The following is a 59,399-nucleotide window of genomic DNA, read 5'->3' as shown; positions in this document are numbered from 1 at the left end:
ACAAACTGGAGAATCACCCATACAATGATGCTGCTGACCAAGTTTGTGGACATCAGACAGCTGATGAGATGAAAATGTTTATATGTTTTTTTCTATTTTTGCAGATCATCAACTGCAGTCAAAAACCTTTTGCATAAACTTGAAAATGGTTAATCTAAGAACGCTAAAGACCTAGTTCGGTGAGGATCCATTCAATGGTTCATGAAAAGTGGCTTAAAGGTTATTTCTTTTAGCTGTTATGGCCAATAAAGGCAGTCTGGACAAACTTGAACGGGATTCTTCCAAGGATGTTTCAGACCAGGTTTGATTAAGATCCATCCAATGGTTTCTTAGAAGAAGTTGTATAAATGTTTTTTCTTTGGAAGCCCCTAAATGCAGTAAAATGAAAAAAATTGAACAAGCTTGGAAGAGGTCCATGCCAGGATGCCTCAGACCAAGTTTGATGCAATTCTGACCAGTTGTTTCAGAAAAGATGATTAAGTAAAAATATTAAAGCTGACTGAAACAGTGTAATCACAAATTCTCTACAAATGACTTGAAGATGTATGGATTTTTAGCTCACCTGAGCTGAAGGCTCATGGTGAGCTATTAGGATCGATGTATGTCCGTCCACATTTAGTTTGTTTCCACTCTAACATCCACAGTTTTGAAGCAATCCTAATCAAACTTTGTCACAATGTTTTTGGCCATAAGACCTCAGATGAGTTCCATTATGGATTAGATCGGATCAGTATGTACAGAGTTATGTGCCCTTGATTGACAACATGCTATATTTCACTTTGTTTACAATGTAGCATCTTCATTTCTTCACCAATCCTAATCATATTTATATAGAATGTGTATGACTTCAAGATCTTGGACGAGTTAGATTATTAGCAAAATCGGGCGGGTAAGACAATAGTTATGTGCCCTTAATTGACCAAATTTGCTATATTTCACCTTGTTTACATTCTAGCATCTTCATTTCTACACCAATCCTAATCAAAGTTACAGAGAATGTGTATGACCTCAAGATCTTGGATGAGTTCAATTATGAGCAAAATTGGGTTGATCTTGGACGAGTTCAATTTTGAACAAAATCAGATTACCGGTAGTAGGATCAGAGTTATGTGTCCTTGATTTCGCTACCTCGTTTACATTATAACACCTTCATTCTTTCAGAAATCCAAGTCATATTTATTACAGAATATGTATGGGCAGAAGATCTCATACGAGTTCGATTATGAGTGTAATCTGACCACTAGGAGTAGAGTTACTTGCCCTTGATTTACGAAAGTTTCTTAATTTCACATTGTTTTGCATTTTTCTTTCTTCACCAGTCCTAATCATGTATATGTGATTGATTTGAATGTTCAGTATGTCTTTAGGTGGTCTCAGATTATAAGTGTAGATAACTCTGGACTGACTTTATTTCAAATACCTCCCTTTGTCTTTAATTAAAATGAACATATTTTGGTAACTACTTGCTTGATTGGTTTCAAATTTCATTTATGTGATCAAGTGGACCTAGATAATCAGGGTAAACAACTCCAGAGTGAATTTTTCCCTTTATTTTAATTTGAATAGATATTTCTTAATAACTTCTGACAAGACTGATTTGAAATTTCAGCAGTGTCATCAGGGTACTCAGATGATCAAGTTAGAAACCTCTGGACTAACTTATTTAATGAGTACTGTAATTTTCCCCCACCCTGCAAATGGTAAACGGGAAATCGGTAAAACAGAATGATGCTCCCTGATGCATGTGCTTGTCCCAATATGGGGAACAATGGCCTCTATGATTATGTAAAATTTCAATCAAAAGCCATTAATACACAGTTATACTCTGGACAAGCCTTATTTTGTATAATAAAGTGAGATAATTCAAAAACTACCGTAGGTAGAGTTAAGGTTCATTGACTATGCACTTTCTGTCAATGGTCTCTTTCATTCTGTGAAGTTTCAATGAAATGCTTTTAATACTTTTCAAGTAAAGCTCAGGACAAGCCTTATTTCGTATAATAATGGGAGATAATTCAAAAACTAGGTAAGGTAGAGTTATGATTCTTTGACACTGCACTTCGTCTCGATAGCCTCTATGATTATGTGAAGTTTTAATCAAATGCCATTAATACTTTTCAAGTTATACTCCGTACAAAAGTATGACGGACAAAGAGGCAACTATATGCTCGCCCTTCAGGGAGCATAAAAATGCAGTGCAAAGGCATTTCTATTCCCAGTCCTTTTGTTTATATATATGTCATATGATATACTTCCATCGACACAAATATTACTCAGGCGAACGATACAGGGCCATCTTGGCCCTCTTGTTCTGTTTTAACATCTGTGGGCATGCTCTTTTGGACTAACATCTACATGTATACATTTTCTTCCTCTGAATTCAACAATGTGTTCAATTCAACAAAACAAATAATAAACTGACAACCAATGGTAACTTTGAATTATTCTATTTTAATTGTAAATTCACTCTTTGGGGGCAACTTTTAACACTGGCAACATGATACCTGCATAAATAAATATACATTAAGTTCGGATTCTCTTAAAACAAAAATAAAATCTAAAACGCCTACTTAACAAAACTAAAATAAATATATAAATACATGCATTTATATTAAAACAAACAACAACCCCAAATCTGTTAAGAAAAACTTACAACAATGTGGCTAAATTATATAAGTTTCAAAATCAGGTAAAATAACCTATAATAAAACAAGCCAGTACCCTAAGTCTAAGTTAAGTGATAATGTGCAAAAAAAAAGAAGTTAACGCCAAATATAATGAAACAGTATTACGATCTTATTACAAAAACAGTATCTTTAAATCTTTTTACATCTATGTGTAAAATTTACCACTACTGAAAAGTCATTTTCTCTATTTCAGTGTTTCAGCTACAAATACGATAAGAAGAGTGGAAAAGGGTGATCAGTTGTTTCTTCAGATTTCTGTTGCATTATAGCTTCATTTCATTTCACAATCTTACAAGTGGTATTCCAGTTCACAAGTGGTTGTCTCTTTCAGTTTATTAAAGCAAAATTACATGCAATTGAATAATATGTGTTAAGATTTGATTTATAATACAACAATCCATAATAATATACCAAGAAATCATGCCCTTTTCTCATCTAAAAAAAAAGAGACAACTTCATTCCAAAGTAAGTATTTTTATATATTAAAAACAAACTTGTGTGTATTGATTTTAGAAAGAAGTACTAAGTTATGGCCATTTAAGCTTATTTCTTGGTTTTGCCTTAAAGTAGTTATGCACCAAATTTTGTGCTTTTCCCATTTTCTCAAGTATTTTTGCACAATTTAACTGCACTACAGAGGCAGCGCTACCAGGTGACCATACTGTAAGCTGCACAGAGTAAATGTTTCTTAAAACTGTATAAGTACAGTACAGTTACCTATATCAAAATCATTCAACTCAAATCCATTACCAAGTTGATAGGTTTTAACAGATGAATTTTAAAATATGATTACCTACAAAACAGTTATATTTAGCCATTTCAAAGCAAACTGTAAAGTTTTGATTTATCTAAAGAACTTCTTTTAAATCGATCAAGTAAATTATATCAACACATGCACTTAAATGTAACTTTACGTCTCCAAATAATGCATTTCACTCATCTTTGACTTTCTTTGTGAAAATCAAGGTTACAACTAGCCAGTAACTAGTCTACTTTAAAGTAACAAGAGGAAAGTAAACAATCAGGGTATAATATATGGTAACTTAGTTATATGTACTGATAAATATATACATGTATCACAATAGTTTTATCACAGACAGCTACAGTACAATAACAGATAATTACAACAATATAATACAACAGAGAAAACTGAAGGTGACCATACACCTGGCTTGTATAACAATATTTCTTAGCAGCCATAAAACTAGGGCAAACATCACGTGGCAACTAACTAGTACCATCAAGTTGTTGTGTTAGGCAAGATTTATAAAGAATCCTTCAGCTAATTTGGTAAAGGGTGAAGTGTAATCATTTTCATAGTAATTATTCTGAACTCTGTTGGTTTTGTTGAAAGACTGTGGAGTTTTCCCTTCTTGTCTCACAACTCATTTTGTTTATAAAAGGTTGGTATTTTCAAATTTCCAAAATACAGGCGAGCATGATAAAAAACATCAGAATATTTTGCAACTTTGATGTCCCTGAACAACATTCAGCCATTGATCAGATGTAAAATGATTGCAGATGTGTTACAAAGCTACAGCATGCACAAGATCTAACATGACCTTTGACTCTTAAGAATGACCTTGACCTTTGGGATAGGGGTCTGGGATTTTTGCCCGTCATTTTATCTGATTAAGGCAAACATTTCTGTAAAACAGAAAAAGAGACTGCTCCATGTATGTCGTCAAGGTGTCAATGACCTAAATGGACAGGTGGGCAGATACACATGCAGTAACTTACATAATTTCACTAAAAAGCCAATTTGGACAGCTATGTTAAGCTTATCACTAGACACTTGACAAAAATGACTCAAAAGGGTTTTAGAGAAGACATCCTTTGAATCAACTGTTGACATACAAGGAAATGGATGACAGACATCACAATAGCTCAGCTCAGCTTAGGCAGGCCATTTACAAAGCACAAACATGTCTCAAAACAAAAAAGGAAAACTAAAATAAACTTCTAATACTTGGGATGGCCCCCTTGGATACCATACTTATATAACTGCATAACATTCACACACTGGCAGTGACTAAATTTGCTAAAAATATACAAGCAAAACAAAATCAAAATTAACAGTATACAGTACTTTGGTGACCATGTATATTATATATTATACCAGATTTATATAGCACCCTTTTCATGATAAACATGTTCAGAGGCGCTTTTCATATAGCAAACACAGCCACACAGGGCGCGGAAATCATCCTCTACTAGTACAGACACAGAGCGATCTGACCAGAGGGACAGAGTGAGATAAAGCCAGAACAGACAGAGAGAACGTTTTAGATACAGACGTGTCCGGCTTACTTAGCCTAGCTCTTTGCGAATAGACAGTCTGGTTCTTTAACCTGCCCGGTGTATAGCACCCATACAAGCGAAGCAGTCTTTCCTGGGAAGAACCAGTACAGGCCTCTAGTTAGGTGGGAGACACTGTAAAAAATATTATTTGTGACATAAAAACAAAAGGCAATTCATTCAAATTCATGCCTACACATGCCAGGCATTCTGTCTTATTAAGACAACTAATTCTGCTAAATAGAGACTGCCCCATGCATGTCCAGTTGTCCAGACCTAATTGGATGATTTGGATTTTTTCACAACATCCTGCCTAACTAGTTGAAAATAGGGTAAGTGTGAAGTTGGCATGCCCAAAACATGTTTAAACCCCCAGTTCCCAAACTTTATTACATTATACTCAACCATTACTTGGTTGAAAAAAAGAACCTCAATGGGACGTTAATCAAAAGCTTCATTTCATATTAAGAGTTAGATTTTACTATCACAAACTTAGTATAACTTATCTGAAAACTAGGAACAGTACTATTCTTGACCTTTGAAGTAGTAGTAGCATGGGACATGATGGTGTTGTACTGTGTGGTTAATGCTTGCGACAAGTTACCTAAACAGGTAAAAATTTGGTATCATTCTATGAACTACTAGTAAAAGTTTTACATGAAACCCGATCAGAATGACTTTTTATGGAAATTTTAGCTTAGTTAAAAACTGTTATTTGAGTGAAAAACTAGGCCAGTGAATATGGAACTATTGTTAACACATATTTTACCTTATCTACATGAGATTTAGTCAGAAAGTTTGTCATTTAAATATCTAGATCAGGTTTGAAATTAAGTGGTCTTGGTTTTAACCCTAACCAAATCATGACAGAATCTCATTAACATTCTGTATTCCATATTTTCTACTATACCTGCTTCACATGAAATCTAATGAGAGTGATTAAGTCTGTGGAAACTTGGAAACTGGATCACCATGGTATTAAAACCAGGTTATTAGGTCAAATCATAGAAAAAAGAATCTTAACACTCTAAAAGCCATATTTTGAAACTTGAAAGTTAAGAGTGTTTATATAAGTATTTTCTTTTCGACCTAGTGACCTACTTTTCGACCCCAAATGATCCAGTTATGAACATGAACTAGCTTTTATATGGACCAAACATTATGACCAGTTTTGATGAAGATTTGTTAGAATGTGGGCTCTTCAATGTTTACAAGTTTTTTATATAATTTGACCTAGTGACCTATTTTTTAACCCGGGCTGATCAGTCTAGAACACGGACTAGCTTTTATATAGACCAAACATTCTGACCAGTTTTCATGTAGATTTGTTAGAATGTGGCCTCTTAAATATTTACTAAGTTTTCTATAACTTGACCTAGTGACCTAATTTTGGGCCTCTAGATGACCCAATTTTAAATTCATTCAAGATTTAGTTAAGATAAGCACTTGGAATTGGGGCAAAATTTTGATCTATAGAGTGTGAATAGAAAAATTGTCGAGAATTAGCAACAGACACTAGACCAACTTCACAATCAGCTATCCCTGAACTATGGTTCAAGAAGGTTAAGAAGTCCTGGATAACAAAACTTTCTTGTGGGCATGGATATCTATACAAACAAAGCTATATAACATGTGGGCATGGATATTTGTACAAACAAAACTGTATAACATAATATACATACCAGTATACATAAACATTTATACAAATAACATGTGGGCATGGGTATATGTACAAATATAAGTTTTACAGTTGGCAACAACAAAATAAATATCACAGCTTCAAAATAATACAACTAAAAAATAAGTTAAGCTAATACAAGGTGTTCAAAAATACCTAAAAAAGTGCTCTATGATGTGATGTACAGACCCATATCTAAGAGTTCTTTAATTTTCAAATCTTGACCCCCCGACTTTATTGTGTTACGACACAACTTTTAACCTCACATACCACTTATTAAATGTTGTTTTCTTTTTGAGCACCATACCTTTGACCTTTTGCCTCTTCTTTATATTTTGATTCAAGACACAAAATGTTATCACTTATCTCCTTTCAACACTGATTTCCAGATGGTGACCAACACAATATACCTTTGTAGTTTTTTATATACATTTCACATAAATGTTGATGAAATGTAGTATGGAAAATAAGTGGCAAGTAATGTTTTAGCAGATGCAAAACAGAAAACTTGGCCAGATGCATTGCCATAGAGACTAGCATTAACTAATTATTGTCCAATGAAAAAAATGACTTTGGCATATCCATTCAACATTTCTTTATATATGTTATATAACAGTTTCAATAATTTTGATAATATGTGAGGAAATGAGAGCAATTTTCCAGCTATTTACTAATGACCCATCCTATATAAGCTTTTTTATAAACTCATTTAATAATAAATTCTAACAAGCTAGCACATGCAGCAATAACAGAGCAAAAGAAATACAAACATTTCAATCCTCCTTTTAAGTCTTGATGCTTATGCAATATGTTCTATAAATACAATGGTTATAGCTAAAACTTCTAGCGCTAATAGTCAAGATATAACAATGCAGATAACTTTATCAATATAAAGGCAGACACTTTTGTATAAAAATACTGTCAAGAGTTATGAGACCTGTAAATGTCCTCATGATTTATGTAAAGTTCCAATAAATACCTTTATTGGTTTCAGAGCCATTTAAGGACCAACTTTATTGGTTTCAGAGCCATTTAAGGACCAATAACAATCCTGGTTACATAAACCAGAGAACTGTCAATATTTTTTTCAAAAAAATATTATAACTTCACCATATAAATTAACAATTACATCTTTGCTATAGTAAGCATGTAATTATCATTTCTGCTGTAAAATGTCTTGTTCTGTGATGAAAACAACAGTAAATGTTAGGGGTATTTTCTTTGATTAAAAGTTTTTCATTTTTCTCCTTACTTTTGGAGCACACTGTTTGTCTGGTGAAGACTTCTGTTATGTAAGCTGGAAATCCTGTGAAATACTTACTTTCATTCATCATATATATATGTATATAAACTGCAAAAAATAATACTTCGGTTTACAGCCTTCAGGCGTATAAATGCCCATAAAATGAGTAATGTAAAACAAGCATGACTTTAATAGCAAACACAAGCTAACAATAGTAAGGAAAGGCAAACAACTAAGGTCCTATATTTACTACAAAGTTATACAAACTCTATATAAATACATATATTCTACATAAATACACTGTTCCCTTTTGAATGAGCAATCACATTCAATATGTCATGGAATTATTTGATAAATATATAAACCAAACTATATATCATACAAAACATCAGATTTACAATGTTCATTTTCTTTGTGCTCACCCAAGTTTCACAGCTCCAACATCTAAATCAAAGCACTCAAAGCGCTGATGGTGGCTGCTAATCAATATGTAAAATATTACAAATAAAGTGACTTTTGAGGAATTCTTGATATAAACCAGACAAACTTTTTTTTTTTTTTTTTGGGGTGGGGGGGGGGGGGGGGCAAAATATTCAGCTTTGGTTTCAAAATTAATCCTTTTTTCATTGCCAGTCATTGTTTACATACAACCGATTCTGTCTTTAACGAATAGTTTTGATCCTTTTTGATTATTTGTGACGAAAACAACAACTTAAATTATTTTACTGTAAATAAGTAATATAAGCTTTTTCTACAAACCATTCAGCTTTTAAGATTTCTTTCTAAAGCTTTTGGACAGTGCCTGTCATTAATTATATACACACTGATTTAGTCCTTATGGGATAACTTTGGTTTTCATGAGATTTTTGTGGAAGAAAACAGCATAAAACATGCACCAAAAATGCACCTCAGAATTTCAGTTCTGCAGCCAGTGTATTTAAGAGGCGCATTAATTATCACTCCATCTGTTATACCGGTACTCAAAAGTCCGCTAGACGTAACAGCAGGCTTCCCAAAAATGTTGGACATTTAAGTCAGAAAAACTTACAATTTTAGTCAGATCGAGAAAAAAAATTGAAAAATAAATTATGTTACTGGCGAAACGAAACTGTTTTAATTTTTATACATATTTGTATCAATCCAGATATTTTGAGCCGCACCATGAGAAATCCAACATAGTGCGTTTGCGATCAGCATGGGTCCAGACCAGCCTGTGCATCCGTGCAGTCTGGTCAGGATCCATGCTGTTCGCTTTCAAAGCCTACTGCAACTAGAGAAACCGTTAGCGAATAGCGCATGGATCCTGACCAGACTGTGCGGATCCGCAGGTCCATGCTGGTCACAAATGCACTATGCTAGTTTACTCTTGGTGCGACTGAAGTGAGCCGAAACTGTCTTAAAACAATTCAGTTTTTAAGTTGGTCAAATCTGTTATCCGATGGCTTGCTACAGTCTGACAAACTGCCGTTTCAAAAAGGCAAGTATGCGCCCGTTGATAATTCGTGTCTTGTTAGACGGAATTGTACCAAATACATGTGTTTCTATGCATTGATATAGTATCTTATGTTGTACATTTGCTGAAGGAAGATTATCCGTGAGGGGATATTATTTAGAAAACATACATGTCTTTGATTCTCATGGCAGGTCACACTGCAAACATGCAATACTGAATGAATTTTAACTGAACATTCTTTTGTTTTGTTCACTCTCGTATTGCAAAGCATGTTTAATTATATTTTGTTCTTAATATAACGATGAAGATGAAATGTACATGTTTAAGTTATATCAATAAATTACTGTCCTGTTCTGTTCTGTTCATAAATCATCTTACTAAATTAGTGTTAATTGGCAGTAGCAACGCCTGAGGAAATCTGTATCACTGCTGATTATCGATTTTCTATAAATAGCCTAATTAACATGTGGTCATATTTTCGAGTGTTTGAAACGACAACGAGACAATACTGTCTAAAATTCGGTAACATTCTTAGATCACTAGGGTTGCATTAATATAATATCTTATAATTTGATAGCTATGATTGACGAACATTTAAGTTTATTCTGACATACTAGAAAATTGTTACAACTTTCTGCAAAAGCTATGGTAGGTACAAACTGGTATTGTCCTTGGACCGGAAATGTTCGGAAACTACCTTTTCTACGTTATAAGCTACGTGACCTCTAGGGCAGTACTATGCAATAGGTAATCAATATCATCGCTCAGTTCAGGTGACATGAGGTCAACGTTTATTCACGTGATCATAAATTTGCATATTTGTATTCATACACGTGGTTGTTTTAATTAAAATGTTGACTTCAGTTTTTATTGATTTTAGTTGCCGAATTTACATTAAAAATGGTATTAAGGCATATATTGTAGCATTGCATATTCTGCATGTTGTGTAGATAATTGTTTCCCTGGAAAGCCTGGAACTATTTTTGGTTGTGTTGTTAGGATGGTCTTAAGAACTGACAAGGTTTCTCAAACAGAGTATTCTTTTTAACACTGGTGGCAGCAGCCACCAAAAACATATCTGCCAAACTAAAATTTGAAAACCGACCTGCAGAATCTGATTTAGAAAATAATATTTTCAAACTTTTCTGAACAGCAATTTTATAGGAAAACCTAGCCCCCAATCTTGGCTGCCATGTTTTGGATAAATCAAAATGACTGTATCAGTTTTAGTATAAGGCTACCTAAGGAACATTTGCTAAGACTAAGACATAATTTCAAAATTAGACAAGAGAACTGGGGTTGAATGTATATACATAACTTGAAACAGAAAACAAAACAAGAAGCTGATCACATAATACATCTCTTTTCAAGGCTGTTAAGAGATTGAGACCTTGAAAAATGATCCACTATTCAGAGGGTCTGACTTTTAGAGTTCTTACTATTTATGCGTATTTGGAAAAGAGACCACATCCTCTGGTGACCATGTTTTTTGACAAGTCAGAATGATTCAAACCATGTTGGTAGACAGTCACCCAAGAAACATTTCTGTGAAAATATTTCAGATTCTAACCAGTGGTTTCTGGCAAGATTTTCTATACATATTTTTCTTAGTAGTTACAACGGCAATCAGAATTCTGCATGGTTGTCTTAGATCTGATAGAATTTGAAAGGGGACCATCCAAGAAACATTCCTGGACCAATGAAATTACACTTGTGGCTAAAATTGCCTTGGTGGTTAAGAGCAGACTGTCCTTAAAGAAATCATGGACAATGGACTAACAGCAGACATCCAATGGTCCTAAAAGTTCACCATGAGCACTTTGTACGTTTGTGAGCTAAAATGTGCGAGTCTCCCCATACCATGTTATTTAAAAGGAAAGGTAAATCAATATGTAACATCTAGTGATAGCACAAAACAAAATCTTGGACTTTAATGAATACAACTGACAGCTACACTCTGTATCATGTTACATTATGACAAACAGTTGCATTAAGTTGTTTAAAAATCTTTCAAAGGGACAAAAGACATGAAATACTGAGTATTTGAGCTTTGATTTCACCACAGGACCTTGACCTTGAACAACATGACTTAAAGTTTCATCCGTGTGTCCTTCAAGTATCGCCCCAGGAATGTTGGGGAGACATCACAAATAAATATAAATATTTGCATTTTAACTGGTAAAACTTTATAAAACTTATCACTAACACAGGTGATGGTTTTACCAATAGCTTTTCACTTACAAGGTAAAGGTTTATGTTCAAATTTTCACCTACTATGTGGACATTTTTTCACTTTTTTTTTTAAGTATTCACAAAAAGTTATAGCTGGAGAATAGGCATGCATTTAAATCAAGATCACTTTGAATAACATGAAATAAGAATATCCATTTCAAATGCTCATTTTTACTACTGTGAAATAATCTAATTTCGTGAACATATTTGGCTAAAGCGACAATTCATGGTGACATGAATGTGTGGATTTCAAATTTCAAAGAATAAATAAAACATTTTGACTTAATTTCATGGATTGATGCTATGACAAAATCCATGAAAATTTGTCCCCCACGAAAATAAATCATTTCACGGTATCTGTTTGGGTAAAAATAGTTGTTACAATAAATAAATTAGTATGCGACTAGTTTTGACAATTCTATCACAAATCTGCTGTAGAAAATCCTGTTAGCACTTCAGTCTTTAGTCTATCATTGCTTCATTGGTCTGGAATAAAGTTGTGGATTATCATCATCATCGTCGTCATCATCATCATCGTCATCTTCATCATCATCATCATCTTCAACATCAGCATACATAGACTGTTGTAAAATATATAATCTGAGTTAATGAGACACACCTTATGTTTATGTTCATTAAAGTTGAAATATTTTAACTTGCAGGAAATATTAAAAGCCTTCATTTGAAAATTTGTGGCAAATTATCATTGTGCTTTTCTGTAATTTTACACAAAAGCAATTTTTCTGTAATTTTACACAAAAGCAAAATTAATGTCATACAATATTAACTATATTAATCCTCTAAAAATTATCCACTGGCTAAAACAAGAGAGTCATAATCATCTTAGCATCAAAGCTTTCTTGTACAGTTTTGGTAGAGGGCCATGTAAGGAAAATATCTGTAAAATTATTCTGAATAGGGCCAGTGAATGTCTGCATGGGTGTGTGTGCATGCATGGGAGAGTAAAGGGGTTACAATGCAGGGAGATGTTGACTTGATACTGAGACAATATTAAGAAAAAGATAAGACACATTACATTACACAAAGCTACAACTTACATTTCCAGCTTGAATGCGTACTCGTTTTTCTACACTTGAAGTTGTTGAATCTCCGTACGTGTAAGTGTATGATTCACCAGTTGAAGTAAAGTCAGAAGTTCCTGTCGTTTCCATCGTTGTCGACCTGACAGTAGAACCAAGGGAGGTAATTGTTCCTTGTGGCACTGTCATTCCAACAGGTAAAGATGAACCTAAGGTATCACCCCCTGGCGCTCGTGTAAGGTTCAGCTTCCGTGAAAACTCCTGAAACCAAGACAACAATATACAACAATTGTGACCTAGAACAGAATGTATTATTTTCTGACAGGATAAACTGCCATTTTCTGAAAGGTCTAATGTAGGCATTCTGCTAGAGATCAATATTTATCCTGTCACTTGCAGTATTTTCGACCCGATATCAGGTTGCCGTATATCTTTCTTGATATACCGTCAGTTGACACGTGACCAGTGATATACGGTCAGTTAATCATGTGACCTTATGATCGATACTGTTGTCATAAGAAATTTTGCATTGAAACCATCACCATTGTGTTGGAAATGTCCGAACTAAGAAAATGAGTGGTCAAATAATGAGTTTTTATTCAAAAACGAAGAAGTTATTGCGATTTTGTCTGTGATTACGTTATTATATAAGTGACGTCATTATGAATATGACGTCATTAAAACGGTTGTCGCACACTTATTTTTTTTTAAATAAGTTGCTTAATATCGGAGAATGAAGTAATGACAAGATAAATAGAATAATAGGTTAGTGCCTAAGATGGAGAAAGTTTATCTGGCTCGGCTCCGGACGTTATCAGGTACACCTTCGGCTCACCCGATAACCTCCTCCACCTCGCCAGATAAACTTTCTCATCTACGGCACTAACCTATTATTCTCTATAATCACACCTTTACTAAATTCATTGAGGATAAGTTTGCTGTTTTGTTTATTTGTATCTGCATTGCTAATAATACAGAGTTATACTCCACTTTGCCAATATTTTTAAAGTTAACTTTTCCACTAATTTTGCTGACAAAAACATGCACCAGGGATGCAAAGGTAAATCACATATGAATATATCATATTTGTCTTAGTTGTGACAGTAAATCTCTGTCCATCTGACTTCCTGTCACAAATAATATATGTTACATGCTGATAATGCAAGACAAAACAAGCAACTCCTAAAGTGGGATGAAGGTTTCATCCTTGACAAAGCACTGTCTGCCTACAGAAGGCATAATTATTTTCAAATGGAATGTCAGTTTAGTCATCATGTCTCATTTTTTACTCAAGTTCTTTAGCTGAAACAGCTTACACATCTTTTAATAAAAAGTAACTCATTTCTTGTTTTTGAAATAAGATGAGGGTAAAGGTGATGGGGTGGAGGCGGACAACAGGGTACTTCTAAGACACAATATCAAACAAGAGCTCTGCCAAGTTCTAGTAGAGGAAGTAAAATTCAAAGAAATTTCTTTTCTTGAGTGTGGGTGTGTAGGAAAGTGGGGATGTGAAAGAGGGTGGAGTCATGGGTTTTGTGCAGGTGGGGGGGTGGGGGGGGGTGAGCGGTAGGGCTAATGTATGTGGTGTGTGTGTGTGGTGGGGTTGGGGTTGAGTAATATAGTTTGTTGCACTTATGAAATCACTTCATCGCCACCCAACTTTATTCCAAGTTTAAAGTCAATACCTTGAATTGTTTTGAAGTTGTGCTTCAGATATAAATACAAAGGATAGATTTGAACTCAATTTGTGACCCTGATCTTTGACCCACCAACCAAGGTCATATGCTCTGTACACTGACTCACTGCCACCTACCTACATGCCAGGTTCAATGTTAACACCTTGAATGGTTATTAAGTAATGCTTTGGATACAAAATATGATGCCCTGTATGATAATGATAATATAATAATTGTATCAAGCATTAAACAGTGTTTCTAGCTAGCAAAATAGACTAAAACATATATATAACACCTTATAGCAAACTTTTTTAAAAACATTCATCAATGAAGACGGAAAGTTATGTCTAGATCTTACTCTTCCTCAGTTATGGCAAACAACTTATGTCTAGATCTTATTCTTCAACAATCATGGCAAACAACTTATGTATGTAATAACTTATCAATTATGGTGGAAACTTAGTCTTGATCTAATAACTCCTGAATCATGGCAAACAACCTAGTATGTCTAGATCTAATTTCTCTAGATTCAGGGCAAACAACTTAAGTCTAAGCTTAACTCTTCATCAGTCAAGGCTAACAAAAGGAGCTAACTTCTCATAAATCAGTGCAAACACCTTGCATCTGGATCTGACTTCTCATCTATCATGGCAAACAACTTACCTCTGGATCTAACTCTGCATCAATCATGACAAAAAATTTACCTCTGGATCTAACTCTGCATCAGTCATGGCAAACAATTTACCTCTGGATCTAACTCTGCATCAATCATGGCAAACAACTTACCTCTGGATCTAACTCTGCATCAGTCATGGCAAACAATTTACCTCTGGATCTAACTCTGCATCAATCATGACAAACAATTTACCTTTGGACCTAACTCTGCATCTATCATGGCAACAATTTACCTCTGGATCTAACTCTGCATCAACCACGACAAACAATTTACCTCTGGATCTAACTCTGCATCAATCATGGCAAACAATTTACCTCTGGATCTAACTCTGCATCAATCATGGCAAACAACTTACCTCTGGATCTAACTCTGCATCAACCACGACAAACAATTTACCTCTGGATCTAACTCTGCATCTATCATGGCAAACAATTTACCTCTGGATCTAACTCTGCATCAACCACGACAAACAATTTACCTCTGGATCTAACTCTGCATCTATCATGGCAAACAATTTACCTCTGGATCTAACTCTGCATCAACCATGACAAACAATTTACCTCTGGATCTAACTCTGCATCAATCATGACAAACAATTTATCTCTGGATCTAACTCTGCATCAATCATAGCAAACAACATAAATCTGGATCTAATTACTCAAAGCGAATAACTTACAACTGGATCTACTTTCTCACCAATCAAGGCAAATAACTACTGTCTGGATCTAACTTCTCACCAATAAAGGCAAGTAACTTACACCTGAATCTAACTTCTCACCAATCAAGGAAAACAACTTACCTCTAGATCTAATTCCTCATCAATCATGGCAAGATTTTCGAAGCACTGAGAGTAGTATTCTATTGCTTTAGCATGAAACACCATCTCCACACTGACAAAATCAGCCAAAATTCTCTATAAAATATAAAAACAAATGTATCACGTGTATCACTATACTTCACTGTTTTCTTCAGGTATAAAACTCTGGAGTGATCATTTACACTGCTTTTAAGTACTATGAAATAACTTAATTTTGCTGGCATAAAATTTCTTGCACATCTGACTGGTGTTTCCGGTGATTTTACCCATGCCGGCAAAGCCCATCTGACACCCCCCATGCCAGATGACTTTCGTGCTGTTAATGACAACTAGTGGTTCATGCACTGATAATATATTGTTTATGTAAAATATGAAAAAAAGCAGGTACCTTGATAGTTGCTCTCCGTTCCTTATAGTATATTTCTCGATTCAATATACGTTAGTTTACCATAAAAACCTAACGTTACACTACAAACTATAAAACTAAAGTGGAACTTTGTTATAGTGCGTAATGCAAAACAACATGACGTCACGTCTGCTTACGGACGTTAATTTCCCCCGCTTTGTGTTCATTCTCTACTATAAGAAAGAGTGCTAAAAAGGAAGTATTTCTACCTTTTGTAAAATACGGTATGCAAGAAAAATAATCTGCCAGAATAAAATGCTTATGTGTATACGATATGCAAGAAAAAATATCAGTCATGTGTTTACGAATTGGATGGAAATATCCGTCCCTCGGCCACCTGCGCATGGGCGGTAATCTGGCAAGCCTCATTACCGCCCAATGCGCAGGTGCCCTCGGGACGGATATTTCTATCCTATTCGTAAACACATGACAGAGATTATTAGTCATGGTTTGGACCAAAACAGCTTCTTCATGGATTTCAACTTTTGATTTTCTAGGTAAGGTAAAGGAAACATTTTCTGAAATGTGTTGAGGAATTAACTTCACATGCTGAATACTATTCTTGCAGTGTTTCAAAATCCTAGGTCAAATACTTTCTGAGATACATTCAAACTTAGGCCCTTTTTATGCATATTTTGACGAAGTCAAAGGCCATAACTCAGGTCTGGCTGTGTGAGTTCCAAATTAAAACATCAGGTGTAGAACTTCCCATGCTGCTGAATAACAATCCTGTGAAGTTTGATGAATATGGGTCAAATATTTTTTAAGATAGGTGCGACACAAATTCGGACGGACAGATGGACATGGGCAACTCTAAGTGCCCTCACCCATCAATAAATTTTTTGGAGTCACAACAAATATCTGTTAAAAGGAACAAAGCTCTTCTGTCTGAGCAAGTTTGTTAGATGTGAGTTTTACTGTAATACCTTGAGATCTGCAAGTTTGTCTTTCTCAAATACACACATCTGATTCTGTAGGCCCTGACTTCCTATAGCGGCGTCTGCTGCAGCTTTCTGGTGCTCTGTCTCAGCCTAATTAATATACATGTACAAACATTGTAAAGCATTTCTGTTATAACTGTCTTTTTTATTGTCAATGAAAAATTGCAAAAATTATACTGCTGAAAAGTGGCCCTTACTGAACTATATTGACACATGTCAAAAAAAAATATCAAAATTGGTCATAAAATCACCTTGAAATTTGCAGAATGGACAAAAAAAAACAAAAAAAAACATATACCTTTCTATTTAATTAAATCAAATAAAAGAGTGAGAAGTTTCATAAAAATCTACATTGTAGAAATGTTTCTGTTCATAAATACCTGGTATGTCATCAAAATTGTGATTTTCCCATCAACTTGCATTATGAAAAACTGATGACATATTTTTCAATTAAGTCTAGCCAAAAATCAAGTACATGACCCAAACTTTTTATTGGTCAAATTTCCTTAGTTTATCTTGTGTTGTTTTGAAAAAATCATATTTTATTGTAGAAAATAATTTGATCTAAACATGCAGAACTACCTTAAGACATGCCAATTTATAATGAACCTGATGTCACAACTGTTTCTCACTGGTCCGTATATCACTTTTTAGTTGGGTCTAACATCACACCAACACAATCATATGGCAAAAGTTTGTAACAGTATCTTTTTTATTATATTGATATAGTACTAGTATATTAACCCCTATAAATTTTTGCAAAGATCTTTGATCTTTAGCCTGCTGGTGGCAAGTGATTCATCCTTTGCGACCAGTGCAGATCATGGTCTGCAACTGTTCCCTATTCAGTCAGTAAATTTTCAGAGAACACCCCTTTGAATAATAAATAATAAATGTTACTTATATAGGAAGAAACTTTAAAAATCTTCTTGCCTGAAACTGCAAGGCCTATGCTTTTGATATTTGGTGTGTTGCATTGCCTTGTGGTCCTCTACCAAAATTGTTCAAATTATGCCCCTGGGGTGAAAAGAGGCCCTGCCCTGGGGGTCCCAAATTTAACATAAACTTATATAGGAAAAAAAATCTTCTTATCTGAAAGTTCAAGGCCCAGGCCTTTGATATTTGGTATGTAGCATTGCCTAGTGGATGTCTAACAAGATTGTTCAAATTATTCCCCTGGGGTGAAAAGATGCCCCACCCTGGGGGTCACTTGTTACATGAGTTATATAGGAATAAAGACTTAAAAAATTATCAGATCATATTTCCTAGACTGTTTAATTATAATTACCTGATGACCCCAAGTGATTAGGGGTCACTTGACTGTGACCTTGACCTACTGACCTACTTTCTTGTTTTTAGCTCACCTGAGCCCCTAAGAAGTGTTACAATCACTTACGCATAGCCTGCACATTTAAAGCCAATCTCTGACAATTGCGTCCGGGAGTGACTCTTTGTGTCAGTGGTAAGAGCATTGGACTAGCACCCGTATGACCAAAATTCGAATCCCACCACAGGCAGTTTGCATTTTTCATCATAAAATACTATGCTCTTTGATTTGTTATGGCTAGAAGTCGAAAGAAAAGGAAAGGGTACTTCCAATAGAACAGATTTGGGAGCAGACCATTACAATGATACTACCGACCAAGTTTAATGATGATCAATCAAGCAATTTATGAGAAGAAGTTGTTTAAAGGTATTTCTATTTTTAGCTATAGCAGCCTCAAAAGGGACACGGGCCCGCATTCAAACAAAACTGGAAGAAGACCTTTAAATGATACAAAAGACAAAGTTTTATGAAGATCCATCAAGTGGTTAAAGAGAAGAATCTGTTCAAAAGTATCTACTTTAACTCTAAAGCCTCTAAAAGGCGTCAATCTCCCCCATTTGAACAAAGCTGGGAGAGGACTGTACAATGATGCTACAGACCAAGTTTGATGAATATTCATCAATCGGTCATGAGAAGAAGACATTTACATTTAAAGGTATCTCTATTTTAAGTTCAAGCGCTCATAAAAGGGGCCAATCTCTTCCATTTGAACAAATTTGTGAGAGGTATCTTATAATGATGATACAGATCAAGTTTTATGTAGTTCCATCAAACTGTTCATAAGAAGAAGTTGTTTAAAAGTATTTCTATTGATAGCTCTAATGGACCCCAAAAGGACTTGAATAAGTTTGGGGCAGGACGTTATGGCGACTTTCTAGCTTTTCATGGAGGAGGAAGACCCAAGGTGCCCTTCCAGGCATTATTTCATTCCAGGCGGGCACCTGGGTAGAACCACAAACTTTCTGTAAGCCAGCTGGATTGCTTCCTCACATAAAGAATTTTATGCCCTAGGTGAGTCAGAAACCTACATCAGTGAGGGGAAAGTCGTTTTAAGTCAGTGACCTTAACCACTTGGCAACAGAGGCCCCAGATGTTGTTTAAACGTATTAACATATTTAGCTCTCAAAGCCCCTGGAAGGGCTAAGCATCCCCATATGAACACAACTGGGAGAGGATCTTATAATGATGCTATTGATCAAGTTTGAAGAAGATCTATCAAATGGTTCATGAAAAGAAACCGTTCAAAGGTTTCCTTCTAGCAGCCCCTAAAAAGGGCCAAGTTCCCCCATTTGAACAAATTCGTGGGAAGATCTTAAAATGATGTTTCAAACCAAGTCTGATGAAGATCAATCAAGCAGTTCATGAAATACTTGAAAAACTTGATAGAGGATAATGGTAGTATGCTACTGACCAAATTCGGACTTGTAGTTTCAGAGGAGATGTCATCTGAAGAAAAGTGTGGATGGACAGACGATGGACGGTGAGTGATCATTATAGCTCATCCCGAGCACTTTGCACATGCATACTGGTTGTTTTTTGTTTTTGTTTGGTTTAACATTGTAACAACACAATTATAGGTCATATGGCAACTCTCCAGCTTTTGATGGAGGAGGAAGACCCCAGGTGCTCCTTTGTGCATTTTTTCATCACGAGCGAGCACCTGGGTAGACCACCGACCTTCCATAAGCCGGCTGGATGGCTTCATCACATGAAGAATTCAACCCTCCAAGTGAGACTCAAACCTACATAGGTGAGGGGAAAGTGATCTAAAGTCAGCTGCCTTAACCACTCAGCCACAGAGGCCACCACATGCATACTGTAGAGTTGAAATTTTGTTTTCTGGTTACTGGTAAATAAATCAAACATTACAACATTCCTGTGAAGGTGAAAGATTATCAACATTCAACACATTAACACATGACTTTAGCTGCTGGGGAATATGGTATTAAATCTTGATTATACAAAACTGAAATATATGAACAACAAAGAAACTGAAGTGGGTTTAGGTGTTTGTAGTAGTGTACAGAAATGATATATGGGAGATGCGAATATGATATAAATGAACAAGAGCACAGCAATGCGGAGCAATATACGCCCGAAGGTATGACCTTTGACTCCTAAGTGTTACGTTTAACTTGAAGTGAGCCACCAAAACATGTGCTCTGCATGTCGTCTCGATGAGGTGAACATTTGTGCCAAGTTTCTTAAAATTCCTTCAAGCAGTTCAAAAGCGGACAACGAAACAAAGTCATATGATCTTTGACCACTAAGTGTTACCTTGACCCTGAAGCAAGCCATCCAAAACATGTGCTCTGCATGTTGTCTCAATGTTTCTTTGAAATCCTTCAAGCGGTTCAAAAGTTATGGAGCGGACACAAAGTTGCTAACGGACGGACACATGGACACCGGCGCCATAACATAATATGCCCCCTTCGGGCATATAAAAATATGGATATGATACGTATGGAAGATATGGGTATGTATGTATGGACAATACAGAAATGATATAGTATTTACCTGATTTGTTGTCTGATAAAGAACAATATTTCAGAATTATCAAACAGTATATTGTAAACATATACAGCAAATACAACAACGAAAGTATCCTAATTTTAACTTAAAATCATCCATTTACAAACAACATGTATCATTAATCAAAAATATGCTCCTGAATATATCCTTGCCACACGGAAGAGTGCCATGTCCCTCGCAAACGAAGATTGCCAGTACTAAAAGAACAAGAGGACCATGATGGTCCTGAATCGCTCGCCTGTCCCCACATGACCCAGTTTGAACTGAGTATGACGTCGTTTTTTCTATTATTTGACATAGTGACCTAATTTTTGAGCTCATGTGACCCAGTTTTAAACTTGACCTAGATATCATCCAGGTGAACATTCAGACCAATTTTCATGAAGATCTCATGAAAAATAGGGCCTCTAGAGAGGTCAAAAGGTTTTTCTATTTTTAGACCTATTGACATAGTTTTTGACCGCAGTTGACCCAGTTTTGAACTTGACCTAGATATCATCAAGATTAACATTCAGACCAGTTTTCATAAAGATGAAAAATATAGCCTTTAGAGAGGTCACAAGGTTTTTTTTAATTATTTGACCTACTGACCTACTGTTTGAAGGCACATGACCCAGTTTCGAAATTAACCTAGATATCATCAAGGTGAACATTATGACTAAATTTCATAAAGATCCATTGAAAAGTATGGCCTCTAGAGAGGTCACAAGGTTTTTTTCTATTTTTAGATCTACTGACCTAGTTTTTGACCGCAGTTGACCCAGTTTCGAAGTAGACCTAGATATCATCAAGATGAACATTCAGACTAACTTTCATATAGATCCCATGAAAAATATGGCCTCTAGAGAGGTCACAAGGTTTTTATTGTTTGACCCACTGACCTACTTTTTGACCGCACATGACCCAGTTTTGAACTTGACCTAGATATCATCAAGATAAACACTCTGACCAATTTTCATTAATATCCATTGAAAAGTATGGCCTCTATTGAGGTCACAAGGTTTTTCTATTTTTAGATCTACTGACCTAGTTTTGGACTGCAGTTGACCCAGTTTCAAACTTTACCTAGATATCAACAAGATGAACATTCTGACCAATTTTCATAAAGATCCCATGAAAAATGTGACCTCTAGAGTGGTCACAAGCAAAAATTTACGGACGCACACACGGACAGACGATGGACGCTGCGCGATCACAAAAACTCACCTTGTCAGTTTGTGACAGGTGAGCTAAAAAGTCTAAACAGCCAACAAAACAACAAATGGGTAATGATGGTCTTAGATCACATCAGCATAGCTCAAACAGGTAACTAATTTTATAGAGACATCGTGGCATTTCAGCAAGCTTTAAATTTTTAAAGTTTTCCATGTTGTGAAAAGCTAGACTATAATATTATGGCCCCTAACAAAAGTTTACAAAACTTGACTAAAATTTTACTGGTATAAACATTCTGTATAACCATTTTTAGGACTGACAAAAAGTGAAGGTGTTAGGATGTAAAAGTCCAGAAAAAATCGTAACTAAAAGAAGGAAAGCCCTGACAGTTGTTTTTGTTGCTCACCTGACATAGTCCATACTCCTGACCTAGTATTTAGTTTTGCACAGAGTTCATTAAAACAAACATTAGGTACATCATTAACCAGTTTTTTTGATGATTTGATCTAGTGACCAAGTTTTGCACCAAGTGACCCAGTTATAAATTTATCCTAGCTCTTAAATTGACAAACATTTTTACAAAGTCTCTCATTACCTGTAGATAAGATGGCCTCTTAAGTAATGAAGATACATCCAGCAGTTCATGAGAGAAAGTTGAAAAAGTTACTTCTATTTTGTAATTCTAACGGCCCTTGAAAGGGCTCCCATTTAATGAATTTGGGACAGGATCTTATAATGGTGCTACAGACCAAGTTTGATGAAGATCCATCAAGCTGTTCATGTGAAGCAGTCTTTAAATGTTCTTGTTTTTAGCTCTGGAGGCCCAAAATAGGGGCCAAGCTTAAACTTTTAACAAACTTAATATAGGACCATGCAAACATGTTGCTGATCAAGTTAGATACAATTCTGACCAGCAGTTTAAGAGGAGATGTCATCTGAAAAAAAGTGTGGTTGGACGGACAATGGACAGACGGGTGATGGATGTACAACTGATCACACAGCTCTCCCCAAGCACTTCATGTTCATGGTGAGCTAAAAATACACTAGAGTCAGGTACAAAATATATATCTTATGCAATGCCACTGCAATAAAATTAATTTCGTTTGCAATTCTATTGCTTTTTTTATGCAAAAACCTTAATCTTTATATCAGAACAACCTCTGTCAAATACACAACCATTGCAATACATTATAGGAATATACTGAAAACAAAGGCCTTGTTCTGAGAACAAGAAAGTGGCATCCCCATTCTTCCAAGTGTTCATAGCATATAAGATTTATAAATTATTAATTTAATGTTGGCAAGTTAATCTGGATTCCATAAAAATACTACTTTGTTTTCCACTTTTTCACAGGAATAGAGGTAAGGAAGTAATAACTTTAAAAGTGTATGTGACCTTTACCTGATATACACTTATTAATAAACCCATTTTGATCTCAATGTATTACTACAGAGTGTTGATGAGACTAGAAACCAAGTCTATTACCCAGTATGTAAACACAATGACAGCAAACTATATCCATATCCAAAAGAAATGTTCAAGGAGGTATCAATTAAACTATTTCTCTACACCAGAACTCTTCATCTTAATATTACAACTTACCGCAGTCTGACCATCTGTTAAGGAAAAGTAGCAAATAAATCACATAAATCACAAATAACATAGTAAAATTCCTTTGAAACTAAGTGTCACTACAGATCAACTAGAACTATAAAAAAAACTGTTAAAGTGTCAGAGTGCTTGACTATCCAAGATGGAAACAGGAGAAAATAGTGGATATTAACAAAACATTATAGGTCTTCTGTTTAACTTTAGGTTTGGGGCTGTGTATACATTATAAAAATATGGAGAAATACAAGAGGCATAAAGCAATAAAAAAATGTCTAAAGAATATACACTACCAAGACCAATGTGAAATCTGATAACAATAGGGGTAGTAGCTAGGAAGATTCAATGAAACTGATAACCTTGCCAGAAACTTTTAGAAAACACTTTTACATTATCAGACCCAACTGACCTTGACCTATGGGGTACATGATCCTAATAATATGATGTCTGTCCCTCACTAAGACAAATTTTTCTTACGTGAGGTTTGAAGATAATAAAGACAGATTTTACAATATACCATAATTAAAAACCATACTATAAAACTTAAACCTGAAAGCAACAGCACTGTTGATGCCAGCGCCTTGTCTTATTAATAGGCAAGCTTATAATAATGAATTAATCACCTCCTGTTTTAGACGTTAGTAATTTGATAATAAGCCTTCCAACTTCTCTCTCATTCTTCTCAAAGAGCTAAAAATTAGAAACTATTACTCTAGTCAAATGAAGTGAAAGGATACAATGGAGTGGGCATCTCCTGGCTTTTTGTCTCTAACTTTCTCGAGATTTTTTCGTTGTTTTATTTCTCTATTTATGGCACTTTGCTCTGTCTTGATTATTTTCTGTAAACAAAGATACATATTTACACAGTCTACTAACCCGATCATACAGTAATAACATGTTAAATGTAAAAGCAAGAATTTCTACGATTATTACAGAAATTTAATAATTATACATGTATAGTATTTACACCTTGACATAGATGATACCGTTCAATATACACAAAGTTGACATGGTGTCAATATACCACAAACAAACATTATCTATAGCAGGAAAGGATTGACCAGTCAGCAAAACATTAATCACATGGCCAATCTTCCTTGCAGATATCTATATTTCAATGATGTATTCAATATACACTGTGTACATAAAACAAAATACAGTCAAACCTTGCCTTAGGAAGCAAGCCAAGGGAGTGTTACAATCTGACTGTTGACAAAACTGAGCTGTCTAATGACAGCATACTCGATTATTTGAAGCCCTTCTTTCCAATCCTAGCTTACATACCAAGCTTTAGCAAAATTTTCTAAGTTGAAAAAGGGGCATAATTTTGCCAAAACATAACTAAGCTAGAGTTATGAAACTTGTCATGTAAGGTAATCCCATGATGTTAAAGATGTGTGGAAAACATTTGGTCAATTAATGCTTATAGGCAAAACTTACACATTTTTTCATTTTAAAAAGGGGCATAATTCTACATAATAAAAGATAGAATTATGTAACTTGCTACATGAGATCATCTAATAATGCCACAGATACTTTGACAAAACAAGAGGACCATGATGGTCCTGAATCGCTCACCTGTCCCCACATAACCCAGTTTTGAACTGTGTATGACGTCATTTTTTCTATTATTTTACATAGCGACCTAGTTTCTGAGCTTATGTGACCCAGTTTTGAACTTGACCTAGGTATCATCAAGATAAAAATTCTGACCAATTTTTATGAAGATCCATTGAAAAATATGGCCTCTAGAGTTTTTCTATTTTTATACTTACTGACCTAGCTTTTGACCGCACATGATCCAGTTACGAACTTTACCTAGATATCAAGGTGAACATTCAGACCAATTTTCATGAAGATCCATTGAAAAATATGGCCTCTAGAGAAGTCAAAGGGTTTTTCTATTTTTAGAACTACTGACCAAGTTTTTGACCGCAGTTGACCCAGTTTCGAACTTGACCTAGATATCATCAAGATAAATATTCAGACCAACTTTCATACAGATCCCATGAAAAATATGGCCTCTAGAGAGGTCAAAAGGTTTTTTATTATTTGACCTACTGACCTACTTTTTGATGGCACATAACCCAGTTTCAAACTTGACCTAGATATCATCAAGGTGAACATTCTGACCAATTTTCATGAAGATCCATTCAGAAGTATCGCCTCTAGAGAAGTCACATGGTTTTTCTATTTTTAGACCTACTGACCTAGTTTTTGACCGCAGTTGACCCAATTTCGAACTTGACCTAGATATCATCAAGACGAACATTCACACCAACTTTCATACAGATCCCATGAAAAATATGGCCTCTAGAGAGGTCACAAGGTTTTTTTATTATTTGACCTACTGACCTAGTTTTTGTCGGCACGTGACCCATTTTCGAACCTGACCTAGATATCATCAAGATAAACATTCTGACTAACTTTCATGAAGATCCATTGAAAAATATGGCCTCTAGACAGGTCACAAGGCTTTTCTATTTTTAGACCTACTGACCTAGTTTTGGACCGCACTTGACCCAGTTTAAAACTTGACCTAGATATCATCAAGATGAATATTCAGACCAACTTTCATATAGATCCCATGAAAAATATTGCCTCTGGAGAGATCACAAGGTTTTTTTATCATTTGACCTACTGACCTAGTTTTTCATGGCATGTAACCCAGTTTTGAACTTGACCTAGATATCATCAAGGTGAACATTCTGACTAATTTTCATGAAGATCCATTCAAAAGTACGCCCTCTAGAGAGGTCACAAGGTTTTTTCTATTTTTATACCTACTGACCTAGTTTTTGAACACAGTTGACCCAGTTTCGATCTTGACCTAGATACCAGCAAGATGAACATCCACACCAACGTTCATACAGATCCAATGAAAAATATGGCCTCTAGAGAGGTCACAAGGTTTTTTTATTATTTGACCTACTGACCTAGTTTTTGTCAGCACGTGACCCAGTTTCGAACTTGACCTAGATTTCATCAAGGTAAACATTCTGACTAACTTTCATGACGATCCATTGAAAAATATGGCATCTAGAGAGGTCACAAGGTTTTTCTATTTTTAGATCTACTGACCTAGTTTTGGACCGCATGTGACCCAGTTTCGAACTTGACCTAGATATCATCAAGGTGAACATTCTGAACAACTTTCATAAAGATCCCATGAAAAATGTGACCTCTAGGGTGGTCACAAGCAAAAGTTTACGGACGCACGAACGGATGACGGACGCTGCGAGATCACAAAAGCTCACCTTGTCACTTTGTGACATGTGAGCTACTAAAAGCTAGAGTTATGTTACTTTTCCTTGGTGGTCATCTCATGAATTGATGCCAAAGACATGTGTGAAGTTTGAAAGCATTTGGCCTAATAGCTTCTGAGAAACCTGCTTACATGCAAAACTTTAACCTGAAATTCTAAGTTAAAAAAGCTAGAGTTATGTTACTTGTCCTGGGAAGTCATCTAATGATGCCAAAGACATTAGACTGTTTGAAAGCATTTGTCTTTGGTGAGAAACCTGCTTACATATAAAACATTAATTTTGTGAAGCCGACAAAAGGTTTGTTACAAAACCTTTTCTATTTGAAAAAAATTCAATAGGAAAATAATCAATTTCGAAAGTTATCTGATTGGCCGCTTAAGGCAGGTGGCTACTTAATATAGGTAACCATTATGGCAGGTTCAGGCGTAAAATCCAAAACACTAATGTCCGAATAGCAAGAAACATTCTTAAGTTTCAAAGAAAATTTAGCAAGTAACAAATTAAAGTAAAACAACTAAATGAAACATATAGTGAAACAGAATCTTACCTTTAGTTTTTTACATTTAGGTCCATAAGCTGTGAGTGGTTTGACAACTTTGCTATCTAACCTATGTATCTAAATAAACAAAATACAGTAGTTTTAATATTTATGTATACAAAAGAATCACTGAGGTTATGAAAGAGAGCAGACCTTTACTAGAAAGAAAAAATATTTTCCTTACTTGTCTATTGTCAAATTTCTATTTTTACCAGACTGAACGAAATTTTATAACCATGTCATGTAGGAAGACACATTTTGGGAACTCTGACTTTAAACAAAAGCATTTCCTGTGGCACTCGTCTCTAAGTGCTTGATATTAGTCAATAAGCATGAAGAGTTATGGTTCTTGGCTTTCTTACTCACATATTGATGATAACAAATGAATAAAGTTTCAAAGCTATAGTTGTAATAGTTTTCAAGACTAGTGGACCTTGACTTATGTGTAGTTGCTAAGAAACTAACATACTGACAATTACAAACAGAACTTTGTTGAAAAAAAACCTGGATAAGTACAAAATTGGCCATAATTTCATCAAAATGAAAAAGAGTTATGGAACTAATGTCATTCAGTTGGTATTATCAAATGGGGAAGACATGTATGAACCTTCACACATGTGTGCTGAGTTATAACTGAGGTACGAGTTTACTGAGAATCATTAACAAGGTATCTACTGGTATACACAATGCTGACACCAACGTCAACACTATAGATATAGTAATCGCTCTGGAGACTATCATCATGGCTTTTTTCTTTCACATTTTATCAACTATCATAAAAGTAATCTTCAAATGCTATGAGGTGGCCATAAAAAGTCTCCCTGTACTTGGATTCAGTGTTGTTATATTCTCAGGTCCTTTGGGATCATAGAGTCCATTCAATATCTATCTTACAGAATTCTGAGGGGTGTTGCACATTCCAAGACCTCTCATGAACAGACTCAGTCAAACCAAATCTGCTGTTATTCTGCTTGCTTACATTCTATGCTTCTAAAGGATCTTCCCAATTATCTTTTTTTAAAAGTAATGCTCTAAAGAAATTTATTCACTTAAATTAGCAGGATATCTTCTATAGTTCTCATATGTTCACTGTTAAATAATGCCTTCAAAAAATTTACCATCACCAAATAACATATTTTCAGTTTCCTGACAAAGCTGAAAAATTTACGCAGTAAAAAAAACTCTCAACAATAACTGATACAGAAGTAACAAGAACTAGAAAATACTTTTGTAGAAAAGACATGTCCCCCACAAGCATTGTTGTAATAGGCAAGAAGTCAACAGGGGACAGGAGCAAAAGTGGAAGTATCATACTGATGGTGGCTAAGTGAATGAAATGCAACATGGATCATCTACTCGGCATGTACAATCATCCAATGAAGTTTCAATGTTCTGGGTCAAGTGGCTCTCACGTTATGGATTGGAAACGGTTTTCCATGTTCTGGCCCCTGTGACCTTGACCTCAGAAAGAATGGCCCCAAGATTAATAGGGGTCATCTAATAGGCATGCCCAATCATCCTGTGAAGTTTCAACGTTTTGGAACAAGTGTGGTTCTCAAGTTATGGATCAGAAATGGTTTTCCATGTTCTGGCCCCTGTGACCCTGATCTTTGATCGAGTGACCCCAAAATCATTAGGGGTCATCTACTCTGCATGTTCAATCATCCTATGAAGTTTCAACATTCTGATTCAAGTGGTTCTCAAGTTACTGACTGGAAACAATTTTCCATGTTCAGGCCCTTGTGACCTTGACTTTTGATGGAGTGACCCCAAGAACAATAGGGGTCATCTACTCTGTAGTTCCTATCACCCTATGATGTTTGAAGGTTCTTGGTCAAATGGTTCTCCAGTTATTGATCGTAGATGAAGTGTGACTGAGTCTATCCCTGTGACCCTGACCTTTGACAGAATGACCAATCATTAGGGGTCATCAACTCTGCACGTCCAATCATCCTATGAAGTTTCAACATTCTGGGTCAAGTGGTTTTCAAGTTACTGATCAGAAACGGATTTCCACGTTCAGGCCCCTGTGACCTTGACCTTTGATGGAGTGACCCCAAAAACAAATGGGGTCATCTACTCCATAAGTCCTATCATCTTATGAAGTTTGAAGGTTCTAGGTGAAATGGTTCTCCAGTTATTGATCAGAAATGAAGTGTGACGGACAGGGCAAAACAATATTGGTGCCATTTCGTGGGTAGTGGAAGGGAGTCATAATAAAGAAAAGTGATGCAAAAGTCTTGTCTCACATTTTAGTAAAATAGACTAAGGTTTGTGTCTCACATTTTAGTAAAATAGACTACAGTTTGTGTCTCACATTTAGTGAAACAGACCATGGTTTCTGTCTCACATCTTATTGAAATAGACTACAGTTTGTGTTGAATTAGGAATGTACCTCAGCATCTCTGTAGTCCTGTATAGCTGCTAAATTATGTGCAAAGTCTCTCAGGTTCTTTGTTGTTGATACGCTCACTTTTTCTTTCTCTGTAAATTCTAACACCTGTTTGGCTAGCAAATCACCTGAACATCGAGAAAAGTGACTACAAGTTAAACTTACTTCAATCAGCAATGCATTTTATCAGATTTAAAATATTCATGCATAGTGGTTCCTGCAAATACTCTAAAACTGTTACCGGTATATCTACTGAAAATGTGAATTCAACACCTAAAAGCAGTGGTATCAATAGATGGGAGGACTTTAAAATTTTGGGAGTTGTACATACCTTAAAGCAGCATTTCAATTTACAATATTGTTTCTTCTTTGCCATGATACTGGCAATTGTTAAACTTCAGGAAGAGTGGGTACCACCTGAGAAGATTTACAATATAAGGGTGTCACACTGTCACTATATAAGACTGTCACAGCAAATTTAAATTTCAGAATTATTTATAGAGCAGAATGGTAGTGTCAGTTTTGGCAGTTCTGACTAATCAAAGAGTCATAACTCTGGAGATACTTACCGCAACTAGCTGGTTATCTTTCCAGGCCTAGATTTTGTAGAGATTCACATTATGAAAAAGTATGGTTGAGATCAAAGAAAAAACACTCAAGTAATTGGGCAGGCATTGCAAAAGACCCGACAGTTTTATTATGAATTTTCCCAAAAATAAATCGTCCAGAAATTCTGTCAATTCTATGAACAAACAAGAGGGTCATGATGACCCTATATCTCTCACCTGTTAAACTTGGCTTTGGAATTATCAAGATAAACATTCTGATTAAGTTTCTTGAAGATAGTCATAAACATGGCCTCTAGAGTGATAACAAGCTTTTACTTTGATTTGAGCGCGTGACCTAGTTTTTGACCCCACATGACCTAGTTTCAAACTTGGCCTAGGAATCATCAAGATAAAATTCTGACCAAGTTTCATGAAGACAGGGTCACAGATATGGCATCAAGAGCGTTTACAAGCTTTTCTGTTTATTTGAGTGGTGACCTAGTTTTTGACCCCACATGACCCAGTTTCGAACTTCAGCCTATGAATCATCAAGATTAACATTCTTACTTAGTTTCATGAAGATAGGGTCATAAATGTGGCCTCAAGAGTGTTAACAAGCTTTTCCTCTGATTTGACCAGGTGACCTAGTTTTTGACCCTATATGACCTAGTTTTGAACTTGGCCTAGGAATCATCAAGATAAACATTCTGACTAAGTTTCATGAAGATAGAGTCATAAATGTGGCCTCTAGGGTGTTAACAAGCTTTTCCTTTGATTTGACCTGGTGACCTAGTTTTTGACCCCATATGACCAGTTGCGAACTTGACCTAGAGATCATCAAGATAAACGTTCTGTGCAAATTTGTATCAAATCAAAGCATAAATGAGTTCTCATCATGCATTACTGTAGAGAGAGATAGAAAGAGATGTTTTGCCTCTATCTCTCGTCATGCATTACTGGAGAGAGGGATAGATAGAGATGTTTTGCCTCTATCTCTCGTCACGCATTACTGTAGAGAGACAGAGATAGAAAGAGATGTTTTGCCTCTATCTCTCGTCACGCATTACTGGAGAGAGAGAGATAGAAAGAGAAGTTTTGCCTCTATCTCTCATCATGCATTACTGGAGAGAAGATAGAAAGAGATGTTTTGCCTCTATCTCTCATCACGCATTACTGGAGAGAGAAATAGAAAGAGATGTTTTGCCTCTATCTCTCGTCACGCATTACTGGAGAGAGAGATAGAATGAGATGTTTTGCCTCTATCTCTCATCACGCATTACTGGAGAGAGAGAGAGAGAGAGAGAGAGAGAGAGAGAGAGGGAGAGGGAGAGGGAGAGGGAGAGAGAGAGAGAGAGAGAGAGAGAGAGAGATAGAAAGAGATGCTTTGCCTCTGTCTCTCATCATGCATTACCAGAGAAAGAGATAGAAAGAGATGTTTTGCCTCTATCTTTCATAACGCATCACTGTATGGTCAGATAAAAAGAAACGTTTTACCTTGATCTCTTGTCATGTTTATCGTTTTCATCTTTATTTCTATCTTGTATTATTGTATCAAGAGAAAGAGAAAGAGAAAGAGATGTTTTACCTTTATCTCTCATCTTTGCCACTTTACGTGTGATAGAACCAAGTGTTTGACACAAGGCACCATAATTCTTCTCCACATGCAATGCTCTCTCCTGACAAAACTTTACTTGTTTCTCCCTGAAAGTAAACAATCATACTGTTGGTAAATAATCTATTATCATTATAATTTTCACTAAAAACAAGTAGAAAATATAATTAAACTAACATAGCTAAGAGTTGTTGATTTAGGGGACTATGATTTACAAATCACAGACATCAGACTTTCTGTAGGCATGTGTGTGTACCTGACAAATATCTTAAATACATAAACAAAATTATGTTACATTGTTGATTTACTGCAATTCGTCACCACTATATGTTGGCACAAAAAGAAATATTTTAAGAACTAATGAGGGTATTGATACATAATTTGCATGTTTTAAATTTAACAAGCAAATTCGATAAATTGGTATCCCCCGCCGAAAGGGTTTGTGGTGAGGAATGGCAAAAAGATATATCCGGCAAAAATTTAAGGATGTTAATAAGAAGCAATTAATTTCATTAGTCAAAATCAATTTAACAGAAAACAAATGTTTAATTAAAGAGTACATAATAAATGTATGATACTTTGATCCTGGCTAAAGAATTTATTTTGAATGGGATATGCTTACTGTAATAAGCTTAACTTTTAAAATTAAATGCAGTTAATTGAAATGTGAGCTTGAAGTTTAACTGGAATGAAATATTGTCTTTGAGTGGTTTGGCACCAGGTGTTGCTGTTTTACATGTACCTTAAGAGAACACAGGTAAGATATCTTGAACATGGCTGAGGGCAAGGTTTTTGCAGTCACAACTTAACATGTTGAAGGTTTGAACAGATATAAAAAAAAAAAAAAGGAATGGAAATATATATATATATCTATATATAAATATATGTATATATTTATTTTTTTAGGGGGTGGGGGTGCAGGGGAACGGGAGAGGAAACAAAATTTCACATGTTGATTATAAATATTGATTGAAAATTAAAAATGAAACAAAAAAAAAAAAAAAAAAAAAAAGGTAAAAGGGTGAATGGTACAACTTGGAAGGTTTGAAAAAAATCTAAAATAAGAAATGAAAAAAAAAAAAAAATTGGGGGGGGGGGGGGGGGGGGGGTGGGGGGGGGTGTGACCAAGGCAAGTGGGTGACCAGGTGTGGGTGCGCAACTTCACATGTTTATAATAAATGTTCACAGTAAAGAATGAAAGAAATTTAATGAAATTCTGCCAAATGTTAAGTTTGTTATGTACAAATATGTGGATTTTTAGACAATTAAAGGGCAATAACTCTAAAGTTACAAAAAGAAATCCGTAAAAATTGTCTGTGCACAACCACATTATAGTGCTCTAAAATCTGTTAAAGTTTCATAGTTCTAGGTCAAATATATCAAAAGTTATGATGCAGAAATTGGCATATCTATAGATCTATAGTACCCTATATAGTTAACACTAGAAACTTCTAAGGGCCATAACTCTGGTGTTACTTGGGCAATCTGTCTGAAACTTGATGGGCCCCATAACCTCATAGTGGTGAACATGTATATGAAGTTTGTTTGAAAAAAATCTAAAATAAGGAATGATCTTTTTTTTTTTGGGGTGGGGGGGGGGGGGGTCGGGGGATGAGGGGGGGTGTGTGATCAAGGTAAGGGGGTGACCAGGTGTGGGTAAACAACTTCACATGTTTACAATAAATGTTCATGGAAAAGAATGAAAGAAATTTAATGAAATTCTACCAAATGGTAAGTTTATGTACAAATATGTGGATTTTTAGACAATTAAAGGGCAATAACTCTTAATTTACAAATAAATCCAAATGAAATTGTGTGTACACAACCACATTATGGTGATCTAAATTCTGTTTAAGTTTTATAGTTCTAGGTCAAATATATCAAAAGTTATGATGCAGAAATTGCCATATTTATAGTACCCTATATAGTTAACCTAGAAACTTCTAAGGGCCATAACTCTGGTGTTACTTGGGCAATCTGACTGAAACTTGACGGGCCGCAAGAACTCATTGTGGTGAACATGTATATGAAGTTTTAAATAAATATTCCCAACCATTTCCTAGATATGGCTCCGGACGGACGGACGGAAAGACGGAAGGAAAGACGGACGGAAGGACGGACGGACGGACGGACAACGCCAAAACTATATCCCTCAGACTTTTGTCGGGGATAACAAAAGAGGCATACTGTGATATGGTGAAAAAACTTAACCATGTAAAAAGAAGGAATCATGAGTACACACTATGATAGCAGAAAATATATTCATATGTTCAACTGAAAATCTAAAAAATCTTATGAAAAACAAGAAGAACTAAGATCCAAGTAAGTGAAAAATGCCATGGTCATAGTCTTTGTTTGTTTAGATATTCTGAAAATTCAGAGGCACTGGACCCTATTTTTTTTGGCCATAAAATATCGAAGTCAGTGACGCATTGGATCTGTATTCTCCAACATACTGTGCATGTTGCAACAATTTGTCATTTTTATATAAAATGTAGTTTATTTCCTCATTTTATTTTTTAAACTTTTATGAGGGGAGGGGGGGGAGGGGTCTGGGGGGCTCTCACCCTGGAAATTTTTGAAATACAGGCATGAAATGGTTGCCTCTTGTGCATTTTAGGTCTAAATTTTGAGATAATGGACGGGTTAGTTTAAGTCCCCTCTTGATAATAGGTGGTGAGGGTGGGGTGTGGTGGTTCAGGGGGCTCTTCCCCTGAAAAATTATGAAATACAGGTATGAAATGGTGGCCTCGGGTGCATTTCTGGGTCTAAATTTTGAGAAAATATTAGTCCTTTGCACAAGCCCCCTCGGCCCGGCCCTGGAATTACATTTCATATAAAAGGGCTTTATAAAAAAACCAAAACAGTCTGATGCAAGATTAGAGTCTAACAGAGATATATACATGTTGTTGTATTTTACACTTTGACAATTTCATTTTAAATTAAAAATACATTTGCACAATGTAGGTCTTCTCTGAACGACCAAAATAATTTGGAAATTGGGGTTGCAAAAATGTGTCACAAACAAGAAAAAAGCAGTCAAGACTAGCATTATTTATAAAGTGAAAATTTATAACTTATTTTCTATGACCAGAGTTAATTTTTACCATTTATGGCAGTTTTTTATTGTATATGCCAAGGTCAATCTACGATCATGATTTAAAATTTCTTGGAAATTATCGTGGATGTCCCGTCAGTCATTCATTCCGAAGTTTTGCTACAAAATACATGTATGACTTTAAAATGGCTACTCTGACACTACTTTTGTGATTCCGTTCGTTAAAACATGAATAAATCAGATTTATATGAAAAACATTGCCATGGAATTTATAACTGATATGTATTTTTCATTTAACACCTTTTAATTCAGTCTGTGAAACATCATTTTCATTTCCTTGAAAATAACAGTTACTACCTCGCCAAATTACTTCAATCAACGATGACACATGTAAAGGCAGAGCCGATAAAATACGTCACACGTTCTACATCCAAAGCTATCATTGGTTTATCCCATGTTTAAACTAAAGTCAATATTGCGTGTATGTAAGTTTAATTATAGTCGCCACCGGTTACCCATATGGGTGACTCCTTCAGATGTTACTAGGAGGATAGTGCAAGGTACAGAAGACGCTCCAATGCCAGATACTTCCCTGGTTCTTTAAAGTGCCAGGTGTAAGGCACCTATACACCGGACTCTTATCCCAATGTTAGTAATTTTTAGTTGGAGGAGCGAGGGCTCGAACTCGCAACCCCTGGTTTCATAGTCAAACAGTGTTACCACTGAACCACTGCATCTGCTCTTTAAGTCAATAGGCACGTGGCAGTGTTTATGTAATGGATATCGAATCACTAATCCCTTGGCTGATGACAAGCTGTGTATTGTGTATCATGAACGGAAATGGCTGGGGATAACATTGATTTTTAGGCTAGATGGAGAGTTCTTTAAAAAAAGAAATACGCAATATAAAAAATGCATTTACGGCAAAAAAAAACAATGATACTGGACCCGACATGATTGACCCTTCATACAGTGATACTGGACCTGACATGATTAAACCTACATACAGTGATACTGAACCTGACATGATTAAACCTTCATACAGTGATACTGGACCTGACACGATTAAACCTACATACAGTGATACTGGACATGACATGATTAAACCTACATACAGTGATACTGGACCTGACATGATTAAACCTACATACAATGATACTGGACCTGACATGATTACACCTTCATACAGTGATACTGGACCTGACATGATTAAACCTACATACAGTGATACTGGACCTGACATGATTAACCTTACATACTGTGGCACTAAACTTGACATGAATAACCCTACATATAGTGGCACTAGACCTGACATGATTACTGTAAAAGCAGAAATTTTCGCGAGGGTTTAATTTTCACTATATTCGCGAGGCCCTACATCTCGCGAAAATTAATCCTCGTGTAAATATCCATCATTAGTATATTTTTAATTCATGCAGAATACCATTTTTTTACAATTTCGTGAATATTAAACCTTGCGATTATACACAAAATTTCAAATTCGTGAAATTTTGACCTCGTGAAAATATGTGTGTTTACAGTAAACCTACATACAGTGATACTGGACCTGACACGATTAAACCTACATACAATGATACTGGACCTGACATGTTTAAACCTACATACAGTGATACTGGACCTGACATGATTAAACCTTCATACAATGATATTGGACCCGACATTATTAAACCTACAAATAGTGATACTGGACCAGACATGATTAACTCTAGATACTGCGGTACTAAACATAACATGAATTCTACATAATAATTATAGTGGCACTAGACCTGACATGACTAAACTTACACACAGTGGCACTAGACCTGACATTACTAAACTTACATTCAGTGGCAATAGACCTGACTACTAAACTTACATACAGTGGCACCAGACCTGACATGTTTAAAGTTACATACAGTGGCACTAGACAGGGCATGAAAATAACCCTTAATACATAGATACTGGACCTGACATAATTAACCCTACATAAAGTGGTACTGGACTGACTGACATTACTACATACAAAGGTATTGGACCAGATGGATATTTTTCTGTTTCCTCTGGTGTTTCAACACTTTCTTGTCTTTCTTCATCATCTTGTTTGTCTTCAGGTGTATCCTCTATACCATTATCCTCTTCTGACTTTGTTCCTTTTGAAAATTTTAAGACTTTATTTGTAGGCTTCTTTTTCTTTTTCTCCTTAATATCATTTGATCGTTTATCATCATTAGCATAATCATTCTGTGAATCAGTTCCATCCTGTTGTTCCTCATCCTTAATATCTGACTGCAATTTTCCTAAAGCTAATCCAGATGACTTTGCAGCAAGAATTTGTTCACAAAGAGAGGAGTTTTTTCTTTGACTATAATCTTTCCTCTTGTCATGTGCTTTCCTATCATCTTCAATGTCTGCATCAGATTTCATACCATCTCTCTTCTTTTGTTTTCTTTTTGTACTTGTTGTTGAATCTAGAGACACTTCACTGACAGTATCATTTTCATCACCATTAAAACTTTCTGCTTTATCAGCTCCTTTTTTTCTAATATTTTTTGCTTTGGCTTTATCACTCCCTAGTGTTTCATTCCTATCCATAAACTCATCTGTACCATTCTTGTTGTATTTCTTACTTTCACTTGTTTCACTAATCTCTGATGTCATACTTCTCTCATCCTCACTGAATGTCATAAGATGATACTTCCTAACTTTACTCTTACCCATCTTTGCTTTAGCAGATTCTGGCATACTGTCTTATGTTGTTTTTTTTTACAAATTTATTCCCTTACACTTTATCCACTGTCCTAAAGAGATTATTTTACTATGTGTGACATCCAAATTAATTATCTTTTTTATGATGTCAAAAGAATGCTTTTCTGCAGTACACAAATCAACAATGCTAATCCATTTTTTTTTCACAGAACTTTTCAAACTACCACTTTATTCCATAAACAAAATCTAACTCAGTTCACTTGCACAAGAGGAAATAAAAGAATGCAATCCTGTGATGATGAAGATTTGTGGACTACCAGACTGATTATTTATTGATTGATGTAAATTAGCTAAGGCTGACTTCTTATAGATTTTTCTTTGTTTGACTGGATAATCTTATAACCAACTGATAATTAATTATTCATCAATTATTGACAAGAAAGCTATTACCAATAAAACCTTGCAAGAAATCAAATACTTCTTCTTGCTTTATTTATTTTCAAGAGGATGTGTGTCTGTGAAGTTTTGAATGTAACCAGCAAGACAGTTGGGGTTTTACTACATCATGTACTACAAGTATAAAACCAATGGCAATGAGTCATTTTAATAACTATTTTACATGCACAAATACACCTGTATTAAGTCCAATTCCAAGAAATTAATTTAAATGTCTATAACAAAAAATAACTTTATAAAAAAGGTTTTTGAATTTTTACTGAGGCCCATCACATGTGAGCAGCACAGTCCATACAGTGCAATACAGAAACTGTCACCCGCCCTTCAAAACTGTTATAAAAACACATACTGTCAACACATCCCTTAAGAAAACATGTCTAAAATTAGTATAAATCATTATGACGTCACACTGCCAAATTTCATATTTAATTCAGTGATATCATTAGTTGTTGAACAGTGATCCCTGTATGTATATGAGGCCACTGTTCTTTGTTTCTCATATTTTTCTACAGAACTTTGTTTGGGTAGGAAAAGAGAAAAAAAAACACAAAAAATGACCTTCAGTATTGTATTCATACTATATGACATACAAAACATAAAGTACTCTCACAAGAATAAGTACTAGTACATATAAAACCTCCACAAACAACATGAATTTTGCTGATTATTTATAAAAGACACTTAAGTCTTTAACCCTTAGCCTGCTGCAGGCGAATTTAACAGCCTTTGCAAACAGCTTGGAACCAGATCAGACGCCGATTAAATCGGCGTCTGATCAGGTTCCAAGCTGTTTGCTACTCTGACAATATTTCTTCCAATTTTGGAGCAAATTGAATGAACTTTACAATTTTAGCAGACGACATTTCCAGCAGACGACAATTTATCTAGCATGCTAAAGGTTAAAAACCCATTTTATTCAGGACAGGGCCAAAACTGACAGCCTGAAAACAAGCCAGTCTGAGTTAAAAAGTTTTTAGTTTTGTCAAGAAGATGAGTGCTTATAGGGGCAAATGATGGACCACTCAGTTATTTTAAGCTTTTTCATATCTTCTATATTCAACCTAAAGATCTATATCTATTTTATAATCCCACAATGTCAACATTTTATGAGACATGCCCTCTAACACTGTGGATGTGTGTATGGAGTGGGTGGGACTGTTATGTGGATTGTTACACTGTGTGTATCATCTCATCACTACCCACCCTTATTCCAAGTTTCAAGTCAATACCTTGAACAGCTTTTAAGTTGTGCTCCGGACATACAACAGACACATATGACCTTTGAGCTCAATGTGACCTTGACCTTCGACCTATTGATCCAGTTCATGCAGTTTGTACATTGTATCATCACCATCTACCTATAAACAAAGTCTGAAGACAATACCTTGCATGATGATTACATTATGCTCCAGGCACGAAATATGATGGACAAATTTGACCTTTGGGCTCTATTTGTGACACTAAACTTTGACCTTTGGCCTTGGTTCATGCACTCCGTACATAACCTCATCGTCATCTTCCAATGTGCCAAGTTTAAAGTTAATACCTTGAATGGTAATTTATTAAGACACAAAATATAAAGTACAGACGGATGAACAGATGTATGCACCACTACATAGTATGTTTTATTTTCAAAAACAGGCATATAAAAAGGGGGATTACTCAAAAACCATATATGGGCATTTGACACCCTATAACATGTGCATGATTTGTACAAAGTTTCATAAGAATTGGGTGGAAACTTGATGATGTATTATTAAAATATGTCAGAAACTGAACACAAGGTATATGTGTAGTTGTAATATTGTACAGTCCAAAAAGGGGCAAAACTTATGAAAAGATAATTGGACATAAAAGTCCCCAAATTATGCATATGTCATGATGTATACAAAGTTTCATTTGAACTGCACAGAAACTGTAGGAGTTGAATACACAAGGTATAGATGTAACTGTGATATTGTTAAGTCTAAAATTGGGGTTAAACTCAAGTTAAACAAGCAAATTCGATGAACTGGTATCCCCGGCCAAAAGGGTTTGTGGTGAGGAATGGCAAAAAAATATATCCGGCAAAAAGTTAAGGATGTTACTAAGAAGAAAATAACTTCATTAGTCAAAATCAATTTAACAGAAAATGAATGCTTTTTTATGGGGGTGGAGGGTGGGGAAGTGGGGGGACAGCGGGGGTGACCGGGTTAGGGTACAAAACTTCACATGTTGATTATAAATATTGATGGAAAAAGAAAAAGAAGAAAAAAAATTGGGTGGAGGGATGCATGATCGGGGTGGTGGGCATGACTGGGTGGAGGAGTGAGGTGGGGGAACGGTACAACTTTGCATGTTGATAAATATTCATGGAAGGTTTGCAAAAAAATAATTAAAAGGAATGAAAAAAAAAATTTTTTTTTGGTGGGGGGAGGGGAAGGGGAAGGGAGGGGATGTGACCAAGGTGGTGACCAGGTGCAGGTACACAACTTCACAAGTTTATAATAAATGTTCATGGAAAACAAGAGCACCGCCTTGCGGGTGCTGACGCTCATCTGATTTTTTTTGTGTAATAGAAATATTGTCCTACCCATGATTTTCTAAGTCTAAAAAGGGCCATCATTCTTGCAAAAAGCAGGATAGAGTTATGTTTCTTGATGTACAGTGTCCACTTATGATGGTGAAAAACTGTTGCAAGTTTTAAAGCAATAGCTTTGATAGTTTATGAGAAAAGTTGACTTAAACATAATACTCAACCAAGAAAATGATTTTCTAAGTCCAAAAGGGGCAATAATTATTGCAAAAAGCAGGATGGAGTTACGCTGCTTGCTGTACAGGGTCAGCTTATGATGGTGAACAAGTGCTGCAAGTTTCAAAGCAATAGCTTTGATAGTTTAAGAGAAAAAGTTGACCTAAACATAAAACTTAACCAAGAAATCTGATATTTTCTAAGTCCAAAAGGGGCCATAAATCTAGCAAAAAGCAGGATGGAGTTATGTTTCTTGCTGTACAGGGTCAACTTATGATGGTGAACAAGTGTTGCAAGTTTTAAAGCAATAGCTTTGATAGTTTAGGATAAAAGCTGACCTAAACATAAAACTTAACCAAGAAAACTGATTTTCTAAGTCCAAAAGGGGCAATAAATCTTGCAAAAAGCAAGATGGAGTTATGTTTCTTGATGTACAGGTCTGCTTATGATGGTGAACAAGTATTCCAAGTTTCAAAGCAATAGCTTTGATAGTTTGGGAGAAAAGTTGACCTAAACATAAAACTTAACCAAGAAATCTGATATTTTCTAAGTACAAAAGGGGCCATAAATCTTGCAAAAAGCAAGATGGAGTTATGTTTCTTGCTATACAGGGTCAGCTTATGATGGTGAACATGTATTCCAAGTTTCAAAGCAATAGCTTTGATAGTTTAGGAGAAAAGCTGACCTAAACATAAAACTTAACCAGGCAACGCCGACGCCGACGCCGACGCCGACGCCGACAACCGCTCAAGTGATGACAATAACTCATCATTTTTTTTCAAAAAATCAGATGAGCTAAAAATGAAAGAAGTTTAATGAAATTCTATCAATTGGTTGGTTTGTTATGTACAAATCTGTGGATTTTCAAACAATTAAAGGACAATAACTCTAAACCAATTAAAAACCAAGAGCTCGTAGAACATGAAATGCCCCCCTTGATACATTCATTAACTGCACAAGGAACAGCAGGGTTCAAATTTAGACAAGCATACAAGCTAAATGCTAGTGGAATTTTAAAATAGCTAGTGGGTTTGAAATGTACTAGCTAATTTCAGCTAGTCAATAATATAACAAGCAAATGTCTTCAGAGCTTTAATAAACTTTAATTGTTTTGAAGGTACACATTTTTCTTTATGAAAGGAATGTTATCATTTATGTTTATGATATTTTATTGTTCAACAAAAATAGCACAAGCTATTTTAAGCTAATAGATAACATTTTTGTTTGTGACTGGCTACTTACAGAGATCAATCAGTAAGTTTTGGCCAGTAAAATATTAAGAGAGTAATTAAATATTATTAACTTTAGCCGGTAGCTTTTCATTTTAGCTAGTGATCAAAAAGGGCACTAGCTAATTTCAGCTAGTACAAACTATTGTTAAATTTGACCCCTGAACAGAAATTATTTGGTCACTGTACACAGAAGTTCTATTGTTCTGAGTCATGTGACCTTTGACCTATTGACCTCAAAATCAATAGGGGTCATCTGCTGCTCATGACTAACCTCCCTATCAACTTTCATGATCCTAGGCCCAAGCATTCTTGAGTTACCATCCGGAAACCGTTTAACTGTTCCGGGTCACTGTGACCTTGACCTTTGACCTACTGATCTCAAAATCAATAGGGGTCATCTGCAGGTTATGACCAACCTCTCTATATACTTTCAAGACCCTAGGCCCAAGCGTTCTTGAGTTATAATCCGGAAACGAATTGGACTACATACCGACAGACCAACATCTGCAAAACAATATACCCCTCCTTCTTTGAAGAGTGGGGGGGGGGGGGGGGGGGATAAAAATGACAGGCATCATCAAAGTATGTTGGTTCATATATATTTCAAGTTTTATGAAAATCTACCAGTTTGTTACTGAGAAATGGCTGCAGACGCGGATTTTTCATTAAATCAAGGGCAATAACTCTAAGGGAAATTGACCAATCAAATTTACGGGCAACATCACAGTATGTTGGTTCATGTTTATATTTAAGTTTCATGAAATTGTACCTGCCAGTTACTGAGAAATGGCTGCGGACGGACATTTTTCATTAAATTAAGGGCAATAACTCTAAGCGAAATTGACCAATCCAAAAAAAAAAAACTTGACGGGCATCATCGCAGTATGTTGGTTCATGTTTATTTCAAGTTTCATGAAATTCTACCTGCTAGTTACTGAGAAATGGCTGCAGACGGACAGACGGATGCACGGACAACGCCATTTCAATACCCCTCTCCCGATTTCATTGGCGGGGGATAATAATCAGACATTAAGTCCTGACACTATGCACACTTCCACTTCATGCTGATGGTGCATACCACGTTTCATTTGAATTGGATGGAAACTGTAGGAGTTCAGTACACAAGAAAGTGTCTTATGACTAGGAAGCTTTGTACATACAGTAGTTCAGAGATACAGTTTGATAGCTGAACCAAATTTTCTAAGTTGAAAAGGGCCATAATTTGAATTAAATCCAATCAAGAGTTATCTAACTTGCCAGTTGGTTGTTTCAGTAGGTCTAATGACTAGGCAGCCTTTTGTTAAGTTTCAATACAATACATGGAATGGTCTCCAGAGATATGGACTTGCAAGCAAAACTTTAACTAAGAGGTGAGACCAATGCAGATGTTGATGCCCGGGTCAGCAGAATACATGCAATTATTCTTTGAATACTCAAGCTAAATGATAACCAGATATTTATGCATACAGTATTTCTATGAAAAACAAATGAACAAAGTTACATGTAAAGTTGATATTTAAATAATGATGAATATCCCTCTTCTACTAAAGGTCAGTCCAAAAAGACACTTTTTCTTTTGAAAGTTCACACAGGTAATGCAGACTTTTTTCCATCTCAAGGTACGTAGGGGGTAGAAATTTCAAAGTACCATAATCTTGGTGGTTTATTTGAACACATCTTCTGAAGCTAAACACCAAATTGCATGTTATTTTCAATAAATATTTCAAAATATTGGAAATTTTAGGCTTATTTTCAAAACGTTGAGGACTCTGGTTTACATCTGAAAGTCACTGTTAATAATCAAAAATATAAATTATTTTGATCTTAAAATTTTCAACAGGCCTTCAAAAATAAACTAAAATCATCTTGATGAAAATTATTTGATAACTTGATCAGCAGATCAGACAAAAGTCCTTGGCTTATCTTAACTATTTTTTTTTGTGTCATGTGAGACTTTCATTTATTGTAGTGTGTGTGTTATGAAACACACAGTTATGTGTCATAATGAAGTTTTGATCAGGCATGTGTGACATATATTGCAACATTAACCAAAACTTAAACCTAAAAGGGTGTTATTTAGAGCTATGTAAGTGTTGCATTTTAAAAGCAGTTCAGTATTACTGTTAGGATATATATATAACTTTAACCATATAAATATATATACCAACACAAAATAATGTTTTATGCAAGGTATTTTTCAGTAAAATATTGAAATGACGAAACCTTAAAATTTCATAAAACTCAGGCAGCATCCTGCGTTGAAAAGACTTGATTTGAAGATTTTGAGAGATACATCAAAATAAAAATATATATTAATCTGATAAGGAATTTCTTCTGCTTTCCATTAAATTAACATAAACCTGTATAACAAAGTAGGGCTTGAGCCACTGCCCATTCTATATCCAATGTCAGTCATTAGGCCTAAAAAACAAAATTCTGTGTTTCCGGTAACATGCTCAAAAAAATTAGGGTAGGTAGGTCGGAATTTTTCTTTTTTTTGGAAATTTTTTTTATTAAGGGAGACTTTTCGGAAATTATTTTTTTGTCAAAAAATGATTACAAATAAGGGGGTTATGCCTTTAGAGCATCAGTAAGTTAATTTCTAACATCACTGGCCATGTTTAAAGCATAAAAAGTGCAGTTTTGCATCTTTTTATTAAAAAATTGAAAAAAATATTCTCCAAGGCCATAAAAACATTTAGGGTCGGGCCAAAAATTTAGGGTAGGTCGGGATACCGGAAACAATTTTTTTTTTTACGCCTTATCAGCAATTTTGGCTGCCTTACACAATCTAACTTTGTGTCTACTAATTGCCATCAGAATCATTTTAATGCCTTAATTTCAAGAACATATTAAGGCTGAGGTTCCCCTAACACCAATATTAGAAGTTAGTAATTTTCCACCTGAATTCCCCTCCACTGTATTTCCTGCTGGTGCCTCCTACCTCTCATAAATTAAAAATTGTTGTTTTACTTGTTATAAAATTACCTGAAAAGGTTATGCTAGTAATCTTTTAAGGTTCAAAAGCTGGCTATTATATTTTGGAGGCCATGCCAGCATTAAGCCCAGTGTGTCAGAATTACAAGGTCTAACCAGCCAACTGGCTGCCCCAGGCACATATTCTACTCTAATGCGACTAAGTTTGTACCATGACATACTCACCTGCTGCAGAAATTCATCCTCAAATTGCTAATGGGGCAGAGTACAAGGTGAATACAATCTCCGAGTATATGCATTCATGGCCTTATTTTTGTGACCCAAATTATGTCACAGGTGAGAGAAATGTGCAGTTTGTCTTGGTTCAAACCCTGGACCCTTCACTTACAGGGTTAATGATCCACCGACTAAGCTAACTGTTTCCCTACATACATTCTCCCCTTTAATGTAGTCAAGTCCTATTCTGTGACACACTCCCCTGCTATCATCTGGTTTCTAATGGGTCAGAGTACAAAATGAACATGATCTTGAGTACTAATACTCGCCACTTTGGGTGCCAAATGTCACAGTGTGAGAAAAATGTGCAGTGAGTCTGTGGCTCGAATCTGGGACCCTGCGCTAACAGGGCGAGTGCACAGTTGACTGAGCTAACTGGCTGCCTAACTTAGTTTGCATCATGACAATGACAATGACAATGAGTATTGTCCATTTTCAATTCAAATAGTCATTTAGTACAACAAAATAAAATATATCTGTAATAAATACTTGTATATAGAACTTTCTGAAACTCTAATGTGAAACAATGTTCAGATTGTCCCCAATTCTGTCTCAGTTATTTCTCAACAAGAAGTGAATACAGTGTGAAGTAAATCCTGGGAGATAAAATACCAAGGTCCCTCCTGTGGCTCGAACCCCGGACCTCATGATCTGTAGGCAGACACTCTAACCACGTCGCTAAAGGGTTTACCCAACAACAAGGCTGTTGGAAGTGGACTATAAACCTACATGTACTATCACTACACTTTTCCCCTTTACTTTTCAGAGCTCACCAGCTCTCCAGAATGACACTCCATGCTCAACACACAAGTCCGTCAAACATCCCCTTTGCCATTAAAGTAAACTCTCTGAGAGAAAATACCAAGGTCCCCACTGGGGCTCGAATCCCAGACCTTGTGATCCCTAAAGCGTTAACCCAACAGCAAGGCTGTTGGAAGTGGCCTATAAACCTACTATCACTACACTTCTCCCCATTTAGTTTTCAGAACTCATCAGATCTCCAGAATGACACTCCATGCTTACCTCATGAGTCCATCAAACACTTCTGACACCTTTATCATCATCATCATCATCATCATCATCTTCAGTAATCGCCTCACTCTAGAAGAGTATACTCACGATTTGATTAAAATACTGTACATGAGCAGCCATAAGGGACAACTATTTAAATCTAAAAGACTAAAAGTCTCTCTTTGTACACATTTAAAATAGAGCTATCACTGAAGGTGATGAATGTACCCAAACCCCCCCCCCCCCCCCACTCCCCCCCATAAAGGTCCCATAACTCTGCAGAATATTTTTCTGAAAAAACCTAACATGCATCATCACAATTAAGGTTGGTACTGATCACTTGTGTGAAGTTTCATTAAATTTTGTGTAATGGTTCCAGAGATTAGGTGCACACAAGATTGCATATGCAGACTCCCATGTATATAGCATAGTAACAAAAAAACAAAGTCCCATAACTCTGCTATGTACTTATCTAAAAGAAGGTAACATGCACTATGCACAACTAGGGTTGGTACTATTTGTGTGAAGTTTCATTAAATTGTGTGCAAGGGTTCGGGAGATTAGGCATGCACAGGATTAAACATGCAGACTGTATGTATATAGTATATCAACAAAAAACAAATTCCCATTACTTTGCAGAATTTTTTTCTGAAAGAACCTAACATGCACCATGTACAACTAGGGTTACTACTGATCACTTTTATTAAGTTTCATTCAACTGTGTGCATAGGTTCAGGATTCAGGAGATTAGGCACGCACAAGATTGCATATGCAGACTCTATGTATATCCCTTAGCGAAATGCAATGGCATTGAAACATCATTGAATTACCATTTATTCTTTGGGAATGTAACCATTGAAATACCATTTTTATCCACATATACGATATAGTGCAATCATTGAAAAACCATCAAAACAACACTAATAAACCATTAAATTACCATTGAAATGGGCCGAAATATGCAAATGAGCTCTCTTTAAAAAAATGGAATTTCAATGATATTTAATAGTTTTCAATGAAGAAATTCTAATGGAAAATAAATGGTGTTTCAATGGTACATCAATGAAAAAAAAAGGTACTTCAATGATATCTAATGAAAATCAATGGTAAATCAATGAATATAAATGGTACTTTAATGATATCTTAGAATGAATTTCAATGGTGAATAATGCACTGCATGGACAGCATTTTTCCCACTGCAACTGCATGGTGGGCAATTAGGGGACACTGGACAGATGACTATTCTGACAGGTGGCCTACCCTTGCAACTTTTAATACAGACCCTGTCTTTCAGTTGATATTCATTTATCAAGTGACTTATTTTTATCTTTGCGTCAGGTAAATGTATACATGATATATCTTGCAATGTTGCTTTAATTGGATGTTGATGTCATGTGTAAAATAGGAGATGTGCAAGTTTACATTATGATAAAGACTCTAGGTGAGTCACAAGGTGAAAATGTGCATTTTGTCAATATTTTAGGGGCCATAACTCTGGCAATAGGTGATTGAGTCGCAAAAAAATAGGAGGTGCCCAAGTTCAGATCATGTTAAAGACTCATGCAAGGTTTCAAGGTTTATATAAAAAAAATTTTGAGGTGGGTGCATCCTCACAAGATTTTTTCACTATTTCAGGGGCCATAACTGAAATTGGGAGGGGGGGCATGGTGCCAGCTGGAAAATAGGATGTGCAAAAGGTCATATCATAAAGACTCCTGCAAGTTTCTATATCAAATACTTTTTGAGCTTGGTGCACCACAAGATGAAAATGTGCATTTTTGACTATTTCAGGGGCCTTAACGCTAGAAATAGGAGGCAGAGACAGATGAAAATAGAGTTGTCACAGGAGTGACGAATGACAACCCCATAATATGGCCTTTCACAGAACAAAGCCAATATCAAAGCCGAACTTGCCTGACCTTTGACCTACTGACCTCAAAATCAATAGAAGTCATCTGCTGGTCATGATCAACCTCTCTATAAAGTTTCATGATCCTCGGCCCTAGCGTTCTCAAGATATTTTCTGTAAAAAGTGTAAATGTTCCAGGTCACTCTAACCTTTGACCTTTGGAACTCAAAATCAATATGAGTCATCTGCTGGTCATGAACAACCTCCCTATTTAGTTTCGTGATCCTACGTAGTCCCAAGCCTTCTGAAGTTGTTGTCCGAAAACCGTTTAAATCTTCCGTGTCAATGTAACCTTGACATGTGACCTACTGACCTCAATATCATAAGGGGTCATTTGCTGGTCACCACCAACCTCCCTATCAATTTTCATGATCCTAGGCCCAAGCATTCTCAAGTTATCATCCGGAAACTGTTTGACTGTTTGATGTTATTGTGACCTTGACCTTTGACCTATTAACCTCAAAGTCAAACTTGACCCGTATTTTATCATGTTGCACATGTGTGCAAAAATTTATGATCCTAGACCTAAGCATTCTCAAGTTATCATCCAGGAACCGTTTAACTGTTCTGAGTCACTGTGACCTTGACCTTGACTGACGTAAGAGTGAACTTGACCTGTATTTTATGATGTTACACTGTGTACCAAAATTTATGATCCTAGGCCCAAGCGTTCTCAAGTTATCATCCGGAAACCGTTTAACTGTTCCGAATCACTGTGACCTTGACCTTTGACCTACTGAGCTCAAAGTCTAACTTGACCTGTCTTTTTTTTATGTTACTCCTGTGTACCAAAATTTATGATCCTAGGCCTAAGCATTCTCAAGTTATCATCCGGAAACTGTTTAACTGTTCAACATCACTGTGACCTTGACCTTTGACCTACTGACATAAGAGTCAAACTTGACCTGTATTTTATGATGTTACACCTGTGTACCAAAATTTATGATCCTAGGCCCAAGCGTTCTCAAGTTAACATCCGAAAACTGTTTAACTGTTCCGAATTACTGTGACCTTGACCTTTGACCTACTGACCTCAAAGTCTAACTAGGCCTGTATTTTTTTATGTTACACCTGTGTACCAAAATTTATGATCCTAGGCCTAAGCATCCTCAAGTTATCATCCAGAAATTGTTTAACTGTTCAGCCTCACTGTGACCTTGACCTACTGACCCCAAAGTTGAACCTGACCTTTATTTTCTGATGTTACATCTGTGTACCAAACATTATTTCAATCGGTCAAGCCTTTTATGAGTTATCATCCAGTAACCATGAAAAACAACGGACGGACCAACTGCCAAGCTCACTCCTTAGTATATAATATACCACCACAAAACTTTGTTTTGTTTGGGTATAAATAGCAGGTAAACAAGTTCATATCATGTTAAAGACTTATGTAAGATTTCATCAATTTATATCAAATACTTTCCTTCACTTTTTTTCAGACACATGCACATACACACATAAGAATGGATGTACAGATGCATGGAAAAGACTTAAATCATATGCCCCCACCACTCATAGTGGGGGCACAAAAATACATATTTTGACAAAGTATTAAAGAAGCTTGGAAATCAAGAACTGATCAAACATGTATAAAAATAATAGTCATGAAAACCAATGACAAAAATATGACTGCATCTGACTAGAATTATATGAATCAAAGAAACAGAAAAAAAATATCACAAGTCATCTAAATTTCTTGTGTATTCAACATATATAAAGACACTTACTGTACCTGATACCATGCTATTTACATAAATCTGGGCCAGAATTTTAAACTCCATTTCATCATTTTTCCGCCAAAACAGGTGCTATTTTATTTACAAATCATGAAATTCAGTTACATTTAGAAATAATGGTTTTTTAATGAAAAACAATGGAGAAAACTGATTGAACAAATCTTAAGCAAATTCTGTAATGAAAAACAATGGTTTTTCAATGAAAAACAATGGACCAACTGATATAAAAGAACTGAGTATATTCTGCAATGAAAAACAATGGTGTTTAAATGGTAAAGTGTTACTTTGATCATTGATTTCATCCATTGTTTTTCCATTTTTTGAAAAAATGCTATTCTAATGGAGAAAAAGTCATTGAAATCAGTCCAGATAAATGGTTTTTAAATGATTTCTCTGAAAAAATGGTACTTCAATGGGGTTTTAATGGAGTTTCAATGCTTTTTTAACCATAACATTTCGCTAAGGGGTAGTATAGACTAGTAACAAAAAACAAAGTCCAGTAACTCTGCAAATTTTTTTCCAAAAGAACCTAACATGCACCATGCACAACTACTGTTGTTACTGATCACTTGTGTGAAGTTTCATAAAATTGTGTCAAGGGGATGAGGAGAGTTGGTGCGCACAAGATTGCATATGCAGACTCAATATATGTAGTATAGTAACAAAAAACAAAGTCCTGTAACACTGCAAAAAAAATTTTCTGAAAGAACATAACATGCACAACTACTATTGTTACTGACCACTTGTGTGAAGTTTCATTAAATTAAGGGGACAGACAACCTGAAACCAGTAGACCCTCCCCCCTACAACTTTGTTGTCAGGGGGCAGAAAAAGTGATAAAACGAAAACTGGCATTTAGAATGTGTTGATATTTCCTAGAACAGCCTTAAAGCCCTCTAGCATAGGCTGATTTACAGAACTTTCAGGCAGGCGGTTCCAAAGGACAACAGTGGCTGGGAAGAAGCTGTGCTGGTAGTCAGATTTGCTAAAGGAGATTTGGTTGTACTGTTGGTTGTAGATTCTGGCTGTTCTTGATTTCTGTAGAGGAGGATCAGGAACAGTCTGTGTTCAGACCCTGTGTTTTGTTCACAGGAGATTGTAACATAGTATTGCCTTTACCAAAATGCTTTCATTATGTAATCATAATAATTCAATATATTTCATACTCAAATATTTTACTTTTATAATTAAATATAGTGAAATTAGGATCTGGATTAAATATACATTTTGATATTAATTACTTTAGATATTTTAAGAATGCCATAACTTCTTAAATTGTTGTCATAGTTTTAAGCAATTCTCAGTTAAGACATTTGTATTTCTTGTTTCATAATGTCGTATTAAACTTCATCACTTTTATTCTTATGGCTTGATCATAACAGATTAACTATTTCCTTATGTTTTCTACGATCCAAGCCATACTGATTATTTTGAACTACTTATTTACATGTTTGGACATACCGGTACAGCAAATTAGTTGTCATAGTAATTTTCTCATTTCAGAGATTAATTTATTATTTATATTTAGAGATGGGAACGAATACTGAAATCAATATTCGAATATTCGGTTTGTTTTAATGAAAGCTTTAAATTCTTATTAAGTGATTGGCATAAATAAAATGTATCCATTTGTTTAAAGGGTGAATGATCATTCGTAATAAGGCCTAAAAAATGTTTGTTTCGGGTAACACGACCCTAAACCCGCCGACCCTAGCGTTTTATTTCACGATTCTGTCGATATAATGATAAACATATTTACCTAATTCTGTGTTTTAGCTTTCCAAATGATACAAAAAATCTCAAATCGATTATAATTTAGACTGTCGCATTTTAATCTAAAAATAGAAGGTCGTCCCATTTAAGCATGTGTCGCCTTGTTGTATTACCGCCGCCATTTTGAAAGTTTTCAGTCGGCGTGTAAAAAGCAAGTAAGGCAGACTTTAACCTCCTTCAACATGACCTTTTGCATCAATCATAATATTATGTTATTTCTTGATTTATTATAAACTACTTAAAATTATTTCAAGTACGGCCGATTGCAGATAAAAAACGATTCTGCGGACGGTCTGAAATGTCGTACAAAATATTGTAAAAAGATCGACAATATCTACAAGTTTGGTATGGTTTTCGAAAAAAATAAATTCTAAAACTTGTTACATAAAACAGGCGCCAATTAAAATGAACAAAAGATAAAACAAGAGCACCTCCTTGCGGGTGCTGACGCTCATCTGATTTTTTTTTTGTGTAATAGAAATATTGTCCTACCCATGATTTTCTAAGTCTAAAAAGGGGCATCATTCTTGCAAAAAGCAGGATAGAGTTATGTTTCTTGATGTTCAGTGTCCACTTATGATGGTGAAAAACTGTTGCAAGTTTTAAAGCAATAGCTTTGATAGTTTATGAGAAAAGTTGACTTAAACATAATACTCAACCAAGAAAATGATTTTCTAAGTCCAAAAGGGGCAATAATTATTGCAAAAAGCAGGATGGAGTTATGTTGCTTGTTGTACAGGGTCAGCTTATGATGGTGAACAAGTGTTGCAAGTTTCAAAGCAATAGCTTTGATAGTTTAAGAGAAAAAGTTGACCTAAACATAAAACTTAACCAAGAAATCTGATATTTTCTAAGTCCAAAAGGGGCCATCAATCTTGCAAAAGCAGGATGGAGTTATGTTTCTTGCTGTACAGGGTCAACTTATGATGGTGAACAAGTGTTGCAAGTTTTAAAGCAATAGCTTTGACAGTTTAGGAGAAAAGCTGACCTAAACATAAAACTTAACCAAGAAAACTGATTTTCTAAGTCCAAAAGGGGCAATAATTCTAGCAAAAAGCAAGATGGAGTTATGTTTCTTGATGTACAGGGTCTGCTTATGATGGTGAACAAGTATTCCAAGTTTCAAAGCAATAGCTTTGATAGTTTAGGAGAAAAGTTGACCTAAACATAAAACTTAACCAAGAAATCTGATATTTTCTAAGTACAAAAGGGGCCATAAATCTTGCAAAAATCAAGATGGAGTTATGTTTCTTGCTATAATACAGAGTCAGCTTATGATGGTGAACAAGTATTCCAAGTTTCAAAGCAATAGCTTTGATAGTTTAGGAGAAAAGCTGACCTAAACATAAAACTTAACCAGGAAACGCCGACGCCGACAACCGCTCAAGTGATGACAATAACTCATCATTTTTTTTCAAAAAATCAGATGAGCTAAAAAGGTATCACATTTACGCCCAATGCAAACTGTTAATCCGTGACGATGACCCCAGCTAATTATGCTGTGAAATTTTCTTGTTAATTGGACATCTTTTGACATGCATCTGACACATTTATGATGTTGCAAACGAGTGTAGGACAAAATCCCCTGCGGACAAAACCCCCTTTGCTCATTTTTGCATAGGCGGACAAAACACCCTTCATGTTTTTTACAAGGAGGACAAAACCCCCTTCGATTAATTTTACAAGGAGGACAAAACCCCCTTCACATTTTTTACAAGGAGGACAAAACCCCCTTTGCTTTTTATAAGGATAAAATGCAAAAATGAGCTAAGGGGCTTTTGTCCGCAGGGGATTTTGTCCGGATCCCGTTGCAAACTGTTAATCCGTAGCAGTGGCCCCTGCCAATTATGGACTGCTATTTTCTTGTTAATTGGAGAACTTTTGATACGCGATAAAAATACCACAGAACCTACGGTTTTATTCTGTAGAATTAGCATTTATTTATTGCCCAAAATCAATGATACTTATTTTGAAAAAAATAAATAACGAATATTCGACCAATTTTCGAATATTCGAATATTCGTTCCCATCCCTATTTATATTTATAGTAAATTTTTAGTCATGCGTATCTTGGCATTCAAACAGTTAACATTATAAATTTATAAAATTATGAAAATATTCAGGTGTTAGCCTTTCGATGTGTTAATTCGATATTATAACAACCACCACTAGAAATATTAAACAAGAGCACTGCCTTGCGGGTGCAGACGCTCTTCTGATTTTTTTGTCTCTGTATAACAGAAATATTGTCATAACCATGACTTTCAAAGTCCAAAAAGGGCCATAGTTCTTGCAAAAAAGCAATGTAGAGTTACGGTATTTGCTGTGCAGAGTCAGCTTTTATTGGCGAATAACTGCTCAAAGTTTTAAAGCAATAGCTTTGACCATTAAGGAGAACAGTTGACCTAAACGCAAAACTTAACCAAGAAATCTGATATTTTCTAAGTCCAAAAGGGGCCATAATTCTTACAAAAAAGGAGGATGGAGTTATGTTTCTTGCTGTACAGAGTCAGCTTTTGATGGTGAACAATTGTTGTTGCAAGTTTTAAAGCAATAGCTTTGATAGTTTAGGAAAAAAGCTGACCTAAATACAAAACTTAACCAAGAAATCCGATATTTTGTAAGTCCAAAAGAGGCCATAATTCTTGCAAAAAGCATGATGGAGTTATGTTGCTTGCTGTACAGAGTCAGCTTTTGATGGTGAACAAGTGATGCAAGTTTTAAAGCAATAGCTTTGATGGTTTTGGAGAAAAACTGACCTAAACATAAAAACTTAACCAGGCAATGCCGACGCTGATCAAGTGATGACAATAACTCATTTTTTTCTTCAAAAAATCAGATGAGCTAAAAAGGAATTGAAATTTACTCTGGACCTTGTGTTACTTGAATCACACTAATGCATGGATACAGGACCAAACAACCCAGCACTGCAGTATCCTCAAAATTATGCCTAATTTTGTATAAATGGCTACTCTGGACATATTGCGTCTGTGCTGAAGTGTATCCCACTGAAGTTCATGGAGCATATGTGAGACTGAACTTGTTCGTTGGTAGTCGTTTTTGACAGACCTTGCAGCTCTTTGCTGAATCATCTCCAGCTGGCTGATGTGGCTGTCAGCGTGGGATGGACGTATGTCTTGTAGGTTGTTGCTTTGGCACTTGGTGGACTTGGGCAGATGTTCCTGCGGATGAATGCCATGGTGGAGTTGGCCTTTTTTGTGATGTTATTTATACGGATTTTCCAAGAGAGATCGGCTGTGATGGTGACTCCGAGATATTTAACTCCTTCTGTAGGTTTCAGACGGGTTTCATGGATGTTGTATGTGCAGTCAAATGGATTTTGTTTGTTGGTTATGTGAATAACTTCACACTTGTCAGGATTAAATGACATGAGTCACTCACGTTCCCAGTCTTGCAAACAATCAAGATCATGTTTAAAGTAAACCCTGGGAGAGAAAATATTCAGGTATCTCCAGTCAAAGTCCAAGAGGCATTGGAGAGTATAATCGTTGAAGTTGAACAGAAGTGAAGTTGAAGGTCCCTACTGGAGCTTGAACCCCAGACCCGTGATCAGCAGGCGGACACTAACCACATTGCTAAATGGTTAACCCTTCAGCAAGGCTGTTGGAAGTGGCCTATAAACCTACTATCACTATAAGTATCGGTATGTGGAGGCTTGAACCAGGAGATAAAATGCCTTCTCTAGACCTATACATAGGCGGGAGCAATTTTTTCATTTGATTAAAATGATAGATCTGATCATTTATCATGTTTAGATTACATTACCCTGTTGAGGCCGCTAACTGGTTCAGCTACTAATAGCCCCCTCATTATCAGTAGTCAAAATAATTCGACATTCAGATTGTTTTACATTTGTGATGGGCAGTCTAAATGTCAAAACTTTGAAGGACCAAAATAATGGAAGATAAATCACAGTACACAGTCATGTTTAGTTATTGGTTTTATCGCCTGCACATATTGCACGTAGACACGGTAAACGTTAATCGTGTACAGTACATACACAGGTTTAAATCACCAGAAAAATTGAAATTTTGGATATTATTTGATAATTTTTACATTAATCAATGAGGAATTGAATCCCCTTTCGATACATGTAGGTTTTATTTGAATTTATGGCCAATTCCTGAAATAATCGTCATTTAAATATGGAAGTGTCTAGGGGTATGGATCCGTACCTCTAGACAAGCCTGTTAGGGGTTTTCTAGGGGTATTGACCTCCTTTTTCTGGATATTTTGGGTTATTTATATCTTAAATTTTGTTGAAAATGAAATACCGGTAACAAATGAGACTTAACCAGTGTTCACTTAAAAACTTGGATTTAAATGGTTTACAGATACCAGCGTCCACCAGATTGTTTATCTTCTCTTTCAAAACCTAAAATAAATAACCGAGGAACACCAAATGAATACACTGTTCCGTGCGGATTAGTTTGTTGTAAAATAAACTGTTGAAAACAGATTAATGAGTGAATCTTACTCTTAAACAAGTTATATGAATTCTATTTGAAATTCAGCAAAAAAATAACAATAAATAAATTAGGCATAATAATATACACCTATTTATTTTGTTATTTAGCAAACTATATTGATAATTAGGGGTGGGCGATATACCGCGTAGACCGGTTATTGCGATGTTTTTTCCGACGATACTATATTGCGATATAATTTTCGAATACCAGTTATTTTATAACATTAAGTAACACTAACGTAAACCAAAAAGATTCACAAAAAAAATCCTTTTCTTGCCAGCACGATTCAACTTTGTTTTCATTTTTTTCCTTTCATTTCCGGTGCAGGTAGCAGACTGGTTTACAGCTATTTTACGGACCCAATTCCACATAATAAAACAATAAGAAAATTTAGATAAATATAATTTCGTATTTGTCAGCGACTCATTAGTAATTTTTCTATCAACTAGAATTTATTATTCATACAACAGCTATACCACTTTCCTCGTTTATAATTGGTGAATTGAGCAACCTGTGTTATATGATTGTATCCGTAAACCGAATGTAGTGCCGCACAATAAACTAAATAATAGTTTGACGCAGTCTACTTTGGCTTTTGAATATCCGGTAATCTAGTCAAAACTTTTATTTTTTTGTTTACTGGTATTTTTATTTACTGAGAAGGTCGAGCAAACACTCGTGTTGTTGATACTAGTCATTTTACTCATTTTTAATTGAATAAATTTGAAAAAAACCAGCATGATTCGTCATGTTTTTGTTCATTAAATAACTGGTACAATATATCGCAGTATATTGCAATATCCACATACAATATTGCAATATATCGCAATACCAATTTTCATGGCAATACCCACCCCTTTTGATAATCGATATTAAATAAAAGAAACTGTTTCTGAAAACGTCTCTTGTATCTCATATCGGCTACCAAATGTGTGGAAAACATAAAAACACTAAGAATTAATTATCATTAAAAATATTTTTCCCAAAATATTTAACATAGTTTTGTTTTCTTAATCTTTATATCCTTTTTTCCTGCCAGTTCAAATCCTCGTGATTTATTTGGTGTTCCTCGGTCATTTACGTTCCGAAAGAAAATGTAACAAATTGGATGAACTTTGTTATCTGTAAACCATTTAGATGCAAGTTTAAGGTGAATTCTGATGAAGTCTTATTTGTTATTTCATTTTCACCAAAATTTGAAATGAACCTTAATCTCTAGAAAAATGGAGGTCCGTACCCCTAGAAAACCCCTGACGGGCTTGTCTAGAGGTACAGATCCATACCACTAGACACTTCCTTTAAACATGTAGCATGTAAAGCGTCGGAAGCGATGAAAATTTCACTGGAAATTGCTTAAACTATTTTGGTCTTTCGAGTGTTTGACGCGAGTGGGGATATTACCCATATGAAAAAATTATCTCAATAATTCCTAGGATCACGTCAAATTAGTTGGACTACATTATCCGGAACAATGTCCCATATTCATGATATTTAAGTCTACAGTTTTAAGTTCATGAATTTGTCAAACATGTTTTTAAAAGTTTTCATAGTTTGAGCTGTAATAATTCAGTGATTTTTTTTGCGTATTTTTACTGCCGAATATCGGCACTTTCCCCTTGCCAAAATAGGCCATTTTTTCCCAAAAAATCGTCAATTTTTCCCCTAAAAAAGGGATGTTTTCCCCCCTCAAACTATAAGATTTTATTTCCAAAATGTAACAGTTTATATTCGGGCGTGAGATCAGCGATATCTAACATGAAATTGGCAGAAATGGCATCAAAAACGTCCTTTTTAAGATCAAAATCGCATCAAGGTTACCGTCGCGGAAACACGTGACAAACAAAATATTGCCGATTTTCAAGAGAAATATGCACTTTAGTCGGTTTAAATATGTTCCATTATGTCATTTAATCATTTATGGTAATGAAAAATGACAATATCTCTCCTAGTTTTTGAAAAATTGGAGATCAAAATCGCCGCGATTGTACCGATTTTCGGATAGTCAAAATTTCGGACGTTATCAAATTTCAAGGGCATGAAGTGAAAATTGATAAATACAATTATTACAAGTTGTATTGGTGTCTTAATTTATTTTATCACCCAAAAATTTCACGATTTTAAATCCAAAAGTGGTTTTGAAAAAATATAAACTCTTCAAACAACATTCAGTAAGGAAATGTACAGATTTATATCACTTAGTATAGAAATTAAACATATTTCTATTTTTCCCAATTTGGGGAATTATCGCGCTTATTTTCCCAATTCAGCAGGCACAGGCACCTTTTATTTTTTCCAAAAAAAATCACTGTAATTTGTGCAGGTACTGAGGTAGATTCCAGGATGATATGACCCTCTGAGAAAAGAAATGTTTACGAATGTCCTAAACAGTATCTAACATTTGAGGGACTGGCAAATTATGACAAGGTAAAAATCAAACATGCTTGAACTTACATATGTTGTTGGAATGCTTTTTATAGGCAAAAATCTAATAAAAATGAAAACTCAATTGTCTGTTTACAATTTGTAACCAGCCCAAACATGAAACTTGAAAGTCGTCTAAACGCACCTCCAATTGAAGAGGAAATTATGGCGGGGACTAAAACCCGTTACCGGGGAAAGCAAACATACTACAAAATTGCATTTAAAATTTTGATATAAACGCAACTTATTTTTACTTTTTCCATTTTCCCCTAAAATACTGTGTACAGACATTACCCAATCATCTATGTAACAGTCCGTGGAAGAAGTTGTAAGATTTTGAATAAGTCTTTTTTTAATAACTAAAGAGAGCTAAAGTCACAATAGTCAACACTATTAAATTTTTGAAATAAACTTTTAACTCTAAAATACCAGTTTCTACAATTTCTATTTGCTGTACTACAACAGAATTTTGCGATTTTAAAATTAAGCCTCGTCTGACTCAAAATTGACAATCTTGACCATTTTCCTGTTCCA

At 35.4% G+C, this 59,399-nt stretch overlaps 1 protein-coding gene across 1 annotated transcript; it reads right to left on the bottom strand.

Moving 5' to 3' along the window:
* Positions 1-11,742: 11,742 nt before the first annotated feature.
* Positions 11,743-59,022, bottom strand: LOC123549101 (CBY1-interacting BAR domain-containing protein 2-like). Its single transcript, XM_053546765.1, has 10 exons — positions 58,896-59,022; positions 32,100-32,215; positions 29,970-30,094; positions 27,584-27,652; positions 24,508-24,609; positions 23,732-23,770; positions 17,133-17,237; positions 15,783-15,896; positions 12,650-12,892; positions 11,743-12,172 (listed from the first exon to the last, which is right to left on the bottom strand). Coding segments are annotated over exons 1-10 (1,026 nt in total). The 5' UTR covers positions 58,898-59,022; the 3' UTR covers positions 11,743-12,061.
* Positions 59,023-59,399: the final 377 nt, after the last annotated feature.

The sequence above is a fragment of the Mercenaria mercenaria genome, chromosome 6, assembly GCF_021730395.1.
Source record: "Mercenaria mercenaria strain notata chromosome 6, MADL_Memer_1, whole genome shotgun sequence".
Classification (NCBI taxonomy): Eukaryota; Metazoa; Mollusca; class Bivalvia; order Venerida; family Veneridae; genus Mercenaria; species Mercenaria mercenaria.
This window is presented reverse-complemented; position numbering and strand designations above follow the sequence as displayed.

Excerpts from the sequence above, each read along its gene's own strand:
- LOC123549101 (XM_053546765.1), bottom strand. Across the intron at positions 12,893-15,782 it reads ATGAGGAATTAGATCTAGAG|GAGTTTTCACGGAAGCTGAA; the intron begins GTAAGTTGTTTT and ends TCTTGGTTTCAG. Across the intron at positions 12,173-12,649 it reads TACGCATTCAAGCTGGAAAT|TCTATGTATGCTGATGTTGA; the intron begins GTAAGTTGTAGC and ends ATTTTACAACAG.